At 46.5% G+C, this 70,624-nt stretch overlaps 2 protein-coding genes and 1 pseudogene across 4 annotated transcripts; 2 read left to right on the forward strand and 1 right to left on the reverse strand.

Moving 5' to 3' along the window:
* The first annotated feature begins 412 nt into the window (after window positions 1-412).
* Window positions 413-31,946, forward strand: INCENP (inner centromere protein). Of its 3 annotated transcripts, none has more exons than XM_057728513.1 (18): window positions 413-559; window positions 4,463-4,613; window positions 5,008-5,121; window positions 5,952-6,751; window positions 12,861-12,912; window positions 13,815-13,872; window positions 13,952-14,069; window positions 15,145-15,196; window positions 15,638-15,755; window positions 15,827-15,961; window positions 21,772-21,881; window positions 21,966-22,086; window positions 22,463-22,585; window positions 23,498-23,646; window positions 24,978-25,056; window positions 25,218-25,325; window positions 26,688-26,838; window positions 28,296-31,945. In XM_057728513.1, exons 2-18 carry the CDS (start codon window positions 4,474-4,476, stop codon window positions 28,508-28,510), a joined length of 2,643 nt encoding a protein of 880 aa, XP_057584496.1. In that variant the 5' UTR covers window positions 413-559; window positions 4,463-4,473; the 3' UTR covers window positions 28,511-31,945. The 3 variants fall into 3 exon arrangements, with proteins under 3 accessions (XP_057584496.1, XP_057584498.1, XP_057584497.1); XM_057728515.1 differs by having other exon boundaries at window positions 5,955-6,751; XM_057728514.1 differs by having other exon boundaries at window positions 421-559; window positions 4,467-4,613; window positions 28,296-31,946.
* An 11,943-nt stretch (window positions 31,947-43,889) lies between these two features.
* On the reverse strand, window positions 43,890-47,316 carry LOC130848776 (ubiquitin carboxyl-terminal hydrolase 46-like; annotated as a pseudogene).
* Window positions 47,317-60,629: 13,313 nt separating this feature from the next.
* Window positions 60,630-64,059, forward strand: LOC130850496 (secretoglobin family 1D member-like). The gene is made up of 3 exons (XM_057730090.1): window positions 60,630-60,759; window positions 63,041-63,228; window positions 63,940-64,059. The coding sequence occupies exons 1-3, from the start codon at window positions 60,705-60,707 to the stop codon at window positions 64,003-64,005; spliced, it is 309 nt and encodes a 102-aa protein (XP_057586073.1). The 5' UTR covers window positions 60,630-60,704; the 3' UTR covers window positions 64,006-64,059.
* The last annotated feature ends 6,565 nt before the right edge of the window (window positions 64,060-70,624 follow it).

Here is a 70,624-nt window from a genome sequence, read left to right on the forward strand (position 1 = left end):
AGGACAAAGTTGGGTGAAGCAATGGCAATGGCAAAGCGGAAGATTCCCAGAAAGAGAACGACCTCCACGACCACCAGGTCCACGATTTAAGGCCCCACGTACCTCCCACGCCCGGCAGGGCATTCGCAGTGCACGCTGGGACTTGTAGTTCCGGCGTGAGAGGCCCTCAGCGCGCAATCCCCACCGCGGGCGACTTCCTCTCTAGGCCGCGCGCCGCCGTTCCCGGAAGCTGTGCGGGTTAAAGTTTCAGCGCTTCCTTTCCCCTCCTCTTAGTTCCGCAGACTGCCAACCGAAGTAGCCAATAGATGGCCGGACTGGTGCTTTCTTTTACTTGATTGGCTTAGGTTTTTTGCTGCAGCACGGACAAACTTGCCGTCGATTGGTCGAGCCTTCAGTTTTGAAAATCGTAGGTTTGGCCCGCGCTGCACCGCCCCGTTGCTTCCTGGCAGCCGCGAGCCTTGGAGTCCCGGAGCGGTAGGACTTGGGCGGGCTGGGATTTGTGCTGGGGAGGTCGCCGGACTTGGATCGGAGCAGCACTTAGGAGACGCGGTGCAGTCGAGTGAGTGCGCGCAGGCGGCCGGCGGGGGTGGGGGGTAGTTACCGATTTGTTACCCCTTCCGCCTGTCCCGGACCGGGGGCGTGACCCCACCCCCCACCTCTCGTTGCGGCCTGGCAGTGGATGGGTCACTTCTTGCAAGTGACGAGGTGACCTGCCTTGGTCCTGGGGCCTGAGAGGACCCCCACCCTCCATGCTAGAGAATAACCCCGTCCCCTCCCCGTCCCGGTGCCTAGCACCTTCTTTTGTGCCCAGGAGATCCTTTGTTGATCTGGACGCGCAGGAAGCGCTCACCGACCAGGTTGTGTGACGGGATTATGCCAGATGGCATTTCTGTAGAGAAATGCCTCGCTCAATACCTCCCCCAAAGGCCGAGCAACATTTTAAACGGACCATTTTCGGAGGCCACTGCTGTCCCTTGATCTTGTCACTCTCCGAGCACGTTCACTGACAGTGGTCTTCCCTGGGGCTCCCAGAGCCAGAACTTGGCGCCTGCCTTCCCGAGGTTGAAGTGGAGTAGGCGGCAAAGCTTGTGGTTAAGAGCACAGTTTAAATCCACGCCCTGCCCCTGACTTGCCTGGTGCCTTTGACTTAACTTCTCTTTGCCTCAATTTTCTCATCTGCACGAGGGTCTCCTTGAGATTGTGGCGAGAATTAACTGAGATGATGCTCCATGCTAGCATGGAGTAGGACTCTTGAAAGAAAGCAGCTATTGTGACCCTCCTTCGCTGAGGTCTGGTCAGGGTTAGGTGCCCAACTTCCTGCACCCTCAAAAGCACCCTCCTGCATTGTGAAGGAGGGCTGTGGGGCTCTAGTCTGGTGTAGGATGTGAGAGAAGTATTGGGAGAGGAAGATGAGCACCTTTCACTCTTGGTGGGATGTGTAAGGTGCTCTGGGTTTGTGCCCAGGTTCTTACAGGGGCTGAAGAGGTTTTTGCTGCTTTTTCCAGGACCCTCATTCTTACACTGATCCGTCCTTTCTGAGAGTCACCTCTGATCCAACAACAGTGACCCTTTTTAAATACCCAGGCTGAGGCTGCTGAAAACAAACTTCGTCGCGGAAAAAGCCCAAACACCTTTTTGCACTTGGTGAAAGAAGCTCTCCCCAGCTTTGCCATTTTTGAACAGATACTTTTTTAAAAAAGAGCAAGTTATTGCTTTCCATAGCAACAACGTGTTTTGTCTTCCTTTAACAATTTTCTCTTTCTTAGCCTCAAACTGGGTTCCCGCCCTCAGGCAGGGCTGAACTCTGGGACAGAGGGACTGGGGAAACCAGAGGGATAGCAGCCAAGAGGCCGTACCTGTGCCTGGCTGGCTGCAGAGCTGTCTCTGCCCAAAGTTTCTGCGATCCTGCCCAGTGGACCCTGCCGCATTGAGTGTTGCCCTTGGCATCTAGGAGCAGGGCTTTGGATGAGTAAGGCGTGCCCTAACCTGTGTAGAATGAGCTCATTTGGTGTTCCTGTGTATGTGTGGGGTGGGAGGAGGGGTACCTGTAGAATGTTTATTTCTAGGTGGAGAGCTGACAGCTGGATTGATTCATTTGACACGTATTCCTTTCGTGCTGGGCACTGTGCCAAACTCTGGGCTTTGGAAGCTAGGAGCAAGACCAACAAGGGCTTTCCCTCAGGGAACAGATGTTTAGTGGGCAGAGACAGGCAGCAAGCAAGCAGATACACATTCCCCCCAAGTGTCATGCGGAGAACTGAAATTGATGGATAGGATGGTGGCTGGTGGTCTGGTCTTCCCTGAGTTGCTGAGAGCCAAGTGCTGAGGAATGAGCTGTACAAAATAGGAGACAGAAGGTTCCAGAGAGAGGGCAGAGCTTGCTCGAGGAACAAAGGCTCGTGTGCCCTGGAAATCAGGCCCCAAGAAGTCCTATGAGGCTGCAACAGGACCTGACATTAAGCTCTATAAGGGATCAGTGACTTAGCCCTTCCTTCCAGGAGCTCCTTCTTCTCCCCCCACCCCAATTAATTAATCAATTAATTTTTATTTATTGGCTGCATTGGGTTTTTGTTGCTGTGCTCAGGCTTTCTCTAGTTGCGGAGAGCGGGGCCTACTCTTCATTGCGGTGCACGGTCTTCTCATTGCGGTGGGTTCTCTTGTTGCAGAGCATGGCCTCTAGGTGCGCAGACTTCAGTAGTCGCAGCTGGTGGGCTCAGTAGTTGTGGCTTTCGGGCTCTAGAGTACAGACTCAGTAGTTGTGGCAGTTGCTCCAAGGCATGTGGGATCTTCCCGGACCAGGGATCAAATCCGTATCCCCTGCGTTGGCAGGCGGATTCTTAAGTACTGAGCCACCAGGGAAGCCCCCAGGAGCTCCCATCTCATGTGGGAAGCTGAGCTATGCTTGGGAGCTATGCGTGGTTCTTGGTTTTGAAGGTGTAGATCATGGTGGTGGGTCACTGCCATGGCATGAGACGTGCAGTCTGTTATTGTGGCTTACGACTGTCGCTCATTCATTTGTTCTTTCATTCGTTCCCCTAGTCAGAATATTTATTGAGTCCCTGCTATGACCAGAATAGAACATTTCTTTCTTGCCTGGGGCTTTGGTGATGATTTTATAACTAAGTTTTGAGGAGAATATCTGAGTTGCTAGTTTTTTGTTTTTATTTTTGAATTGCTAGTTTTTTTTTAAGAAACTAAGAGAAGACATAGAAAACAAACTTATGGCTACCAAAGGGGAAGCAGAGGGATAAATTAAGATTTGGGGATTAAAATATACACACTACTATATATAAAATAACCAACAAGGATATGCTGTATCGCATAAGGAACTGTACTCAATGTCTTGTAATAATCTTTAATGAAAAAGAATCTTAAAAAGAATAGATGTATAGGTATCTGTATAAGTGAATCACTTTGCTATATACCTGAAACTAACAAAACATTGTAAATCAACTATATTTCAATAAAAAAATTTTTTTAAAGAAATTAAGACAAAACTAATTTTGTATTTTCCACTGCCTGATATTTCTAGACAAGTTTTTTCTTTTTTCTTTTTTTTAAACACTAAAATTTTTCTTTTCTTTTTTTTTTTTGGCTGCGTTGGGTCTTTGTTGCTTGCAAACAACTTAAAAAAGCAAAAACATTGCTTATCCGCTCCCCTCATGCTCCCTTATCCGTTTCGAGGGCATTTCAGCTCAAGGGAGAGGGTTGTAGGGGCCCCTTAGAGAAGAGCCTGTCTCTGGACCCCCGCTTTCTTACCCACTCCTTTGGAACGCAGAACCCTCTCCATTCATTGGCCTCCTGAAGAGGCAGTTGGATTCGATGGTCTTTGGCCTGACACCTGGGGTCAGCTTGTGTGAAACTCACCCACAGGAGGTAGGAGGGGAGCCCTTAGGAGGGTAAGAGCAGGTCTGCGTTTGGGCTGGTTGAGGGGTCCTACCTGGTGGGACCACAGTTTCTCCTGACCCAGGAAGGCAGTTGGCCATGCCCTGTCATTTTAAGCCCCAGAGAAGGCCATTTGTTTTTTGTTTTTTATAAATTTATTTATTGGCTGCTTTGGGTCTTCGTTGTTGCGCATGGGCTTTCTCTAGTTGTGGCGACCGGGGGTTACTCTTTGCTGCGGTGCTTGGGCTTCTCATTGTGTCGGCTTCTCTTGTTGCAGAGCACGGGCTCTAGGCGCAAGGGCTCAGTAGTTGTGGTGCATGGACTTAGTTGCTCCGCATGTGAGATCTTCCCGGACCAGGGCTCGAACCCGTGTGCCCTACATTGGCAGGTGGATTCTTAACCACTGCGCCACAAGGGAGGTCCTGAGAAGGCCATTTGTAAGGAGGTCCATTGATACCACAGTTGGCTGTGGACTTCTGGGAACAATGTGCTGTGGGGGGTGGGGAGGGGGAGGTGTTTGAAGAGTGTGAAGATTCCAGCGCTGAGCCCACACGTCTCTTATGTCTGCCTTCTCCAGACAGATCCACCATGGGGACGACAGCCCCAGGGCCCATTCACCTGCTGGAGCTCTGTGACCAGAAGCTCATGGAATTTGTCTGCAATGTGGACAATAAGGACATGGTGTGGCTGGAGGAGATCGAGGAGGAGGCCGAGCGCATGTTCACCAGGTGCGGGCAGGAGCGTGCTGGGGGTCGCACCAGGGGCTGCCTGACTGCTGGGGCCTTGGGGACACAGCTGACAGGCAAGACAGACAGGCTGCCAGGGATCCCTCCTGAGCGCCCAGGATGCTCAGGGCTAGGGTGATGGGAGGAGGAGAGAGAGGTGTTGGGCTGCACCTCGGAGGGTGGGGCTGCCTGGCAACCTTGCTCCCCTGCCGTGTCTCTGGGAGGGAGACCCAAGTGCCTGGCAGTGACTTGCACATGGCCTTGGAGAGCTCACTTGGGTGCTGGTCACCCCAGCTTGACCAGTCACTGCCAGGAAGGGGGCAGGGGTCAGGCTGGGTCGAGGAGGGGGCATTGGTTTCCAGGCAGCTTCAAATATCACCCTCTTTGTACCAAGCAGAGAATTCAGCAAAGAGCCTGAGCTGATGCCCAAAACACCTTCTCAGAAGAACCGACGGAAGAAGAGACGGATTTCTTATGTTCAGGATGAAAACAGAGACCCCATCCGAAAAAGGTAGGAGGGGCAGGAGGGTTGGTGCCCACGGGGAGAGTTTGATTCATGGGTGTTAACTGAGATCAGGAGCAGTGGGTACCACACATGCCATGCTGAGGGTAAATGAAGCATGGCACGAGACCACGGGAGTCCAGAGCTTGTGTGCCTTGGGGTGGGGGTGGGGTTTGAACTGGGCCTTGGAGGATGGGGAAGATTTCCAGAGATGGGAGAAGCAAGAGAATCCAGCCTTCTGCTTGGGAGAGAGTGACCAGAGGTATAGACCAGGAGCTGTTCCCCAGCCCCCTGTTGCTGTGCCCTAGTAATGACCGTGGGCTGCAGAGTACCAGGGGGCAAAGGCTGTGTCTTGGGGTCAGGTGGTCCTGGGTGCACCCCCCCAGCTCTGCCCCTTAGCAGCTGTGTGTCCTTTGGTTAATTTTCCACCTCTCTGAGCCTCAAGTGTCTGAAATCTAAAGTGACAATAATGGTCCCGGCCTCTTGGGGCCATCTGGTGGATTAAGTGACAGCATGAGTGACGCCTCCATCAGGGTGCTTGGCCTACTGTGACCCCGGTCAGCGGGAGGTTATGGGAGTTCAGTCTTCCCAGTGGTTCCATGAGGACTGGTGTTATCCCAATTTACAGATAGGGAGGCTGAGGTTCAGAGAGGAGTGGCAGGGGGTCTCACGGCTAGAGGCGGTAGAGCCTGGACCGGAACCCTGGTCTTCTGCCTCCAAGCCCTCCACTTTAGACTCCACTCGAGATGGCGGCTCCTGGGGAGGCCTGTGCCTCCGGCTGGAATTTCGGGGAGCCCCCCTGCCCTGCTGGGTCATCTCAGCTTCTGCTCCGCCTCCAGCAGGTTGTCCCGCAGAAAGACGCGGAGCAGCCAGAGGGGCTCCCGGTACCTCCGCAGCAAGGACAAGGTGGAGAAGCTGGCCACAGTGGTGGGGGAGAACGGCTCCGTCCTGCAGCGGGTGACCCGTGCTGCGGCCGCAGCTGCAGCAGCCTCCGCGGTGGCGGCCACTCCTTCACCCACCCCTGAGTCTCCCACGGTGCTGACCAAGAAGCCCAAGGAGAGTCTGATCCCGTGCCCGCTGGTACCCGTGGTGGAGATTGGCGTCAGCGAGCGCCGGAGCGCCGAGCAGCACCTCAGCCAGCTCCAGTCTGCCCAGGCTCCATCCCCAGCCCCGGCTCCGGCCGCAGCTCCAGCCTCCCACATCATCTTGATCTCGGATGAGGACTCAACACCCCAGAAGCCAGAGGCCCGGAGACTGGAGTCTGTCACCGTGAGCTCGCTGATGACTACACCCCAAGACTCCAAGGGCCGAGGGGTCGGAGCAGGAAGGTCTGCCTCCAAGCTCAGGATTGCGGCGGCCTCCCCAGGCCCGCAGGACTCGCCCGGCTCTCCGGCCTCCCCGTGGCGGGAGCGGGTGCTGGCTCCCATCCTGCCTGATAACTTCTCCACGCCCACGGGCTCCCGTGTGGACCGGCGGTCGGTGCGGCGCAGCCTGATCGCCCCGTCCTCCCCGGGCCCCCAAGTCTCGGTGGCCCAGCAGTACTCCCTGGTTTCCAAAGAGGAGAGCACCGTCCGAAGGTCAAGCAGAAGGATTGCCAAGAAGGCCACCAAAGAGCCGGCCCCCTCCGCCCGCATCATCTGTGAGTCTGGAGCTCAGCACTGGGCAAGGCTGTGGAGGGTGGTCCTTCAGGTCTGGCTTAGCCAGAGGGGCTCTGGGGACCATCTAGTAAGGAGCCGTCCACAGAACCTTCTGCGATGGTGTAAATGTTCCAGATCTGTGCTGTCCCATACGGTAGCCACTAGCTAGCTACATGTGACTTTTGAGCCCTCAAAATGTGGCTTGTTTGATCTAGGACCTGAATTTTTAGTTTCACCACATTTTACTTAGTTCAGATTTACGTTGCCACATGTAGCTAGTGGCTACCGTGTTGGACAGGGCAGATCTGGTGCAACGCTCTTGTTATACAGATGAGGAAACCGAGGTCCAGGGCCGTTGGCCACAGTGTCCCTGTGGTTAATGCCATGCTGAGGTTGAACCTAGGCCTTTTCCCCAGGGCTAGCGTGTTCCCCTTCCCTGCTGCACAGGCTCACTTAGATTCACCATGTTTGTGGGTTGCCTCCTGTTAGCATAACTGTTTGGTCTGGAGATACCGAGGTAAAGAAATGTGAATTCTGGGAGGGCCAGATAGCTGGGTTTGAGTACCAGCTCGGCCCTTTACCCACCCTGTGACCTTGGGCAGGCTACAGGAATTCCTTCATGGGCTTCCGTTCCTCACCTGTCAGCTGGGTAATAATAGCATCACCTCAAAGAGTCGTTGGAAGGTTAGAACAGTGCCTGCCGTGGAGGAAGGGCTTTGTAATGTTAGCTGTTTCTTTTTTGTTTGTTTGTTTGTTTTTTAACTTATTTTATTTTATGGCTGCATTGGGTCTATGTTGCTGTGCACAGGCTTTCTGTAGTTGTGGCGAGCAGGGGCTACTCTTCACTGCAGTGCGCGGGCTTCTTATTGTGGCTTCTCTTGTGCGGAGCTCTAGGTGGACGGGCTTCAGTAGTTGTGGCTCGTGGGCTCTAGAGCGCAGGCTCAGTAGTTGTGGCGCATGGGCTTAGTTGTTCTGAGGCATGTGGGATCTTCCCAGACCAGGGCTCAAACCTGTGTCCCCTGTATTGGCAGGCTGATTCTTAACCACTGCGCCACCAGGGAAGCCCCATGTTAGCTGTTTTTAATCACCATCTGATCCCAGCTCCAGGGTGTCATGAACCACAGGGAAGGACAGGCAGCTCTGAGGGTCAGGGCTGTCTGCTCGAGGAGGTGGGGTCTGAGCTGGGAGGGTTTCGAAGGTGGGAAAAAATGTGGGGAAAGTTACCCATGGTAGAGGGAACAGCTTGTAGGGAGACCCTGAGGTCTGAACCAGCAAGTGATGGGGTATCTGGGGCTCACGTGCCACACAGGGGCTTGGGCTTGACCCCACTGATATAAAAGATGCAGCCCCTTGATTGTTGGAAGCTTCCAGCACTGTGTGAAAAATGGCCAAGAGGGAGGAAACAGGCCAGGGAGGCCAGGGAGGCTGCAGGGTCCAGCCAGAGGATGACGAGGCAGTGGGATTGATGGAGAGGACAGGCCAGGTTTTACACATATGAAACTGAGACTTGAGGCCACCGAGTCTGTAAATTGGGAAGCAAGGGTTAGAGCCCCACGTGTTTCGTCCTTTCTGGGATGGCAGCCGCTTGCTGAGGAGGCCTGGTGGAGAGCCTCAGGGTGGGGCCCATCAGGCAGGTGAGGGCACCTCACCTGGCCCGGTTTCTTCCCCGCCTTGGGGAGGGCTTGTTGCGGGGCCTGGGGCTCAGGGACACACAGTCGGGGCCGTGCAGACATGTGGTCCAGCACACTGACCATTTTTGGCTTCTCAGAAGGGCCCAGATGGTTCTGACCTGCCTTGGAGATTTCCTCAGGCGTGAATCCGATCCTGGGCCCAAGGGGGCAAGCCTGGAACTCTAGAGCAAGGGTGGGGGAGAGACATCCAGAAGCTCTTAAGCCAGTCTGTTTGCTCCTCCCCTACCCACCACCCCCACCCCAGCCCTGCATGTGGGTGGGCTTCTGATCTGATTTGCCTTTGACCCAATCCTGTGGAAGGAAGACAGTCAAATGCTGGTTAAGCCCTGGAGTCACACAGAGCCTGGGGCTCCTGGCCACACTCTTCTTCCAACCTCAGTTTCCCCATGTGTTGAATGGTAAGAACACCTGCCTTGGATGTGGGTAGAGGACGTATCTTCGTGCTTGGATGTGGTACAGCTCAGTCTGTCTACATCAAAACAAAGCTAGATGACACAACCGCAGATGGCCTGGGTCCCTGAAGCTCAGTGGAGGTGTGACCCGGCTGACCCTCCGGGACACTCAAGCGAGGGGAGCAGGGAGGAGAGAGGGGCTTCCTGGAGGCCTTCCTGACACCCGGGCCCCGGGGCATGGCTGGGCGGGCAACTCAGAGGTGGGATTTTAGTTCCCCCTGGAGCAGCCCTTGATGTCAGGGTTTGAGGGTACCTGTTACTGTGGGAGGGGAAGGAAGCACCTGCAGCAGGGGAGCGGGGAGAGGAGACTGCCAGTCATGGGCCTGGGGCCTCAGGGAAGCCTCTGGAGCCAGTGCGGTGCCCTGGGGAGGGGCTGCTGGGTGGAGGCATTCACCCCCGCCCCGAACTCCCAGCAGGGTGCACAGTTGGCCAGACAGAGACACTGGGCAAAGAAGTGTGGGTGCGGCATTGACAGGCAGGTCGGCTCTGAAGTGGTTGGGTTTCCGGAGGGCCCTGCTGTACAGGCCAAGCTTCTCCTCGGTGCCCTGGCCACCTTTGAATTGGGAAGTGGCCCCTCCATCCTCCCGCCCCCTGCAGGCTGTCTCCCTGCCACCAGACCTGTTATGAAGCCTGAATGGCATGCAGATAGGTGGTACTTAACATTCCAGAGCAGTCTTTGCGCTGGTGGAATAGCTGTGTGGTCACATGGGCGTCTTCTCTCCCTTCTGCCCCCTCCTCAGCGAGCCCTGAGCTGGGATGGGAAGCAGAGGGTGTGAGGTGTCCCCTGGCTACAGACCCCTCAGGTGGCAGCCTGGCCCTGTTCTGCTCCCTCCCACTCCCCCAGGCCTGCCTGCCTCACCCCAGGAAGGCCCCTACTTCTGGCTTCAGCTGCCTCTCAGCCTGAACCTCTGGCCACACCCCTGTGGCTCATGTTCCAGCCCAGCCAGGCTTCTTCTGGGCCCAACAAAGCCTGCTCTTTCCTGCCTCATGGCCTTTGCAGATGCTCTTCCTTCTGCCTAGACTGGCACCTCTCAACTTTTGGCCTCAGCGCCTCCTTCCAGGCTTCAAACTTATTGAGGACCCCAAAAAGCTTTTGATTATGAGGGCTCTATCTAGTGATAGTTACTGTATTAGAAATTAACTTGAAGGATCAAAAAATTCTTAATATCAGTTAATATTTTATTTTTTTATATTAATATTACTATTTTGATATTAAAATATTATTTAATACTTTAAAAGTAACAAGCCAAATTAGCTGTTAAAGTTAGTTGTTTGTTTTTTAAGAAAAAGTAACCGTTTTCCAAACAAAAATGTGATGAGACTGGCGTTATTCTACATTTTGCAGATGCCATTCATGTGTGGCTTGAAAGAAGACAGCTGGGTTCTGCATTCAGTCTGTTGCATTGTGTTGTTTGGGTTCAAGTATATGGAGAAGATTTGGCCTCACAGAGATACGTAGTTGGAAAAGGGAAGAGTACGTTAAAAGCCTTTTCAGATAATGGTGCATGTCTTTTTTTTTTTTTCCCCCAGATAATTTGGGAATACTTACAAGCATGCAAAGTTATACACGTCTTCCAGATATTGACATACTTCATTACGTATTTTTTTAAAGGAGCACATTTGCTTTCTGGTCTTATCAGAAACACTTTTAGGTGTTGGGAAGCTATGAAATTCATGGCCGTGGATACATGTTTTCCACAATTCTGTGTTTCACTTTTTGGGAGGCTCAGTTTTTTATTCTTGGCAACAAATACTGTTCATCTTATTCGAAGGGACAGACTCCTTTTGTTCATTTTTACGGAAATGTCTGCCAAATACCCAGGCTTGAGTAGCTGTAGTTTGTCAGTTGTTCTTTGACTTAAAAACAGAATCCCATTAAGAAAAGGGGCCAGTTCAGCGGAGACCTCAGACCCCCATGCTCTTCAGAGACTTGGCTGTGCAGCCCAAGGGCATTTTGTATGCTTCCTGCTTTATCAAATAGTCTTTTAGAAAGACATGTACTTAAGTTTAGGTTTAATAAAATTAACAGTTTTCGTTCTTTCACCAAGGACATTCTAAAGTGAAACCGGACGTTTCGTCCTGAGTGTGGGGTGCAGTTTGGTTTCACACCTTGTTTGGTGCCGAGGCTTTGCACTTTTTTTTTTTTTAAGAACTTTTACTGAGATACAGTTAACAGACAATAAACTGCATATATTTAGAATGTACTATTTGGTATCCCAATCTCCCAATTCATTCCCCCCCAACCCTACCCGCTTTCCCCACTTGGTGTCCATATGTTTGTTCTCTACATCTGTGTCTCTATTTCCGCCTTGCAAACCAGCTGATTTGTACCATTTTTCTATAGTCCACATATATGTGTCATTTTACGATATTTGTTTTTCTCTTTCTGACTCACTTCACTCTGTATGACAGTCTCTAGGTCCATCCATGTCTCTACAAATGTCCCAGTTTCATTGCTTTTTACAGCTGAGTAATATTCCATTGTATATATGTACCACATCTTTTTTATCCATCATCTGTTGATGGACATTTAGGTTGCTTTCCTGCCCTGACTATTGTAAGTAGTGCTGCAGTGAACATTGGAGTGCATGTGTCTTTTTGAATTATGATGTTCTCTGGGTATATGCCCAGTAGTGGGATTGCTGGGTCATATGGTAGTTCGATTTTTAGTTTTGCAGGGAACCTCCATACTGTTCTCCATAGTGGCTGTATCAATTTACATTGCCACCAGCAGTGCAAGAGCGTTCCCTTTTCTCCACACCCTCTCCAGCATTTACTGTTTGTAGATTTTCTGATGATGCCCGTTCTAACCGGTATGAGGTGATACCTCATTGTAGTTTTGATTTGCATTTCTCTAATAATAATTAGTGATGTTGAGCAGCTTTTCATGTGCCTCTTGGCCATGCCTTCTTTGGAGAAATGCCTATTTAGGTCTTCTGCCCATTTTTTGATTGGGTTGTTTGTTTTTTTGATATTGAGCTGGATGAACTGTTTATATATTTTGGAGATTATTTACCTCCATTGCTTTCTCTCTGTTGGAGCAAATCTCAACACCGTGAAAAGGAAAGATAATGTTTTGGTGTTATGGTGAAAATAGTTAGGAACTTGTGGGTCCCCTGAAAGGGGCTTCTTGGGCACTCGACTTCCAGGACCCCAGAGTATACTTTGAGAACCACTGGCCTGGACATCCTCCTCCTTCCTCCTCTTCCTCTGCAATCTTCTTATCCTTCACATCCCAGCATCCAGACCAGCTTGGCTCCCTGTCATAGGCTTTTCAAGTCCTCTGCTCTTTTCTGTCATACCACATGTCACATGCTGGTTACAGGATTATCTGATAATTATCTAGACCAGGTCATGGACTGGTCTGGTTTGCTCTCCATTGGGTCCCCAGGGCCTGGTGCATAGTAGGCCCTCGACATATGTTTGTTGAATGAAAAAGCTGCTTTGTTTTGGCCTGTGCTGGGAGTTGGAGTCTCGGAGCTGGCCATTGTCCCTCTTCCAGGATACTCCCAGCCCAGTGAAGGAGGGAAGACATGCCCTCAGATGGGCATGTTATCAGCTAGGGAGTAGCAGGAGACTCAAGCCAGCAGCTCTGTTGAGGGTGTTAGGAGTCGAGGGAGTGCTGACGGCAGGGCTCTGCACCCAGGGAATGGGGAGAGGTCTCCTGAATGGAGAGGGTCTGGGTCTAGTAAAGGGAGGGGTCTGCACGTGGAGAAGGTCTAGCTGCGAACGAGAAGTGGCCAAGCCCCCACCAGAGCCTGGTTCCCTGGACCTCTTTTTTTTTTTTTTTGTCTGCACTGTAGCATATGGGATCTTAGTTTCCCGACCAGGGGTCGAACCTATGCCCCCTGCAGTGGAAACGCAGAGTCTCAGCTGCTGGACTTCCAGGGAAGTCCCCTCCCTGGACCTCTTGGAGAGGCACCTGGCTGATTCTGAGGGCATCTTTTGTTCTCTTGTTTGCCCGTCAGGCCACAGTTACCTGGAGAGGCTCCTGAATGTTGAGGTGCCCCAGAAATTCAGGTGAGTTCAGTTCCGGGGCTTGGGGAGCTTCCCAGGGCTGGGCAGGGCACTCTGGGGGCCCTTTCCAGGTAAGCCCCACGGGTGGAAGCATTTCCTGTGCCCGAGCCTTCCCTCGTCCCGGGGACTGTGCTTGGGCTGCCCCCTGCGCCTGCCCCAGTCTTGCCAGGCACTGCCACACGGTGTCAGGGCTTCCCAAATTGCTTGTCAGCGTCGCTCACCCATTCTGGCCTGGCCTTGACCCCTCCAAGCCTTACCCTGGGGCCTGGGCTCCATTGGTTGTCAGAGCCAAAGGCCTGTGGATGAGCCACGAGGAGCCAATTCAAATTGGGGTGGGTGGCCTGTGGGTCAGTGGGGGTGCTCCCTGCTCCAGGTTTATACCCCAGCACTGCTTTGCGCCAGCGCTCCTTTTCCTGGAGGCTGCGTCCTGCCATCACTAAAACTATTCTACCACCACCACCACCACCTCCAGGACCCCTGCTCTAGAGCAGAGGGTCAGTGCTTAGGATGGGGAGACGGGGTGACTGGGCAGACCGGCTGGCTTTGCTGGCCCCACGGTGAATGGGAACAGGCCTTAAAAGAGACGTGGCTCATATAGACCAAAAGGGTTGAGACGAAGCTGGGAAAGGGCTGACATCCTAAATCAAGGCCCTGATGGGTACAAGGGAAGCCAGATTCAGAAGCTGACACCCTTCATCTGCCCAGGCTGCAGACTTCAACCACAGAGCCACCGGCTGTGGCTGCCCATCCTCCCGTCCTGCCTGCCTGGGGCAGTGGGTTTGTGGCTCAGGCCAGGACATCTGCTGTGGACGCCTCCTGGGTTGCTACCCCAGGGCATGGGGAGGGGCTCCCGTGGGGAGGCTTGGGCTGGGCGGGTCCCACAGTGCCCCCTGCTCTGCTTCCAGCCCCAAGGCAGAGGAGCCCAGCAAGGATGCTAAGCCGGAGGAGACGGCCGAGCCAGAGGTGAGGCGGGCAGGGCAGGGTGGGCTCGAGGCCTGAGAGTCCCAGGTGCAGACCCCTAAAGCCTTGGTTCTTCCCTTAGGCCCCCAAGAACAATGGCAGTGCCTTGCGGCTCCGCAGTGCCACCAAGATCGCCATTAGCACACCCGGCCCGCAGCCTGCAGCTGGTGGCCAGGGAACGCCCTCTGAAGGGCGGCAGGGTGAGTCTCCTGACTTGCAGACGCTCGGGGCCATGCAGGCCGTGGTCGCCTCGGCCTGACTTTCTCTTGGGGGGAGAGGGAAGCCCAGTTTTCTGGGCTGATAGGCCGAGAGTAAATGAGACCCAGGGTGCAGAGCTCTCCTTTGGGTCTGCACGTTTCATCTGCCACCTTTTGGCTGGAGCTGCTGCCACGTGCCCCTGGGTGGCTGGTTGGTGCAGGAAGCTGGGTGGCAGGGAGGGACCTGAATTGGGGCATTGTCTGTGAGCAAGCCCAGGTCAAGGCCTTGAGCCTCACTCCAGGGGAGAGAGGGAGGAACTTCGTGCTGGAGTGTGAACGCCTAGCCTCGAGTTTTGTCTCTGCCACTGGCTCACTTCTCACCTCTGTGGGTCTCCTGGCTGAACTGGGCGCGAGAGTTGTGGGCTCCAGGGCCCGGCCCGCACCTCTCTGGTGGAGAGAGCACTGTAGCCGTGAGATCTTGAACACGGCTGCCCCAGCCTCATGACGGGGTTAAGACAATGGCCACGCCAGCCCCATAGGCCTTGGCGGGGCTGCCGGGACCATTTGGAGTAAAGAGTATCTGAAAGCCGGGGTGCAGAGGGGGGCAGGGGGGAAGATTGACGCTTTCTCCTGGCAGTGAAACAAAATATACAGAACTGCACCCCACATGTTGACCCTGCTCAGGGACCCCCCACCCCGACACTTGTTCCAGCCCCAGCTGAAAGGGCTGGGAGGAGTTTGATTTTGAAGCCAGTCAAGGGGCTTGTTAGAGCTTGCAGCTTTCATAGGCTTCTGTCCCTGAAAGGCACCCCCTGTCTCCCAGCGTTAGAGGTGGGTGGGACGTGGTTGGAGCTACCTCGATGGGACGGTCCTGCCGTTCTCACCCCAGGGGCCAGGCCTGGGGGTGGGGGGTCTGCGGGCTGGGGGCCGCATGCCAGCTCTGCACGTCCGCAGGCGTGTCAAGGCCAGCCGGTGCCCAGGCTGTTGCCTCGCCCCTGCCACGGCTCCTGCCAGTGGGCGCCTTCCCTGACCCCTCCATACCCTCCCTGTCACCTCCCTGAACCTGCTCTCTCCGCAGAGGCCAAGACTGACCAAGCCGATGGCCGCAAGGAGCCGCCTCAGAGTGTCAGGTTTGCACGCGGGAAGGGCGTGCAGGGGACCATTCCGAGGGGCCCAGAGGGGCTCGAACCTTGAATCCTCGCTCGGGGAGGGTGGGCCTGTGGTCAGGGGCCTGCATTTCCTCTCAGCAGGGGTGGGCCTGGTGCTCTCACTTTATAAAGGAGGTGGCTTCGTGCTGTGGGGTGAGCCTGGCCTGGGGGTGGACGACGGGATCCCAGACTCTATCCTCCTGCGTCTTCCTGGCCGTGTGACCCTGGACTGGTCACATCCCTTCCTCTGACTGGGTGGCAGGGGATTGGTCAGGGAGACCCCTGCAGTACCTTTCAGCCTGGAGTCCCAGGGGCTGGGCCCAGTTCCACGCACAGGGGTGACCTCTTCTGGGGTGTGGTGGGCGGCGCTGGGGAGGACGCAAGCGCCGGCCTCGTGACACCGCGGCCACCATGTCTCGGCAGGAGGAAGCGCAGCTACAAGCAGGCGGTGAGTGAGCTGGACGAGGAGCAGCAGCTGGAAGATGAGGAGCTGCAGCCGCCCAGGAGCAAGACCCCTTCCCCGCCCTGTCCCGCCAGCAAGGTGAGTGCGCACCTCCCCTCCCGCAGCGCCCGCGCCCTGCCCACGGGGTCTGACCTGGTCCTCGCCTGCAGGTGGTGCGGCCCCTCCGGACCTTCCTGCACACCGTGCAGAGGAACCAGATGCTCATGACCCCAACCTCGACCCCCCACAGCAGCATCATGAAATCCTTCATTAAGCGCAACACCCCCCTGCGTGTGGACCCCAAGGTGAGGGCAGCGTGGCCGAAGGCTCCAGTCTGTCCCCAGGCCTCTGGGAGCAGTGGGAGCGTCTGGGCCAAGGCAGGTGTGGCTTGGCACTGGTCAAGGGCCAGCTCGAGCCTCTGTGGCCCTGGGCTGCCTCGACATGTGGGGACTGTCCTGACTCCTTGGGCTCTGCCCTGCAGCCTAGAGGCTCGGCCGGCTCAGGGTGACCTCCCGGGTCTTGGATCCTGGGCTGAGAATTTGCAGAACTGGCCTGGTTGGCCACTGCCATGACCATGCATCCCCACACACCACCCCCATTCCCTCTCGGCGGCCTGAGTAGTTACGGTGTAGGACACACGTGGACACTGACTTGTTGGGGATGAGGGCTGGGTAACGTGAGAGGGGGTGGTGGTGGTGCTGGTGAGAGGGGCGGGCCCAAAGCAGACTCACTGGCGTCCTCAGGAGGGCAGCCTGCTTTTCAGGATGTCCCCCACCCGGCATTAACTCTTGGCTTTTTCCCTGTCTCCTCTCCTCCACAGTACAGCTTTGTTGTAAGTAAAGCCTTTCCCTGTCCTTGTCACCTAGCCGCAACCAGCACTTACCCGCTGCAGCCCTGTCCCTGCAGAGCTGACAGCAGCTGTAGGAGCACTCACGTCATCAGCGGGAGCATCAAGGGGGCCGGGAGGCGGGAGGTGAACCCGAGGTGCTGGCCGGCCGGCCGGCTCAGCGGTTCTGGAGCCGGCGTCCTCCCTCCGCAGAGCCTGCCCAAGGCAGGAGGAAGCAGAGAGGGTGTGACCTGCAGCTGGTCTCCAGGGCCGCATCTTGCAGTGCTCCCCCCCAGCCTCCTCCCTCCCACCTCCCTGGCGCCAGGCTCACCCTCAGGGTCTGGGGCTGCGAAGAGAACAGGGAAGGCATCTCTGATGCCAGGATTTACTGGGTCACAGACCTAAGCTGCTGCCTTGAGGGGCGAGGCAGTGAGGGGGGAAGGAGGTCTGGGTCTGCCGGGTGACACTGGAACTGTCAGTGTCACCCTTCGGAAAGAAGGCCACAGAAGCTGTTATCTTCTCAGATACCCCAGAGCCAAGCTGGACCACCCGCTGTGTGCAAGGAGCCACGGGGGCTGGGACCTGCTTGGGAGACCCGGTTCCCGGTGTCTCCCAAGCAGCTGCAAGGCCTCAGCCCCCTCAGTCCTTTAGTGTCCACTAGCGCTTTAAAGGGCCTCCTACCAGGAGGGCTTCTGCCTCCAGCCGAGGGTCTTAGGGCCTCAGTAGCATTGCTGTGGGGCTTGGCAGATCAAGGTGCTTCCCCATAGCTGGAAAGGCAGGCCCTGAACTTGCCTCTCCTGCAAGAAGGCTGGTCCTGTCTGGGTGGACAGGGGTGTATGGTCCTTATACACCTGCTTTTGTGCCAGGGCCCTGCTAGGCCCCTGTGCCCATGGAAGTGAACCAGCCTTGGACTTGTTCCTCCTATGAGGAACTACCTGTGCCCCACCCAGACTGATTGGAGCCTTGCAGGGCTCATGGGACGACTGAGAGGTCCAGGAAGCTGCCCTTTCCTGCTGTGGGGAGCCCAGGTTCCTGCACGGGGCATCTGGTAGGTGGGACAGTCCTCAGTTAGGAGACCAGGGGATCTAGGTAGGTCGCTGTGGCCTTGGACTGGTTTCCTAACCTTTGGGCCTGAATTTCCTTGGCTACAAAATGTGGAGACAGAGGTCCGTTCATGGAGATTGAATGAACCAAAGAGTGGTGTGTGTCAAGCACCCAGCACAGGGCTCAGCACGAAGTGGTTGTTTGATAAATGGCAGAGACCGCTCAGTTGAGGCCCCTGGAGGCAGAAGGGGCTTGCACAAGCTTTTGGATTCCTCTCCCGCCCTCCGCTTTGGCCTTGATGGTGGTCTCTGGGGAGCAGCCCACCTTCCGGGGTTGGGGCAGAGAGGAAGCACGGATTCTATGACAAAAGTAACTCTTGTTCTATAAAATTCACAATGCAACAGGATAAAGTCTCTGACCTGGGCTGGGAAAACCTAACACTCAAGCTGCAGGACAAAAGCCTGTTTTGCTGAGCCCTGCTGAGAGCAGGAGTCTGGGGGCAGGAAGAGAGGGTGGTGAGCACTCTGGATGCCACGTGGCCTTTGTTTCCCAGCTGCTTTCCTCACAGGCCAGCAGGCAGGGCGGCCTCTTGCTGGGTTTCCCTGGATCTGGGTGGTTGGAGAGCCAAAGGGCACCTGCTCCCTCCCTGAGGGGTCCTCCCAAAGGCCAGCATCCTCCTCCAGCTTGGCTTCTGCAACTCATGATCTTTCTTTCCATTTCTCTCCATCTTTTAAAAAAACCTTTTTATTAAAAAAAAAATTTATGGTAAAATTTATGTTAAAAATTATCATATGGTAAAATCTATACTTTGTGAAAACATAGGTTTATGCTTCTCTAGTTTTCGTTTACTTGAGAAAGTTTACTTCACTTCATTTCTGAAGGATATTTTCACTGAATATGGGTTCACTGAGTTCCAGATTAACAGCTCTTTGCTTTAGCAGTCTTAAAATGTGCCACTTCCATCAGGCCTCCATACTTTCTGATGGGAAACCCCCGTGATAGATGATGTATCTTTTTCTCTGGTGCCTGCTTTTCGGATTTTTTTTTTCTCTTTGTATTAAGTTTTTAGCAGTTTGATTCTTTTGTGGCTGGACATGGGTTTCCTTGGGTTTATCATGTTTGAGGTTTTTTTTTTTTAAATTAATTAATTAATTAAATTTATTTATTGGCTGCGTTGGGTCTTTGTTGCTGCACACGGGCTTTCTCTAGTTGCTGCCAGTGGGGGCTACTCTTCATTGTGGTGCACAGGCTGCTCATTGTAGTGGCTTCTCTTGCGGAGCATGGGCTCTAGACACGCGGGCTTCAATAGTTGTTGCACATGGGCTCAATAGTTGTGGCTCACAGGCTCAATAGTTGTGGTGCACGGGCTTAGTTGCTCTGTGGCATGTGGTATCTTCCCAGAGCAGGGCTCGAACCCGTGTCCCGTGCATTGGCAGGTGGATTCTAACCCACTGCGTCACCTAGGAAGTCCTTGTGTTTAAGTTTTGATGACCTTCTTGAATCTGTAGATTTATATCTTCCAGCAAATCTGGGCATCTTCAGCCATTATTTGTTTGTTTGTTTTGTTTTTTCAGCATTTCATAGACCTTTTATTGTCATCTCACAGTTCCCTCAGGCTCTGTTGATTTGTCTTCAATATCTTTTCTGTCTGTGTTTAGATTGCATACATTTTACTGATTTATCTTCATGTTTTCTCCATTTTGTATTGGGTCCATCCACTGAATTTTTTTTTTAGTTATTGTATTTTTAGTTCCAGAATTGCCATTTGGTTCTTTAGATCCTCTACTTGATGAGATTTTTTTTTTTCTTTTTTAAAATATTTATTTGTTTATTTATTTTTTAATACTTTGGATGTTAATTGCGTGGAATCTTCACTGTGGCATGTGGGATCTTTCCTTGCAGCGTGCAGGCTCTTTGTTGCGGCGCACAGGCTTCTCTCTAGCTGTGGCATGCGGGCTTAGTAGCTGCAGCGCTCAGGCTTAGTAGTTGTGATGTGTGGGGCTTAGTTGCCCCACAGCATGTGGGGTCTTAGTTCCCCAACCAGGGATCAAACTCCCATCCCCTGCATTGGAAGGCAGATTTTTAACCACTGGACCACCAGGGAAGTCCCAAGATTTTCTATTTTTCTGTTTGTTTGAAGAATTCTGTGATTACTCGTTGAAGCATTTTTGTCAAAGCTATGTTAAAGTCTTTGTCAGATAATTTCAATGTGTAATCTTGGCACTGGTGTCTGTTGACTGCCTTTTCCACACGAGAGTTGAGATTTTCCTAGTTCTTTGTCTGCTGAGTCATTCTGGATTGTATCCTGGACATTTTGAGTATGACCTTAGGAGACTCTGGGTCTTGTTTAAATCTTATGGAGAATGTTGATAGTTTGCCTGTGGTTCCTATGTCAGTTCAGATTTCAAAGCCTTTACAGTGCTATTTGGATCCGTCCTGGGTGTGCCAGTCAGTGGTCAGTCTAGGATCTGGCAGGTGGCCTGTGAGTTTAGTTCTCAAGAGTTTCAGGTATGATAGTTCGGGTCCAAGCATCTCCAGTTTGGCTACCACACCTGAGAATTCATAAAAACCTTATGGTATCGTTTGCTCAGTCACTCCAGTACTTTCTGCTTCTCTGGGGCTCCCCCTTTCTGTCTCCTAGCCAGGAAGCTGGGGCCTTAGTTACTGTGCTCTGCTGTGTGCTTCCCCAGCCACATGGAGGGCCCCCTGGCAAGGACACAGAAAGAAAAGCGACGGTGTTTACCAGCCTTTTGGGATCACAGCTCCATAGTGTGGCGTGGAAGGTTCTCCTCCTTGAGTTTTGACTCTGCAGGTCCCAGTAACTGCTGCGGTCTCCGTTGCCACAGGATTGCTTGTAGGCCGGAGCATGAGAGAAGGGAGAGAAGAGGGGGACAACCCCAGGGTTTTGAGTCAGAACCAGAGGGCTCTTCCCGGAGTTCTGTCTGCACCTCGGTGATCTCTTTGGGGTTTCAGGCCTCTGAGTTAGTGCCGGAGGTTAAAAAAAAAACAAACAACAGAAAAAGCATTCAGCTCGTTGCTGGTTTGGTGATGCTTCAAAGTTTGGTCTCCTTCCCCAATCTGCCTGCTGCTGTTGACCTTGCACAGTCCTCAGATCGCTGCCCTGTGCGTTCTGTTAGGTCATGCAGCCACATCTAGTAGGAGAGACGGATTGGAGTGTCTCTTCCATCTTACCCATAACCAGAGCCCTTCTCTCCATCTTTAGGATGGTATTACCTTAGGGCCAGATTTCCAGGTGGGAAATCTGCGGTCAAGGTCAGCAGCCAAGGAGAAATGGACAGTTACTAGCATGGGCAGAAGGGGGGGCCGATGGGTGGCTGAGCCCAGAGGTGGGAGTCTGATGGGAGCCAGGTTGGGGTGAGGGGTGGGGGCTCTAGTCTGGATCCCAGCCTCCACCCTCGTCCCCTGCCCATCAGCAGTAAAGCACTAGGCTCATCCTTGGCCACGGAGGGCTTGGAGCTCCTGCCTACCCTGCTGGCTGCCTGCCGCTATTGCCACGCCCCTGGGGCTTTCTGGGCCTGCAGAGGAGGGAGGTCCCAGCATCCATCTGCTGAACCAGCTAGTACTTTTAAAAAGCTGTTTTTGAAATTATGTAGCCATACCACAAGAAGTTTGGAAAATACAGGGAAAAAATGCCATCCCTAATCTACCTCACCCGTCTATAGTAACCTCTGTTAGCATTTGACAGTATTTTCTTTTTTTTTTTTTTTCCCCAACTATTAGGAAATAGTTGATACACACAAAAGACTGTGTTTATGTGTGTACACTCGTATTATAAAAGTTATAAAGGATAATAATACAAATTTAACAAACGTGTACCTACCCGCGCCCTTCAATAGAACATTAACCGTAGCTTTCAAAGCTGCCTTTCTGTCCCTTCCCAGTCACGTTCTTCACTCTTGTTTCAAATATAACTTTTTACATAGGTATAACCTTTGGCTAACAGAAGTTACTATAGGCTGGAGGTAGATTAGGGATGGCACTTTTTTTCTTTATTTTCCAAGCCTCTCGTGATATGGCTACACAATAATTTCAAAAACAAGTTTTTAAAAGTGCTAGTTGGTTCAGCAGACAGATCTGAATCATCCAGTCTTGAGCCTGACTTTTGTGTCGCCCGTGACTTGGCAGGGCTCAGGCGAGGGCACTCATGACTCAGGCCCTTAGGAGGCCTTTGGGGTCGTCCTGGCCCCTCACCCCCCCCCCGCTGCCCTCCCCCCAACCCCCCAGGAGAAGGAGCGGCAGCGCCTGGAGAACCTGCGGCGGAAGGAGGAGGCCGAGCAGCTCCGCAGGCAGAAGGTGGAGGAGGACAAGCGGCGGCGGCTGCAGGAGGTGAAGCTGTGAGTGCCCCCCTCCTTCCACCCGCTCCCCCCCACCGCCACCCCCAGCCTGGCTGGGCCCCCGTGACTGCCCTGTGCCCACAGGAAGCGCGAGGAGCGCCTCCGCAAGGTGCTGCAGGCCCGGGAGCGGGTGGAGCAGATGAAGGAGGAGAAGAAGAAGCAGATTGAGCAGAGGTTCGCTCAGATCGATGAGAAGACGGAGAAGGTGCGGGCCTCAGGCTGTGGGCGGCAGCTTCCATGGGCTGTGCCCTGGCGGAGCCCACACTGCTCACACGGGCTGGCCCGAGGGTTAGGACTGGACCCGTTGGGAAGTTATGGGTCTGATGTCCTGTATCCCTCCCGGCCAGCCATGGGCCCTGAGGTCTGCTGTGAGCCACACGGAGGGTGGAAGGTCTGCTCTGGACCAAGCTCAGCCCTGCGCTGCTGGCAGGACTGGCTCCCAGGTGCCCCCTCCCCTGGGCTGTGGGGAGCAAGTGGGCCACAGGCATGTGGCGTGTCTGCCACGCAGAGCACCGCGCCCCGCTCTGTAGGCTTGAGTGAGGGTGGCTGCTCCAATGGGCATCCGCGGGTGGGCTCCACAGGCCAAGGAGGAACGACTGGCGGAGGAGAAGGCCAAGAAGAAGGCAGCGGCCAAGAAGATGGAGGAGGTGGAGGCGCGCAGGAAGCAGGAGGAGGAGGCGCGGAGGCTGAGGTGGCTACAGCAGGTGCGAACGCCAGGCTCGGCATCAGGGCGGAGGCGGGGGAGGACGGTGCTGCCTCAGTGCCCCAGGACCGCTGGGCACCTGCCACTCTGTCCAGTAGATCCCGGTGGATCTTGTTGCCTCGAGCTGGGAAGGAGGTTCAACAAAGGCCGTGGAGATGGGGATGGTGGCGGTGACCTGCCTCCTGTTTTCTGTAGAGGCAGCAGTTTGAGGGTTAAGTGCATGGGTTTTGGAGCCAGACTTCCAATCTCAGTTCTGCCACCTGTTAGCTGTGTGACCCTGGGTGGTTCCTTGACCTCTCTGTGCTTTGGTTCCTTCAGGGAGCGGTGGTGTCTACTTGATAGGATGGTTGTGAGGATTAAATGTTTTGCCTGTAAGATCATGGGCCTACCTCTGCCTGAGAACTGCCAGTCTTATGACTCTAGGGAACACACATCTGTCACCAGGGGGTTATAAGCCTAATGGCTAAAACGTATTGAGTATTTGCACTGTACCAGGCACTGTTCTTGGTGCGTCATGTGTATAGACGCGGCAGTCTCATGAGGTGTGGGTGTTACTGCTGTCCCTATTTTATCAGAGAGGGTAGAAGTGAGGCCAGAGGGCTTCTGTGACTTGCCCGGCATCACCCAGCTCGTGAGTCTGGCCCCAGTCTGTACCTTTAACTACTAAACCTGCTGCTGCAGCAAAAGAGGTTGTCACGAGATGCCTCTCAGGCCGGTCGCAGTGGTCCTTGTGGATGGACGCTCGTGTGGGGTGTCCCTGGGCTCAGCCCTGCCGTTCTTGATGCGAGAGGAGCTGCTGGGAGGGACAGGCACCCCGGCCAGCCGCCCCTCTCCTGCCTCTCCGGCCCAGGGTGGCCTGCTCTCTGACCTCGCTGCCCGAGCTGTGGGCCCTGATCTCGCTCTCTGTTCTCAGGAGGAGGAGGAGCGGCGCCACCAGGAGCTGCTGCAGAAGAGGAAGGAGGAGGAGCAGGAGCGGCTGCGAAAGGCGGCCGAGGCCAATAAGCTGGCGGAGCAGCGCGAGCAGGAGCGGAGGAGGGAGCAGGAGCGGCTCCAGGCCGAGAGGTGAGGGGTCCCGGCGGCCCGCCCCCCCCCCCGCCCCGGGGCACCCGCGCGGCATCCTGCCGTCACGTCGGCTGTCCTCCCGCGTGTGTGTGGAGGAGGGACAGGCGTAGCCCTCACCCAGAGACGGCTCCCACCTCCCCTCGGGGGTTTGGGAGAGGACAGGCTTTTGTTCTCGCCTCCAAACCAGGCCGGCCACCCAGGCTGCTGGAGATTCAGGGAGGGACGGGCAGGGTCCCTCAGGATGTTGTCCCTGTTCGGCCTCCAACTGGAGGAGCTGAGCCCTTCGGTTTATTTTTCTCTCAGCGGACATAAGCGGGGGTCGCAGGACGAGCCAGCATTTCTCAGCCGCCACTCAGGGCCTTTGGGCGGGAGAGCCCACCACAGGCCGCGGGTAGTCACAGGGCCTTCGGCACCCTTGGCCCCTGCCCACCGCATGGGCTCCTCTGCTGCTGCTGATGACTCGGGCTGCCCCCCACCGGCATGTCCCGCACTGGCGACCTCGGGAGATGAGTCCTCGCAGAGGCAGTGGTCTTTGCAGCAGCCAGAATTCCACACTTAGTTCCACGAGCGTTTATCCAAGGCCAGTCCCTGGGCCTGCTTGTGCTGGGTCCTGGGGGCGCCGAGGAGGAGAAGCTGCCGTCACTGTTGGCCAGGAGATATCTGGGATCCCGTGCCTGCATGTGGACTCTGCCTGTGCGTGGGTCGGGCAGCACCAGCAGCTTCGAGGGGCGATGGCGTGATGGTCGTAATGGTTGGCAGCTTGGGCGAGTCCTGAGCTGCACGCGTTCCACGCGTTTCCTTGTTTTAATCCTCACTTGAAGGCACCTGTGGCATGGGTACCAGCTGCTCCACTTCCCAGAGGGGGACGCAGGTTCAGAGAGATTCCGTGACTTGTTCTGGGTCACAGGCTAGTACGTGGAGGTGGCTCCGAGCCCGTGAACGGCCCTTCCCTGCTTCGTGTCCGGCTTGGGGCCGGGTGGTGGCCTGTGGGTCAGGACGAGTGGCGGTAACTTGGATGACCTCATTTCAGTCTCATGGCAACGCTGGAGGAAAGGTGTTATGCTCCCCATTGTACAGCGGACAAGACTGAGGCGCAGAGACCTAAGTTGTGTGGAGGAGTGGGGGCCCAGTTTGGTGGTCCCCAAAGCCAAGCACTCCCCGTACCCTCAGCTGTGCACGCGTAGCCCCTTGGGCGCAAGCGCAGCAGCTGGCATGCCTATCCTGCCATTCCCTCTTCTACAGCCTGTGCCAGGGGCCTGGCTTCCCTGGCAGGGATGGAACACGGCCAGGGCTCGGCTTCCTGCCGTGACAAGCTCTTGCTTGGTCCTCAGGGAGCTGCAGGAGAGGGAGAAGGCCCTGCGGCTACAGAAGGAGCGGCTGCAGAGGGAGCTGGAGGAGAAGAAGAAAAAGGTAAAGGGGACCCGGGCCTGCGCTGAGCTTTGGGCTGGGGAGTCCTGGTCCAGGGGCCCTGGTGCAGGAGGCACCCTGCCTGCCCTGCTGCGCGGGGTTGGCGTCAGAGAGGGGAGAGCACACACACAGTCTCTAACATCCCGATGTCCGCCGGGACCCAGGAAGAGCAGCAGCGCCTGGCTGAGCAGCGGCTGCAGGAGGAGCAGGAGAAGAAAGCCAAGGAGGCTGCGGCAGCCAGCAAAAGCCTGAACGTGACCGTGGAGGTGCAGGTGAGGCCTGGGCCTCAGGGTGGAGAGGGCCCCCGGCTCTGATTATTCTCCTCCCTGCAGCTGCAGGCACAGGCTCTATATATCAGGACCCTAAGAAAGAGGAAGGATACGGTTGGCCCAGTTGTTTTTTTTCACTATTTTTGATACATATATTCTTCCTTATTCTGAAAGTAGAATTTGTTGTTTAAAAAAAAAAAAAGCTTTATAAAAATATAAAGCAAAAGAAAGGTATCCTCAGAGGAAAACTCTAAGTCTGATGTATATCTTTCTGTATTTTACATATATAAATGTTTGATATGCACACTTCCTCTCACACACACGTATACAAAGTTTTAAATGGGCACAGACTATATACACTGTCTTAGTCTGTTCACGCTGCTACAACAAATTACCCTAGACTGGGTGGCTTAAATGACAGATGCTGGGAAGTCTAGGGTCAAGGTGCTGGCAGATTCAGTGTTTGATGAGAGCCCTCCTGCTGGTTCACAGACGGCCCTCTTCTTGCTGTGTCCTCACACAGCCGAAGGGGAGAGGGAGCTCTCTGGGTCTCTTTTCTAAGGGAACTAATCCCATTAGTAGTGGAGGCCTACGTACCTCCTGAAGGCCCCATCTCCAAATGCCATCACAAGGGGGGTTAGGATTTAACATAGGAATTTGAGAGGAATACAGACATTTAGTCCTTAACACATACCATGTGGCAGCTTGATTTTTCTTTTTCCTTTTTTTTTTCTTTCATTTAATGTATCGTAGACATGTTTCACTGCTTGTAAATCTCTCTCTTTTTTTAAGAACTTTTATTGAGATACAGTTAACAGACAATAAACTGCATATATTTTTGAGTGTACAATTTGGTATCCCTATCTCCTAGTTCATCCCCACCCCCAACCCTCCCCGTGTAAATCTCTTTTGACGGCTGTGTTCCAGTTAGTGGTTCCAGAATGTCTTTAACCAGCCCCTGTTAACAAGCATTTAGGCTATTAATGCTGTTACAAACAAAATGTAGTATAAGGAAGGGTTCTCATTGCACCATAGTTTACGATGTCGAAAACTTGAAAGTTAGCCGAACCACATGGTTAAGTGACAAATCGTGGGGTTCCCAGTGGAGTGCCTTGCTGCTGTTCACAGGACACCCACTGATATACTGCCCGGGAAGGATGTTTACAACATACTTTCACGTGAAAAAGGAAGACACAGAGTCGTGTATGTGGTGTGATTTTTTTTTTTTAATTAAAAAGCAACCCCTGAACCTTATTCTTTTTCCCAAGAAATGAGGGGAGGTGGCCAGAGAGCCCCGCACTCTTCAGTGGCAGGAGATGCCAGCCTGCAGGGCGGGCAGCCAACAGCCGTATTCATCTTTTCCAGTCTCCAGCTTGTACCTCCTATCAAATGACTCCACAGGGGCACAGGGCCCCCCCCAAGATCAACCCGGATAACTACGGGATGGATCTGAACAGCGATGACTCCACCGATGACGAGGCCCACCCCCGCAAGCCCATCCCCACCTGGGCCAGAGGTGAGCAGGGCCCGGAGCTCCCCAGGAGAGCTGCGTCCCCACTGGTGACCTCGAGGGCTCTGGAGAGGGTGGCTCGGCAGCTGCGGGTGTCGGGATCCTGGTGTGCCTGTGGGCTGGCAGCTTGAGTTATTGGCCAAGTCTGCGTCGGGCCTTGGGATGCACCTGGGGAACAGTGGGTGCCCTGTGGCCAGCAGGCTCATCTGAGGACCAGATCTACGACGTCGGGCGCCTCCATTCTCAACAGATGTATTAGATTTCAGGTGGCTGCCAGCAGGCGTGGTGCTGGGTGTTCCACCTCAGACTCTAGCTTCCCCCTTGGAGTCCCACCCAGCAGGCCAGATGGACCCAAATATGCAACCTGGGGGTGGGGATGGAGCTAAGAGAGGTGGTAGTGGGGTTTTGGCACAAAGAGGTGGAGGTGGAGTTGGGGGTACTTGAGCAAGATTGGAGCCCAAGTTCATAGACCTCTAAACAGGAGTGTGGGTTAGTGTGACGGTGCCACCTGTGACCCGGGTGCAAGGCCTGCTGGGTGTGAGCAGGGCCAGTGCCTGCAGCAGGTGCCTTACCAAGTTGGCCAAGCTGGAGTCGAGGTGGGCTGTAGTCTCATTCCCTGGAGGAAGGGCCCAGGACCCCAGAGGGGATCAGCGCTCTGCAGAAGACAGCTTGCTTTGTGAGGTTCACTTCATCTGAACCCCACAGTAACCGGAATCTGACTTCATCTCCTTAACATCGAGTTATTCAGGAGGTGGCAGCAGGCAGGGGTCAGCGTGGCCGGGGAGCCAGACTACCTGTGGGTGACCTTCGCCAGCCTACTGAAACTCTCACTCAGTTTTCCCGTCTGTGGAATGGGGTTGCTAAGAGCCCAGCTGAGAAGGGCCATCGAGGATGAAGTGAGTTAGCGTAGGAAGGCCTGCTGTAGAGCAAGCGCTGGGCACACAGCCCACCTCCCGATCCCCCAGGGTCCTCCTTAGCCTTGCTGGCCGGGCTGTGAGCCCCTGGCAGCCTCGGCCTGCACTGGGGACCGTGGGGCTGTGGCGCTGATGAGATAAGTAGCCGACCAAGGTGGTCGAGGACAGCGTCAGGTGCTGTGGTTCTGGAGCTGGACTTGTCTTCAAACCCTGGCTCTGCCAATGGCTAGCTGTGTGCCTTTGGACAGATCTCACCCTTGTGAACTGGGGAGGGTAAAGGGCCTGCCTCCGAGGTGGCTGTGGGGGTGGGGGGGTCATGCGGTGACCTCAGCCAAGGGCCTAGCTCACGTGAGCTGCCAGAGCTCAGCTTTAGAAGCAAGCAGTGAGAGGTTATCAGTGTTGGGGGGCGGCACCCTCTGAGAGGAGCTGATTTGGCAGGATGTGGGGGAGTGCTGGGGTGGAGAGGGTGACGAGTGTGGAGGGCAGGGAGATGGGGAGGCTCGGGGGGAACCCCAGGGCAGAGAGCCAGCCCTTCATGTCCCCCTACAGGCACCCAGCTCAGCCAGGCCATCATCCACCAGTACTACCACCCCCCTAACCTTCTGGAACTCTTCGGAACCATTCTCCCACTGGACTTGGAGGACATCTTCAAGAAGAGCAAGCCCCGCTACCATAAGCGCACCAGCTCTGCCGTGTGGAACTCGCCGCCCTTGCAGGGCACCAGGGTCCCTGGCAGTCTGGCCTACAGCCTGAAGAAGCACTGAGCCAGGCCCACGGGCCTGCTCGGCAGTCTCAGCCTTCGTCTCTGTCTGTCTGTCCGTGTCTCTGTTGGTCCGGTGCCCTCCCGCCGGGTATCCTGTCGCTGAGGGTTTGGTCACATGTATATAAACGTCCTCTGTGTGCTACAGGTGGAAAGCAGCCCAGGCATGTTGGGAGGCTGAGCTTGGTGGGTGTTCAGGGAAGACCCAGGCCCAGCCCTGCCTGGTCTGCCGACAGCACTCTGTAAATAGGTTGTTAGAACTCAGCTGAATTTTAGCCTCTAGTGTTTGAGAGCTAGATTAATAAAGTCTATTCCTTCAAGCCTGCTGTTAGTATCATGAAGACTGGGCTTCTCTGCAGAAAGTCCTGGACCCCAGCCTTGTCTTGGGCTGCTGGATGGGCTGGAGGAATGGGAACTACTTATTCTCCTGGGGTGTGCGTCAAGGTCACCTGGGTCCCACCCCCGAGATGCTGATGGAGTGGGTGATTCTGATGCCAGCCCTGGACAACCCTGCAAAACACTTCAGGTACTTTTGTGTTGGGGCAGGTGATGATACTTCCTGTTTTTCTGGGGAGCACCCTGCCTGTAAAGGGGGGCTCATTCAATGGGTAAGACCTGGGGTTGAGGTCAGGAGAATTGGGCTCTTGACACAACTCTGCCACTTAAAAGAGGCCCTCAGCCCCTCCTGCCTCAGGCTCCATCCACCCTTGCTGCACGGATGGTGAAAGGATGAAAGAACATGGACGTGCTGCTGAAGCAGGAGATCTGGGTTAGGAAGGGGACTTCTCTTGAAAACTACCTCGGGACCAGTACGTGCAAGTAGTTGAGATGTTTCTCCAACGAAACCAGGCAGCTGCTAGTTAAATGCTTAGTGTCCATGGAAGCTGCCCTGCCCCATAGCTGCCAACTGTGTTCTAAACGTGCCACATCTTCGTTATCTACTTCAGCCCCCTGGAATGGGGGTTGGTGAATTTGGGCCTATGGGCCAAGTCAAGTCGCAGTCCCCGCTTTACTTTTGTAAAGTTTCATTGAACCCGCCCAATAGAAATGAATGCCTGTCGTCTCCAGCTGCTCTGCTGAGGGCAGAGTTAAGTAGTTACAACAGAGGCCTTATGGTTCGCAAAGCTGAGGATGAATCTTTACAGAAAATTGTTTGCTGATCCTGCTTTAGGACAAAATCAAAGCTGAATATGAGAGGTTTTTAAAATGAGTGAAGAGTGAATGCATGCAACAGGCTGAAATCTAGAAGATTCCACCCATGCCAAAAAAAAAAATTTTTACAGTTCATTCAAATATGGTGCACAGTTTAAATTTGTTCCATATGTTCTCTAATGAGAAACTGTTGTGTTGAGTCAACTGCTGAGTGTGTCTTTGCCTAAAGCCACGTCAAAATATTACCTCTTAGAAAAGCATATTTATACAGTGTGTTTGAGAAAAAAATTGTTATTGAGCAAAAAGGTAGTTACAAGTTGTTCTGCATCTTCACCAGCACTTCTTATTGTCAGTGTTTCTTATTTTAGCCATTCTAATAGATGCGTAGTGAATTCTTATCGTACTTTTTAATTTGTGTGTCCCTCGTGGCTGGTGATGGTGAACATTCTCTCATGTGCCTACTTGCCATCTGTGTATCTTCTTTGGCAAAGTGTTTGTTCAACTTATTTGTTTTTTTGTTTTTTATTGTTTTGGTTCCTTTTTTATTGGGCGATGGTTACGTCTTTCTTCATGGGCCTTGTGATCCGCTCCCAGCCTCGCCCCCCCACCCGCCACTGTGGCCGTGCAACACAGTATGTGGGATCTTAGTTCCCCAACCAGTGGACCAGGGATCAAACCCATGCCCCCTGCAGTGGAAGCATGGAGTCTTAACCACTGGACCACCAGGGAAATCCCTCATTTGTTCATTTTTAAATTGAGTTGTTAGTTTTCTTAATGTTGTGTTTAGAATCTCTATGTGTTATGGATACAAATCTGTTGTCAGATACGTGCTTTGCAGTATTTTCCCGTAGTCTGCAACTTGTCTTTTCATTCATTTAACAGTATTTTTCACAGAGCAGAAATTTTAATTTTGATGAAGTCCAATTTGTGAACTTTTTTTCCTTTTATGGATTGTGCTTTTTTGGCTTCATGTTAAGAAATCTTTGTCTAGCCCCAGTTCTCAAAGATTTTCTCCTATATTTTCTTCTAAATATTTTATAGATTTACATATTACATTTAGGCTTATGATCTGTTTTGAGGTAATTTTTTTTAATGTTTTTTATGTTTTTTGTTTTGGGGAGCATATAAGATGGATGTTCAGTTGTTCTAGAACCATTTGTTTAAAAGACTTCTTTTTCACTGAATTTCTTTTGTATCTTTGTCAAGAGTCAATCAGCCATATTTGTATGGGTCTACTTTCAGACTTTGTATTCTCTTTCATTGATCTATGGGTCTCTCCTTTTACCAGTACCACATGGTCGAGATTACTATAGCTTGTATAAGTCTTAAAAATATGGTAGTGTGATTTCTCCATCTTTATTCTTTTAAAATTATTTTGGCTTTTCTATCAATTTTGTCTTTTTGTATAAATTTTAGAATCAGCTTATCGATACAAAAATGCTGCTGGGATTTTGATTGAAATTCTATTAAATCTATATATTATAAGTTTGGGGAGAATTCACATGTTTATGATAGTGAGTCTACTAATCCATGAACATGACATATCTCTCTATTTATTTACATCTTTACTTTCTTTTATCAGCATTTTGTACTTTCAGCATGCAGATCCTATATAAGTTTTGTTGGATTTATAGCTAAGTATTTATTTTCTTGGTGCTGTCATAAATGGTATTGTCTTTATAATTTTGGTTTCTACCTGTTCATTGCTGGTATATAGAAATGCAGTTGACTTTGGTGTGTTGACCTTTTATCTTGTGATGCAACTAAAGCAGTACTTAGAGGAAAATTTATAGCACTAAAATGCCTGTTAGAAAAAGTGTCAAATCAGTGACCCTAGCTTCCACTTTAAGAAACTAGAAAAAGAAGAGCAAACAAAAATATAAGCAGAAGAAGGGAAATAACAAAGGTAGAGCAGAAGTCAATGAGATTGGAGGAAAATAATAGAGAAAATTTAATTAAAGCAAAAGCTGGTTCTTTAAGAAACTAAAAAAAAAAAAGTAAACCTCTGTCATGACTGATGAGAAAAAGAATAAATAAATGACCAGTGTCAGGAATGAGAGGACGCACCACTACAGATTCTACAGATACTAAAAGAGAATATTATGAACAACTTATGGTAATTTGACAGTTTAGGTGAAATGAACACAAATTCCTTGGAAGATAAAAATTATCTCAGTTCACTCAGGAAGAAGTATGAGGGTGAGTCAAAAATTATCTGCATGCTGGCTGTAGAATTTACAGATGTTTTAATATAATTGGAGTGCAGATAAGTTTTGACTCACCCACATATAAAATCTAAATAGCCCGATCTATGAAAGACTTTTTTTTATACATGTATAAATGTATTTATTTATTGGCTGCATTGAGGCTTTCTTGCTGCTTGCAGGCTTTCTCTAGTTGCGGAGAGCAGGGGCTGCTCTTCATTGCAGTGCGTGGGCTGCTTATTGTGGTGGCTTCTCTTTTTGCAGAACACGTGCTCTAGGCTCGTGGGCTTCAGTAGTTGTGGCACATGGGCTTAGCTCTTGCGGCTTGTGGGATCTTCCCAGACTAGGGCTTGGACCCGTGTTCCCTGCATTGGCAGGCGGATTCGTAACCAGTGCACCACCAGCGAAGCCCTAAAAGAAGTTTAATTTCTAGTTTAAAACGTCACAGAAAACCCTCTAGGCCTAGATCACTTTAGTGGTAAATGTTCAAGGAAGAAATAACACCAATTCTACACAGCTTCTCCCAAGAAATCAAAGAGGAAAGAATATTTTCCTGCTTTGTCTACGTGGCCAACATTCCTGGGATCCCCAAACCAGACAAAGACATTGCAAGAAAGGCAAGCTAGACAATTACCTGCCATGAACATCAACACAAAGTTCTTTGAGTTTTAGCAGATGAAATCCAATAAATGATTCATATAAAGAGCATAATATATCTTAACCAAATGAGGTTTCTCCCAGCATTGCAAAGAAGGTTTAACATTTGAAAGTCAGTTAGCGTAATTCTCCATATTAATGCAGGCGGAAAAAATCATGTGATTGATAGATACAGAAAGTAAGTTTGACAGTTTACACTAACTCATGATAAAAGCTTTAAGCGAATAAGAACTTAAAGCGAATTTCCCCAATTTGGGGAAAAAGCACTGCTACCAAAAAATCTTCAGCAAACATGGTGAATGTCTGGAGGCATTCCTCCCATGAATAGGTCCAGTGCAAGGATGTCCACTGCCATTACTTCTGAACATTTTACTGGAGGTTCTAGCCAGTGCAAGAGGGCAAAAAGAGGAGAAAAAAAAAAAAAAAAAGGACTAGAAAGAAAGAATATATTCAGAGATGACTTGTAAAAAATCTGACAGTGTCTACAAAAGGATTAGTAAGTTTAGCATGTGTGTAGGATAGAAGATTAATATTTGGAAACCAATTGTATTTCTATACACCTACTTTGCACAATCAGAAGTTGAAATTAAACAATGCAATTGACAATAATATCCAAAATTATGAAAACCTTAGGGATAAATTTGACAAAAGATGTGAAAAACCTGTACAGTAAAAACAAAAATTGCCGAGAGAAACTAATGAAGACCTAAAAGGGATATATATGTGTGTAATGTTCATGAATTAGAAACTCAATTTTCTTAAGATGTCAATAAGAACAAATTTGGAGGGGCTACACTACAGAGCTTCGAGACTATTACAGACCTGCAGTAGTCAGGACAGTATGGTATTCGTGTAAAGACAGACAAATAGATCCATGGGATATATCCACGGAACTATATAGGGTCCAGAAGTAGAACTACATATGTACGGTCACTTGGTTTTTGACAAAGGTGGAAAGGCAATTCAGTGTGGAAGGATAATTTTTTTCAACAGATTGTCTTGGAACAATCGGATATATTTAAAAATCTCCAGCCCTACTCACACCATCTATCAGGTTAATTCATGATGGATCATAAACCTAAAAGTAAAAACTAAAAATATAAAACTAGGGAAAAAATGAGACAAAATCTTACTGTCTCTGTGTTTGGCACAGGTTTCTTACACATGACACAAAAGAATGAACTGTAAAAGAAAAAGTCAATCAAAATTTAAAACTTTTCGCCCTTTCAAAGTCACTGCTGCTTACCATCCCTCCGCCCCCATGAGTGGGGTGGTGCAAATAGCCTATCTTGCCATATTCCCAGGAACAGAGCTGGGAACGGTCTTCACCACCTGGTCAGAGTAAAGATGAATGGAACAGGTTCATCCAGGCTCTCTCTTGCTTCAGTAGGACCCATCCATTCATGCCAATTCCACCCCTCATTGTAGCCCTCCATCTTACCTACCTGACACGCTTCCTGTGGTCAGACTCAGCTGGTTCCCTGTGCTGTGAGGCTTTCCCTGTCTCCCTCAGGTAGACTAAGGCACAGCTGCTTTCTGGCTCCATCCCAGACGGTGATGCCTTGGTACCCCCTGCAACTCAGTATGCCAAGCACCAGTGAATGCTGGGTAAGCTCTGCTTGGGAAAGAGCCATAGCAGCCTCTGCTCCCTCTGGGCTTCCCTGATGCAAACACTCCTCCCGAAGGTTCAGAAAAGAGGAAGAGCAGGCATGAGAAGGGAAACTGGCCATAGCCTGTATTCCAAAGGTTTGCAAACGCTACCCAGATCTCAAGTCTCTTCGATTCCATTGTCACTTCCTCATCATCTCCGACCTGGACTTGCTCAGGAAGCCATTTCCCTCATCAATTGTCCTTTGACTGGGTCCTCCCTGCAGTCATGGCCATTCATGCGTAAACCTCTTGTTGAACACGCATTTCATGTCAGATACTGTGGATACATCAGTGAAGAAAACAGACCAAATTCCCTGCCTTCATGAAGCTTATATTTTATTGAGGGGAACAAAATAATAAGCCAAATAAGGAGGTAAAACTTAAAGTATATTAGAAAGTGATAAATACCACAGAGAAAAATAAGGCAGGAGGTAGGCTGGTGTAGTGGTTTTAAGTAGGATGGACAGCACCTGCAACTAATATAATATTGCAAATCAACTATATTTCAGTAAAAAATTGGGATGTATAGGAAAAGTCTCACTGAAGAGGTAATGTTTCAGCCCAAATGAAGGAGGTGAGGTAGAGGGCATGGGGCTTCTGGGCGATAAGCATTCCAGGTGGAAGGATGCCCCAGGGTCTGGTCATGGAGCTCTCTTTAGTTTTTACATAAGTATATGTTGTCTTAAATTATTCTAGGGACCAATATTTCAGGAAACAATGAGTTAGGTTCTGTTGGTCAACATATGGGAGACGCTCCAAGGCTGTGGTTCTCAAATGTAATTTGCATCAGAATCACCTAGAGGTCTTGATGGGACAGATTGTTGGGCTCACCCAGTAGATCTGAGGTGAGGTCCAAGAAGTGTTTCAAGCAAGTTCCTGGGTGATGCCGATGTTGCTGGTGTGGGGGACCATATTTTGAGAAGCTCTGCTCTAAGGCAACCTGCCATCTCCCCAAGACGTGCCCTGGGAGTCTCGGGGTTTGGCCTCAAGCCCAGGTTGGGACTTGGCTGATTTCAGTGGACTAGACACCACTTCTACTTAATATATTTGAACCTCAGGTAACCACTGATGGAACATTCTCTTCCATTCTGAGTGCATTCACCTGGCGGAGAGGGAGATCCTTTTATTAAAAATCCCATCATCCCCGACCTTCCAAACAAATGGCTCAGTGTTGGTGTAACCTCGTTTATTTTACATTTATTTTACTAAAATGTGTCCAATTTTAACAATGTCACTTCTTTTCATTTGCTTTAACTCCTTTCATGCTGCACATCTTGAAAACAGCAAGCTTGATATTTTTCTCCCTTTCCTTGTTGCCTTGTGCAAGCACAGTTTATGCGCTCACTCAGTGGTAAATTAATAGAATCGAATCGCAGACTTATTAGTTCTGCAACCGGTAAGGTTTGAACCTCCAGGTGGCACCATTTCACGTAGAATCTGGGATCTCCACGGACACTTGCAGTTATACCACTGGTCACTTTACATTCCACTCCTGGATGCAATGGTCCAAGTGACTAAAAGGAAATGAAAGTTTCACTGCAATTTGTACTCATTCAAAACAACTGATCAGTTCTCTCCTTGAAGAAAGAGGGCACTGCATGACCATGCCGGGTGTATTTAATCACTATCTCTTCAGATTTCACACCCACGGAGCAGAAGATGAGAAATTGAGGGCTACGTGGGCTCATGAAATTATGAGACACAACAGAGTAGAGTCTAAAAGTTGACTCTTGAAGATGGAGGCAATAGAGGAGCAGATAAATGATCATGTTGGTGGCAAAGCTAAAGAGGAAGTGAAGATGACTCAAAAGCACCTCATTTGGAGAGGAATAACACGTCTGGATTTATGGCACTTGTTAAAGAGATGAGTGATACCTTTAGTATTTAATTCCTAGGATTTCCTTGTAAATAAAGTGTATCTCCATTTGCTAAATAAATAAAAGATTAAATGACTCCCCCGAGCTGACATAGTCCATATACCCCTGGGTTGGAAAGTTAGATCTACACCTCAGATCCTTGATGTTACCAATCAGTTTCCCTGTCTCTTCCCTGTTGATCTTGGGAAGGCATCAGGACACAAAATTAGTGGTGTCCTACAGATAGATGAATTCAAAACTGGAGTATGGAAAGCTGGCCTAGTTTCTCCCTTTAACAATACTGGAATTTGGACTGCCTAGGTGACACAGTGGTTAAGAATCTACCTGCCAATACAGGGGACACGGGTTCGATCACTGACCCAGGAAGATCCCACATGCCACGGAGCAACTAAGCCTGTGAGCCACAACTATGGAGCCCATGTGCCGCAACTACTGAAGCCTGCGCACCTAGAGCCCGTGGTCCACAACAAGAGAAGCCACCGCAATGAAGAGTAGCCCCCACTTGCCGCAACTATAGAAAGCCCATGTGCAGCAACGAAGACCCAATGCAGCCAATAAATAAAAAAATCTATTCAAAACAAACAAAACAAACAAAAAACAATACTGGAATTCTTCCCCTGCTATTACTACAATTCCCTTCTCTGGAGTTATCTTTACCTTCGTCACTGCCATCAGTTACAGGAAATTAGGGTGTCTCTGTACAGAAACAAACATCAAAAGGAGATTTAGAGGGAGTTATATTTGCTTAAAAAGAAAACCTTTCATTTGCTACCCCAAATTGTTATGTATCAAAGTACCTGAACACAATGGAAATGAAACACAACCTCTGAGATCAGATCAAGAACCCAGGTTGAGTGTGAATTTAATCTCTATTCAACCTCCTTGAAATCCCCCAGAATAATGAAAATGACATTAAAACAACAACAAAAGAACAAAGCAGTAAACTCAACAGTATAGTAAATAAAAGAAAGTGACAACATATGATTAGAAGTGTTTAAAATTTCCTGATAGATAGTGGACAGGATGAACTCTACCAAGAGGCAACTCTAGAGGAAACTGAAGTTCAATCACATGCTGGAGACAACCCTTTAGAGGAAGGAGTTTTGGGCACAAAAGAGGAATGGAGGTTTAGGGTAGGACTTGAATGATAAAAATTAAAGCTGAAAATAGGAAAGGATGAAAGTAGAAACACATAACCAGAACTGGACTGTTACCCCACCCTAGTTCTGTTTTTGTTCAATATGTGATGCTTCACAACTGAAAGTTGTACCTCTTAATCACCCTCACCTATTTCTGTCCTCTCCCGTATCCTCCTCCCCTCTGGAAACAACCACCTGTTTGTTCCCTAAGTGGTACAAACTTTCAGTTACAACATAAATAAGTCACAGGTATGATAGGTACAGTGTGGGGAATCCAGTCAACAATTACGTAGTATCTTTGAATGGTGACAATTGACAACCAGACTCATGATGGTGATCATTTTGAAAAGTATGGAAACATTGAATCGCTATGTGTGTACCAGGAACTAACATAGTATTGTAGGTCCATTATACTCCAAAAACAAACAGACAAACTCATAGAAAAGAGATCTGATTTGTGGTTACCAGAGGCAGGGGTTGGAGGGAGGGGGAATTAAAGGAAGGAATTCAAAAGGTACAGACTTCTAGTTATGAGATAAATAAGTACAAGAGATGTAACGTACAACATGGCAACTATAACATTGCTGTAAAGTATATATGAGGGTTGTTAAAAGTGGAAATCTTGAGTTCTCACCACGAAGAAAAAATGTTTTTCTATTTCTTTAATGTTGTGTCTATATGAGATAATGGATGTTCACTAAACTTATGGTCATCATTTAATGGTTATTTATTTATTTATCTATTTATTGGCTGCATTGGGTCTTTGTTGCTGCAGGTGGACTTTCTCTAGTTACGGCAAGTGGGGGCTACTCCTCGTTGTGGTGCATGGGCTTCTCAGTGTAGTGGCTTCTATTGTTGTGAAGCACAGGCTCTAGGTGCACAGGCTCCAGTAGTTCTGGCACGTGGGCTCAGTAGTTGTGGCTCGCTGGCTCTAGAGTGCAGGGTCGGTAGTTGTGGTGCAAGGACACTAAGTGGCACATGGAATCTTCCCAAACCAGGGATGGAACCCGTGTCCCCTGCATTGGCAGGCAGATTCTTAACCACTGCACCAGCAGGGAAGTCCCACTGAATGTCAATTATATCTCAATAAAACTGGAAGAAAAAATTAAAATAGCAACACGAAAAAATGTGTTTCACTGTAGAAGACAGAAGTAAAAAGTTATAAAACTGATTTCCTTTAGGTACATTAAGTTACAAGGTCACCAGATAAGAATGAAATGATACAATATCACAAAATATTATGTTGTATCAGTTATCAAATGAGCCATAGATGAGGAAATTTTCTGAAGGTTTGGTAACGGTAGTGATCACGTGATTTGGAGGTGCCAGAGTATTTGTTCAGAGAATGTAGAACATTGGGGTCTTCCAGTTTGTTGACACTGATTTTTCTCTCTGACAGTCAGTGTGACCCATAGTCCTGTCCATGATGGGACTTCTCTCTTCCCTTTGTAATTCTGCAAGGTGATTTTCATACATATAATCATCTGAGCTATAAATACCCTTTTCCAGTGTTTATCAGTACGTGTCCAATCAAAGAAATAGCAAACATTCTATGTACATTGAACAGGGAGAATTTCATCCAGAAATTGATAATAAAGGTGTTTGAAGAGCTGGAGTTTAAAAAAAGGGGGTAGGGGGAGGAAGAATACAAAGGATATTCAATGATTGATTGAGGCAGGTTAATAACAAAAGCAGGGAAGGAAGAGGCAAACAGAAGAGAATGCAAGCCTCAGGGAATAAGTAACTTATGGCCTCTTTTACAGAGATCCTGCCCTAAACAACCCAGACATCTGAGTCAAGGAAATAAGGGAAAAGCTAACTTCTGCACTCTGGCCTCTGTACCTTGCCCCTGCCTAGATAAACATAGCTATAGGGAACTGGTTTATAAAAGGGGAAACTTTTCTTTGTTTCGGGGCTCAGTCTTTGGATGTGAGTCCACTGGGCCTGTACCGGTACAATAAACATTGCTTCCTGTATTACAAGCCTCGGTGTCCTGCCTACCTCTACCGATGCCTTCAACATGATAATTGCTTAGAAGACACTACCAGCCCTAGAACTGCAAGAGAAAAAGAAAAATGGTATCCTCCAGATCTCATGACTGTAGGTAAAGCTGAGGCTGCAGTTGTTGGAACCAAGATGTCTGAGCAAGAAACCAGGAGCCTGTACATGACAGCCACAGCTGCAGACACTGCCATGGCTAGGCTGCTGTGCATACCACACACACTGCTTCTACAACCACTGCAAGACATCATGTCAATGCTGAAGAAACGTGACATCTTTCCTCTTCCGACCTTCAAATTCCCATCAATTTTCCAGCTTCACTGGAGACGCTTTCAAGAAGGCAGCTGGCAAGAGAGTCTGTATATATAATTCATCAGGTTTCAGTTGAAGCAACAAAGAGATTAAGTAGGACAAACTCCGGAAGTAAGAAAACAGAGACATTCTCAGGCACAGCATGACTGTAATCTACAGAGTCTTCATCTGGTTTTCAGCCAGTTGGAGGCCATTTGTCTCTCCTCAAAAGAGTTTGTAGCTAACAGTTTTTTGCCCACAATGCAATAAATAAATTTCATAAGCCGTCTGGAGGATCCTACAGTGAGTGTTAGCTCAGCAGCTACTTGGTCCATCTCACGAGTCCTGAGGATATTTGCCTTCCTTCTCCAATTCTTAAACATTATACATTTCTTCCAGTGCATAAACAACTTCATTCAACCTCTTGTTGACGCCCCAGGGTAACTGCATTCCTCTCTAGACTAACACCTGTGTTTGCAGAGGACTCAAACTCCCTTATTTGGGAGGGACCTTTGATGGAGTTGTGACTTGCTGTCCTCAGGGGTCTCCTGCACCTGTGGGGCTGACCTACAATGAGAACATGTACCTCATGACACGCCAGCTCACCTTACTGACTGTGGGAGGGGCAGGAAGCGTTGTTAGTACCTGGCTTCACTGCTGCAAGGCAGCTCTCCCTCTGGAATTGCTTTAGGCAACATCCGTTCCTCAGGAAGAGCACACGTATTTAACAGTGCCTCACCTTGGTCTGGTAGTCTTTTTTTCTTTTTTTAAAATTTATTTTATTGAAGTATAGTTAATTAACAATGTTGTGTTAGTTTCTGCTGTACAGAAAATTGATTCAGTTATATATATATATATATATATATACATATATATATATATATATATATATATACACACATACATTCTTTTTCATAGTCTTTTCCATTATGCCTTATCACAAGATATGAAATATAATTCCCTATGCTATACAGTAGGACCTTGTTTTTTATCATTCTATATGTAATTATTTGCATCTGCTAATCCCAAACTCCCAATCCAACCCTCCCTCCTCTCCTTCCCCTCAGCAACCACAAGCCTGTTCTCTATGTCTGTGAGTCTGTTTCTGTTTTGTATTATAGATAAGTTAATTTGTGTCATATTTTAGATTCCACGTATAAATGATATCATATGGTATTTGTTTTTTCTTTCTGACTTACTTCACTTAGTATGATAATCTCTAGGTCCATCATGTTGCTTCGAATGGCATTATTTCCTTCTTTTTATGGCTGAGTAGTATTCCATTGTAGATAGATGATAGATAGATAGATAGATAGATAGATAGATAGATAGATAGATGATAGATAGATAGATATAGCTATCAATAGATAGATGATAGATAAATATAGATAGGTGATAGATTAGGTAAATAGATAGATGATAGATAGATAGATAGATGATAGATAGATGATAGATGATAGATAGATAGACAGATAGATAGATGATAGACAGATGATAGATAGATGATAGATAGAGGCAGATAGATAGATCACATCTTTATCCATTTGTCTGTCGATGGACATCTAGGTTGTTTCTGTCTTGGCTATTGTGAATAGTGCTACTATGAACATAGGAGTACATGTATCTTTTTGAATTATAGGTTTTTTTTCATTTCAAAGATAATTTTAATAGTTTTTCTCATGTATCAGTTCCAAATATATTAGGTATCAACCATCTTTTTTTATTAATTAATTAATTTATTTATTTATTGGCTGTGTTGGGTCTTCGTTGCTACACACGGGCTTTCTCTAGTTGCTGGGGGTGGGGCTACTCTTCTTTGCGGTGCACGGGCTCCTTATTGCCCTGGCTTCTCTTGTTGCAGAGCATGGGCTCTAGGTCAGTGGGCTTCAGTAGTTGCAGCACACGGGCTCCAGAGTTGTGGCTCACAGGCTCTAAAGCACAGGCTCTATAGTTGTGGCGCATGGGCTTAGATGCTCCATGGCATGTAGGATCTTCCTGGAGCAGGAATCGAACCTGTGTCCCCTGCATTGGCAGGTGATTCTTAACCACTGCGCCACCTAGGAAGCCCCAACTATCAGTTTTTTAAACTTTGCAACCTGCAGTCAAATATATGGATTATGTATTGTACAAACAGCTCCTTATATCAGTCACCTTGAATTGAAAAGAGTCCCTCCTTGAAAACAGAATAAAAACTCACATTCCAGGTAAGGATTACTGCATATGTTTTGTGGAGGGGCTGGGCCGGGGGAGTGGGGGGATGGGGGAGGGAAACAAAATATTTATAAATATGAATCACCTCTAAACAAGACAAGGTATATTTTCATCACTTGTATAAAACCATAATGTGAAGATCATCTGCTTTTGTCTTCTCCAGTGAAAAATAAAATATTTCACTTCAAGCATGAATAGATGAAGTGCTGGCATGATTATGGAAGTTGTGGATGATAAACAGTTCAAGATACTTCAAAGATGAGAAATCTAGCTTTCATCTAGTTAAAGTGCTATGCTCTTAATTGTTGCAAAATGGCCAGTAACATTTTCAATTTTAGTTCACACTATGCCAAAAGTTTGCATGTTCATTTGCTGATTTTTTAAATCAATTTATTTATTTATTGGCTGTATTGGGTCTTCATTACTGCTACACATGGGCTTTCTCTAGTTGCGGCGAGCAGGGGGCTACTCTTCACTGTGGTGCACGGGCTCCTTATTGCCGTGGCTTCTCTTGTTGCAGAGCACGGGCTCTAGGTGAGTGGGCTTCAGTAGTTGCTGCACACGGGCTCAATAGTTGTGGCTCACAGGCTCTAAAGCGCAGGCTCTATAGTTGTGGCACATGGGCTTAGCTGCTCCACAGCATGTAGAATCTTCCCGAAGCAGGGATCGAAACCATGTTCCCTGCATTGGCAGGCAGACTCTCAACCACTGCACCACCTAAGAAGTTCCCATTTGCTGACTTACTAGGTAATGAAATAACAGGTTCGCAGTATATTATTGTGCATGAAAGTCAACTGTCTTCCCAAGGGAAGCCAAGATCTACAATTCATGGTATTTGTAGGAAACCAAAAACCAGCTCAACAGCAAAATACTGTATCAACCCTTTTAATAAAAAGTACCAATACTCAAATGATTTAATAAATACATATATAACAAAAGTGAAAAAAGTAGAAGTAACTATAGTGAGATGAGTTTCTTCCAAAAAAACTCCATCTTGTCAAGCATCCTGGGAGTCTGAGCCAAAGAAACACCTTCATTCCATCCATCCCTCCACCCGCCCACTGACACTTCCTTTGACCCACCTGCATCCCCAGCTTAACTCCAGTATCTCCTCTAGGGAAGGTTGCATGTTAGCCCTGGGACTTGCCTGGGCCTCACTACACAGACTGAAATGCTAAAACATGAATAGTTGTACCATGTGGCTGATGGGAGGGAAAGTGCAGTGCCTTTGTTCCTCCTGGGAAAGGATGGCATTGGTGCTGCCTGGCTAAGGAGAGCTGGGTGGGAGGCAGTCCCCGTGGTGTCTCAGCCCTGCCACCACTGACTGTGAGACATCAGCAGGATCAGAAAGATACCTTGGAAAGCTTAGCAGCACTGGACAAAGAATTGATACAACTCCCAGGACAGAAGAAAAGCATCACTAAAAGCAAAGACCATAGAGCTATTTTCCTGAAACTTGGTTTTGGTAGAAAGATAAAAAATGCAACTTTCCACTGTGCAAAAAACTACCTCATCTCAGCTTTGCCCACCCTGAGCTCCACACCTCCTCAGCCCCTGGAATTCTAACGACCAGGTGACCAGAGCCCCTGGCAGGCGCTAGACACTGAGAACAGCTTCTCTTCACCCTGTTACACCCGGAGAATGAATTCAGTTTCAAGGTGACTCACTTTTAAACATTTTCACTCGCACAAACTTAAAGCCACAGTTGCAGCTCTAAAAGGTGAACATCTACCCCATTCTTCTGTCCTTCTATCAGAAATGAGGCAGAGAAGCTAAAAACGGGGAGCAACTTTGTTTCCAGGGACAAGTTAAAGGAATGCATTGAAAGAAAGCCTTGGAAGCCATTTAGGAAGATTAGCAAAGACCCCAAATAGACTGTTGACGTTTGTAAGAAATGTCATTCTAATTCAGCCAGACACAGCTAGTGGCATAGCAGGTACCCAATCCTAAAACTAGCAAATGTTATTCATCTAAACCTTACTACAATCCGATTGCAGTTAACTCTACCTCAGACTAACCTAAAACCACGCGTAGTGTTGCATGTAGAAAAACAAAGGGAGAGAGGGTCACAGAGCGAGACCACTGAGACTCAGAGTCACACCATTGGTGGGCCACTGGGGAGGAGGGACGTCTGCAGAGAAATCAGGTAAGGGTGCTTTGAACATTCTCCCCCACTCGAATTAGTCCCACAGTCCTTTAAGTTATTCTTTTGATGGATAGAATAAAATACATCCAGATTCTGAATTTTTTGATGTATCTGATGTCAGGCCATAGAATTCTTCAGTAGGTTGAGCATCCATCTTCTCTACAATGTCATCATCAAACAAAAGCCAGAAGCCATGACTTTTCACAATAATAATATAATGTCCACGGCCACCACAGTGAACCACCACTGGGACCAGGTCGTACGTGCGGTCCAGGTTCACCGCATTGCTGGAGGTGTTGAAGAGCCAGAGTTCCAGCAGGAAGACCACCCGGTAAGATAGCTTGGTGTACCTGTGGAACTGCTTCATGTACTTGAATCGCTTGAGGTGCAGGGCCAAAATCTTGGGCAGCTTTTCGACTCCTCATCCTTTTCTGGGCCTCCTGTTTGCTGCAAAGCATTTCACAATCATACTTCTGTACACTAGGCAGTGTTTCTGTGTTGCTGAAGTCTCTTAGACAGTAGGTAATAGATGTATTCTGCTCCATGTCAACAGAAAGGCCAAGAAAATCTTCATCTTTGCTACTGACAATTTCACAGTTCAAGCATCGAGTTTCACTGGTGAGCGTTCTCTGAAAAATCTCATGGACCCAGGTGAGTTCTGGTTTATTATTCTCCGCAGATTTGTTCACGTTGCCATTTTTTAATTTTCCATTTTATCTCTCCTGTTTCTTCTCTTCCTGCAGGATGTCCACAGTCATGTTTAGCAAATAATTTTAAAATTCGTTTTAAAAAACTGCATACATCCTGCTGCATGTAGTTATCAAAGGGATCGTTTTCTTTTCCCAGCCTCAAAATGAACTTTTTGGTGGGATCACGCTGACCTTCCTCTTCTGCGTGGTGATGCTGTGGAAAAGGTCTGCCAGGCACATCAACAAGTTTTCCTTCTTTTTTTGTCCTAGGTCTTGTATGCCAGCGCATTCTCCCAGAATGACAGGTGGAAGTACAAGGCCTGAAGCTTGGAGTTACCGTTGCATGTATTTCCAAAGCTGACCAATCCAAAGTAGTGTTCATTGATTGGAAACTGCTCTGGACCAATGTCTTTTTCCAGAGCAGAGACATCGGTGCCCAGATTACAGATGGAGGCGATGTTTTGGAGGTCATTAATCTAAAGGTTATGGTGATCCACACATCTCCTTGATGAACCTCAGGGCATACATCTTGTGGGGACAACGGTGCACAATGGCAAAGGAAGAAGTAATAAATGGCTTTGAGGAGTTTACAACATAAAATACATCCAGAGATCCCATGTGCCTTGGGGTAGGTAATAGCAGTCCCCATCCACCACCCTCCTTTACCCTTAGTTCCAATGTTTAGTGTTTAAGACTTTAAAATCACAATAACAGTCACTTAGATGTGACCATAAAACAATACATTAAGCAACATCCTCTTAACTGAAAGAAATCCCAGTGCAACCAGAGCCAAATTCTGAAGCACACTTTGTTATCATTGAAGATAAATAAATATTCCTCATTGGCAGAGTCAGGTAGACTCAGTTTGATATTTGACTTTGGGAATGAGTTGTTTTGTTTAACTTAGTGCTTAACATGTTTTCCCTTAAGTTACGGAAGTGTAGTAGCTAACATTTACTGCCAGACACTGTGTTGGACATTTTTTCCTGTATTAATCCATATATCCTAAGACAAATCGTATGAGGTAGGCAGTATTATGTCACCTTATTTTACAGATGGGGAAATGGAGGCTGAGAGGGTGAGCACCTTGCTGGTGTCCCCACAAGTAGAAAGTGCCAGAGCTGGGCTTGAACCCAGGTAGCCTGGGACCAAAGTCGGGCCCCTCTTCTCAACTCAGTAAGTGAGTACGTGCTAATTTTGAGAGATCCAAACAGTACTTCAGAATTCATAACAGAACATAAATCTATCATATTGGGATTCTGATGTGGGCAGGATTGAATTTTTAGAATCATCTGAAAACAGTTGACATCTTCGAATTTTCCAATATTTCCTTTAGGAACAAAGTATGTGCTTATATTGATTCAGATCCCATTTATATCTGTAAGTAAAGTTTCATGATATTTGTCCTTAAAAGTGTGTATATCTTGGACTTCCTAGGTGGCGCAGTGGTAAAGAATCTGCCTGCCAATGCAGGGGACATGGGTTCGAGCCCTGCCCTGGGAAGATTCCACATGCCATGGAGCAACTAAGGCCGTGAGCCTAAAAAAAAAAAAAGGTGTGTATATCTCTGGTAGCTATATTTCAATATTTATGCTGCTGCTATTGTTTCTGTTGCTAATTATTGTATTTTCCACGATGTTCTGTAATGGTAACAGCTGGTTTATAGAAAAGGAATCAATTTTTGTATGCTGTCCATATATTCAGCTAACGTGAATTCTTTTCAATTCTGAGAGTTTTCTTTTCAGTGGATTCTCTTAGATTTCCCTGGTCATTGATCAACTTTCTATAAATAGTGACTAGTTCATTGGCATTTTTTTAAAGCTCTTTATTGGAATATAATTGCTTTACACTCTTGTACCAGTTTTTGAGGTACACCAAAGTGAATCAGCTGTATTTATACATATATCCCCATATGCCCTCCCTCCTGCGATTCCCTCCCACCCTCCCTATCCTGGCCTTCTAAGGCGTCACCCATCATCGAGTTGATCTCCCTTTGTTATACAGCAACTTCCCACTAGCTATCTATTTTACAGTTGGTAGTGTATATATGTCAATGCTACTCTCTCACTACGTCCCAGCTTCCCCTTCACCATCGCTCCCCTTCCTGCAACCCCATGTCCTCAAGTCCATTCTTTACATCTGCATCTTTATTCTTGCCCTGTCGCTGGGTTCATCAGTACCATTTTTTTAGATTCCATATATATGAGTTAGCATACAGTATTTGTTTTTCTCTTTCTGGCTTACTTCACTCTGTATGACAGTCTCTAGGTCTATCTACTTCATTACAAATAGCTCAATTTCATTTCCTTTTTATGGCTGAGTAATATTCCATTGCATTGGCATTTTTAAAATATGGATTTTTCCCCTTGTTTGAATAGAATATTTGTAGCAGCATGTTTTCCTCTTTTTTTCCCCTTCTTTGTTGGTTTTTTTTTTTTTTAATTTGGCTGCATCAGGTCTTAGTTGGGGCACACGGGCTCCTTGTTGCAGAGTATAGGCTTCTCTAGTTGCAGCACACAGGCTCCAGAGTAGGTGGGCTCCACAGTTGCTGTGCTCGACTTAGTTGCCCTGTGGCATGTGGGATCTTAGCTCCCCGACCAGGGATCAAACCTACATGCCCTGCATTGGAAGGAGGATTCTTAGCCACTGGACCACCAGGGAAATCCCTCCCCCTCTTTGATAGACTTTACTTTTTACCATGGTTTTGGGTTCACAGCAAAGTTGAGCTGAAAGTACAGAGAATTCCCATAATACCTCCTCCTCACAAACATGCACCTCCTCCACTATCAACATCCGACCAGAGTGGTCCATTTGTTACAACTGATGAACCTACAGGGACACACCATCATCACCCAAAGTCAATAGTTTACATTAGGGTTCACTCTTGGTGTTGTACAATTTATGCATTTTGTGCAATGTATAATGATATGTACCCACCATGATAGTGCAAAAGTTCCACTGCCCTAAATATCCTCTGTGCCCTTCCTACTCATCCATCCTCTCCCCAGCCCCTGGCAAACACTGATCTTTTTAATGTCTCCATAGTTTTGACTTTTCCAGAATGTCTGCTGCTGGATGCAGAGATCCAGGAGAGCCCTAAGGCCCTTAGGGATGCTGGAGCCACCCAATGGAAGAAGTCTGGGTCCCTGAATGACTGCACGTGGTCAGGATGTGTCATGGACAGGCCACTGGGAGCAATCTGCTCCAGGTGAGTGTAACAATGACTTAGAATGTCCATCAGGGAGGAGTATGGAATCAGTGACATTCTTTAGAAAAACCAGCTCATGGTGATAATATAAGACAGTTGACTTTTGTTCCATTTGATGATCATTTAAAAATTCTCCACAGACAGGGCACCCCTTCATTGCCCACTCCCTGTGGGAAAACTCCCACTGCCCCACCCTCGGAATTCTAGCTCATCATGCAGCATCTCTCCTGTCCTGGCCGATCCCATTGGACTAAGATGTACTAATTTTTTTTAAAAAAGCATTATTTTTATTTTTTTAATAGCAATGTATACGTTAATTACGTAGTTTGCCAATTTTAACTATATCTATTGTGCAGCACCTTAGTGAATGAGTCCTTTTTTTTCTTTAAGAACTTTTATTGAGATACAGTTGACATACAATAAACTTTTAAAAAGCATTATTTTTAAAATCACTGAGAAAATAAAAAAATAGGTAGAAGATGGGGATACATATGTATTTTGGAGATCAAGAAGAAGATCAGAGACTCAGAAAGAACTAATGCAACCAAATCAAAGAAATTGTCCTGGTCCTGCCTCTGAGCAGTGTATTTTCCGAAAACACACAGTCCAACAACTGAAGAGTATTTTAAATAACTATTTTTAGTTGCATTTTTAACACATAAGAATATGCAGCATGCAGCGCTTCTTAAATCCTGTTCTACTCTCTCTTCAATTTTTCTTTCTTCTTTGGTCTTTACCCAAATGACTCTTTCTCAATGAGAAGAGTAACATTGTTTACATTTTTCCAAATCTCTTTAATGTCTGGCTCAATAGAAGGCAGCTGAATTCACATATTTGCTTAAGTCTTTGCTCTATTGTAATATCACATGTCAGGTAGCCTCTGGAAAATTCCACCGTACACCGTGAGACAATGAGATTGATAGGAGCAAATAGCATTGTTGTATTATTTTTTAACTGGTCTTGTCTTCTCTGACCTCCTGAAAGAGTCTTAGGGTCCCCTCAGGAGTCCCTAGAACTGCTGTAGTATGTAAATGTGTATGTATGGTAAATTTTTTCTTTTGCATACCAATAAAATGAGGGCCAGAGGGGAGTCTTGGTTCAAAGATTAAAGATATATATATAGGGGATTCCAGAAATAACATCAAAAATTTTAATTAACAAATGAATACAGAAAAGCTCATAATTTCGTGAATAAAGTTAATCTATTAGATAAATTCTGGTGACCTTTCTTAGTAAAATTGTAAGTAAGAAGGGAAGAAAACTATTTGAACCAATACAACCATTTTTCAAAGTCAACAGCAAACATCACTCTAAAATAATGAGTGCTGAAGGTATTTCCATTAAAATTGGGGGAAGACAAAAATGCCTGATAAATTCATTATTAGTCAACATTGATTTGTAAGTTGTACATGTCACATGAAAATGAGAAAAGGAAATAATCACAAATAATTCCAAAGATGAAATTAAAAAAAGGTTTCTTTGCAGACAGTGTGATTCTTTCCCTGGGAGATACGCGACACACTCACAGCACTACTAGAAATATTAAAATAAGAAGATGAGCTGGATACCTGCTCAATATATAAACATTACAACAGCTTTTATATGATGTATGAGATAGCCATTGAGAACTAGACAGGAAAAAGATATCCCATTTGCAAAAGGGACAAAATCATAAAATCCCTAAGAACACATCTAACAGGCAAGGTACATATGGGCCTCTGGAAGACTAATTATAGACATGTCCCTCTTTCCAAAACTGATATAGAAATGTAGGGACTTCCTAGGTGGCGCAGTGGTCAAGAATCCGCCTGCCAATGCAGGGGACACGGGTTCAAGCCCTGCCCTGGGAAGATTCCACATGCCACAGAGCAACTAAGCCGGTGAGCCACACCTATTGAGCCTGTGCTCTAGAGCCCATGAGCCACAACTCCTGAGCCCATGTGCTGCAACTATTGAAGCCCACGTGCCTAGAGCCTGTGCTCCACAACAAGAGAAGCCACTACAATGAGGAGCCCATGCACCACAATGAAGAGTAGCCCCAGCTCGCAGCAACTAGAGAAAGCCCGTGTACAGCAACGAAGACCCAACGCAGCCAATAAATAAAATAAATAAATAGATAAATTTAAAAAAAAAAAAAGAAAGAAATGTAACGCCCTTTAAACCTGAATTCCACTGAGGTTTTATCAGGAACCAGATAAAATTATTTTTAAATTCATATGGAAGAATATATGTCTGAAAATAACCAAGAAATTTGGGAAAAACACTGAATGATCACTTGCTGTGTCAGATGGTAAAACTTACTTAAAAAATTCACCTTAACCCCGATTAGTGTTGGCACAGAAATGACAGCCGTGCCATGGAACATAATAGCTTAAAAATGGATCCACAGGGACTTTGCTGGTGGTCCGGTAGCTAAGACTCCGTGCTCCCAGTGCAGGGGGCCAGGTTCCATCCCCGGTCGGGGAACTAGATCCCACATGCCTCAACTATGACCCGGCACAACCAAATAAATAAATAAATATTTTTTAAAAAATGGATCCATACATCTAGGGAACTTAGCATATAGCATAAACAATACTACCATTCAGTAGTTAAAAGATTATTTATCTTTTGGTCAGACATTGCTAATAACCATCTGGAAGAAAGAAAAGGAGACTTCTACCTTTTACTGTATAAAAATTTTTAACTGGAAACAGACTTACAAATATTGAAGACAAACCTATGGTTACCAAAGGGGAAACATGGGAGTGGGATAAATCGGGAGCTTGGGATGCACAAGCACATACTACTGTATGTAAGATAGATAACCAACGAGGACCTACTGTATAGCACAGGGAACTCTACTCAATATCCTGTGATAACGTATATGAGAAGAGAATCTGAAAAAGAACGAAGATGTGTATATGTATAACTGAATCACTTAGCTTTATACCTGAAACTAACAGAGCATTGTAAATCAATTATAATAATTTTTTTTTTAAAAAATAGGATGGATAACCATTGTTACATCATAAGTAAAGTATAAGAAATTAGGAGTATTGGTAAAATCGTTGGGGAGGAAGCCAGATTGCATGGGGATGGGGGTGAGGGTGGTGAATGGAAGGTGAAACGTGGATCAGCCACTGGGAGGTTGACAAGCGAACACCCTCCAGGGTCTCGCGATCCTTGCTCCACGTGTTGGTCAACAGAACCAAACCATGTGTTGTTTCCTGGAATATTGTATCCCTGAATAATGGAAGATGACACACATTTGTATCAAACGAAGAGTATTGTCCAACCAGACCCTGGAGAGTCCCTCCACCAGGAAAGCTCATCTCTCAGATGCCTGGTGCTCCCTCTCTCACCTCCTTCAAATCTGGGCTGAAACATGACCTCCTCAGTGAGGCCATTCGTGTCCACCTGTTTTGTGTTGTTTCTCAGCCTACGGCTAGTAATGCTGTTGGCTCGGGATGCCTGGGGCACTCCCCTGGACCCGGACTACTTGGGTGGGTCCCCCACAGACTTGTCCCCACTGGAGCTACTCTTGTGGTTGGACCGGCCTTTGTGGTTTCTTATTTTGACTGCAAGATGCACCTCAGCAACAACCATCAGGGAAGTTTGGAAGAACAAGGTTTACTACTTGCATATCCTGGAGGGGACGCTGCATGCCCCAGGCCACATATAGAAGTCATGGGTGGAGAGAGAGAGAATTCAGACTTGGGGTTCTGCGTTATTGGAGTTGAGGGCGGGGTGGCTACGGTTTTGTGGGTTCACTCTTTAGTGGAGAATTTAAAACATAAGAGCAGGAATGAGGGCGTGGGTAGGAAAGAGCAGGGTCGTTCAGTCACTTACCTGGGTCCCCCAGGGCTTTCTAGAAGGGGACTTTCATGGATGGGAAGGTCTGCCTCTTTATCTAGTTGTGTAGCTGGTCATCTGTTTATTCAAGTTGGATGTCTTTGAAATGGAAGCCTTGGCAATCAAAGCTTAATGTCAAGGACTTACGCTATACCACCCTAATTAAATCACTCCTACACCCCACTTTTATTTTTCTCCGTAGCACTTATTGCCTGCTAATATACCATATATTTTACTTCCTTATTTGGTTTATTATTTCTCTCCCTTCACTAAAACATAAGCTTCAGGAAGGCAGGGATTTTTGTCTGTTTTCTTCACTGATGTATCCACAGTGCCAAGAACAGTGCCTGACATGAAATGCATGTTCAACAGGAGTTTTATACGTAAATGGCCATGACTGCAGGGAGGACCCAGTCAAAGGACTATTGATGAGGGAAAAGGGCTCCTGGGCAAGTCCAGGTTGGAGATGATGAGGAAGTGGCAATGGTACTGAAGAGAAGATGGATTCCAGAGTCTAGGCTCAAGAAAAGAACCATCAGCATAGAAAAGGGAGCTCCGGTGTGATCTGACTTGCATTAAACCTTATGGTTCCTCTCTTGGATACGGGATTTACTGTGAAATGTGAGGGAAAAATCCAGAAGCACTGGGGGCTGGAAGCATATAAATGATTCCCTTCTTCCCTGTGAGGGGACCCAACATTCCCGCTGACCATGAGGCTCATAGAAATATCACTCCCAGAAGAACTTGTGTCCCACTGGGGCCTGAGATTCTATGTGGCTGTGCTAAAGGAAGCAGACCATAATTATGGGATTTCACTTAACAGCCAATATGGATGGAGAAGAGATGGATCTAGCGGAGGGGGCGTGTCAAGGAATGAAACAGAGGTGTATGAGTTTTCTTCATTGGTGCACATAAATGACCATGTATATGGGAACACAAACAAGCGTTTTCCTGAGGTTCAGGGTTATGGGCATAGAGGAGTAGGGAGGATGTGGGTGTCAGTATCTGTGGAGTAGGTGGGATTCCAGGAGAGGACTGGACATCTTCCTTCCAGTGGTAACCGACTGAGGCTCCACCTCCTTGTCCTGTATAACTTTGTATCCATCTTGATTACCTGGAGGACTGCTCAGTCCTTCAAGCCTCAATCAACTGGCACCTTGCTGAGGAACCTGAGTTTGATCTTCCTGATCAGTGTTAGAAAAGTAACTTTCGCTTGCCTCGAAATCCCTCTCTTTGCTGTATCCTGGTGTTTATCAGAGAGTGCAATTTAAGTGGAGAAGGAGGCAGACATAACTTTGGTATCCAAACACTCAAGAAATGAAGCAGCTTCAAGTTAAATGGTTTGAGAGTTCTGCCTGCTTTCACAGTCTTTAATCTAAGGCTTTTGGGTCCATGGGAGATGCTCCAAGGCTGTGATTGGAGAATTTGAAAAAACAAAAGAAACTACCCCAATCATTACCACATTTGAACCTCGGCAAAGCATTGATTGGACGTTCACTCCCATTCCAGTTGTTTGCCGGGCTGAGAGGAAGACCATTTTATTAAAGACTCTGCCACTCCTCCCACCCAAAAAACGGCTTGCTATTGCTTTAAATCTCATTTATGTTACTAAAATGGACCTAATTTTAACAAGTTCCTGTCTTTTCACCTCCCCAAATCTTTCCCACTCTGCACATCTTGAGAAGAGGAAGCTTGGTATTTTCATCCCTTTCTTTGTAGTCCCGAATAAGCACAGATCATGTGCTCAGTCAATAGGGAATTTATGGAATCAGATTGCCTAATCCGTTCTGCTGGGAGAAATTGGGGAGTTGCATTCTCTAACTGAAGATGGTCCCTCTCTCTTACTTACTATTCATTTCCCCAGAGATTCAATAAAAACTGGATCTCAGATCCCAGCTTCTTTTTTCCCAGGAAGGGAGATGAAAGGGGAATGGGATAAGGAATCCCCAAAGACAGTTTGAGGTCAATTCCAGAGAGGATTCCTGCCTGTGGGGTCAATGAACCTAGGTACTGAGGTGGAAGGAACTGGTCCAGAGCACCTACAAATAGCTGGGTTTCACCTGGTTGCTGTGACATCCCCTTCCCCAGAAGTGCATTTTACTCAGTTCCCAGCATGCATTGAGATCAGGTCTTCCTCTGTTTTGACCCCATGGAAGGTTGACTGTTACACCAGCCTAGATGCTTTCTTGATTTATCTTCATGTCAGACCATTCCAGAAGACTCCCTGAATGTGTCCTGGTTGGGTGATCATTTTTCTTTTCTTTCTTTTTTTTTTTAAAGAACTTTTATTGAGATACAATTAACATACAATAAACTGCATGTATTTCGAGTGTACAATTTGGTATCCCAATCTCCCAATTCATTCCCCCCCAACCCTCCCCACTTTCCCCACTTGGTGTCCATATGTTTGTTCTCTACATCTGTGTCTCTATTTCTGACTTGCAAACCAGTTGATTCGTACCATGGGTGGTCATTTTTCATAATTCATTAAGCACTGCCATGGCTGGGCTGCTGTGGGTACTATAGACAGTGCTTTTATAACCACTGCAAGAGGTGAAGTCAGATGCTGAAAAAACATGACTTCTGCCCTCTTCCCACCTTGCAATCTCCAATCAATGCCTTTCACTGGAGAACCTAATAAGCTGGCAGCCGGCAAGGGAGTCTGAGATATGTAACTTGCATGCCTTCATCAGACAGAAAAATAGGACCAATAAAGAGCTTAAAAAAAAAAAAAAAGAATGGTAGGATTGTCAAGCCATCAAATCTAGGTTCTTTTATTTGGGGAGACACTCTTTTCAAACCTTCTGTCTTTTTTTCTATGTATTTGTTCTGCATTTAATTCTTATCACTAATGAAAGTCAATAATAATAAAATATATATTTCTAAAAGAAAAGAAACAAAACAAAAAAACATCTGGAACTAAGAAAATAAAGACCCTATCTGGCACACAGGGATTTAACCTACAGAGTCTTGGTTTTATTTTTTGACCTGATGGCGGCCGTTTGTCTGACCTATAGAAAAGTTAATACCTGGTAAGTTTGTTGCCCACGACATGGTAAACATGACTTAGTTGACATAATAAGTTAATTAACCAACACGTAAGCTTTCTTGGTCAACACCTGTGTGCTAAGTAATTCTGGGATGAGAAAAATTCCTGTAAGATCTTATGTATTATGTCTTAAACCTCAAAAGCAGCAGATCTACAATGAGAGGGATTTGGGGGGAGATGCTAGGCTTATAAGTTCATAAATATTAGATGGCAGTGGGGTTAATGAGGACCAATATCCACAAAGAACAAAAGACTTACTGTCCACTTTACTACAAAAGACTGTTCAAATAGAAGGGTCTTTGTAGTGAGCAAAGTACAAATTTAAGCAAAGCAAGTAGTCTTGAGGATCCCACAGTGAGCGTGGGCTCAGCAGTTTCCTGGTCCTGAGGTTCTTCCGTTTCCTTCTCATCCACTTCTTCCAGAATTCATTAAACAAACAGACAAAAACAAGCTATATCCAACCTGTCATGGATGCCATAGCATTACTCCTTTCTTCTCAAGGGGAAAGGTGGGGAAAATCTGCTATTTCCATCATCATAAATGACACTTGTGTTTGCAGAGGACTCACACTCCCCTATTTGGGAGGGACCTGTGAAGGGGTTGTGCCTTGCTGTCCTCAGGGGTCTCCTGCACCTGTGGGGCTGACCTACAATGAGAAGCATGTACCTCAAGGACAGGCCAGCTCACCTTACTGACTGTGGGAGGGGCAGGAAGTGTTGTTAGCACCTGGCTTCACTGCTGCAAGGCAGCTCTCCCTCTGGAATTGCTTCAGGCAACATCCGTTCCCTAGGTAGAACAGAAGTATTTGAACAGTGGTCTGGCAGTCCTGATGCCTTCAGAAAAGGAGCTTAGGATGGAAGGAGAGTCCTTGACCTTCAAGTGTCTTCCAGTGTGGAAGAAAATCTCTGGAGTACCCCCTGGAAATCTCATGAGCCTATGACAATTTCATAGGTGTAATGTGCCACAGCTCATTTGAATGCAACCTGGATGTTTCTCATTTCATTGAGGGGCTTTAAGCCAGGTTAGGCGTGTTCCTTGTAATTTAGTTAGTTCTTGATTTGCCACTAGATTTGTGTATAATCTTGCCAGAGCTCTGGGCTTGGGATGGGATATGTGGTTATAAGCTGATGTTTAAGAATTTGCATATCTGTTGGAAAATGTGTCTCCTAAGGCGAGATCTTTTGTCTTAGACTTTTTTTGGAACAGAATTCCCTCGAAGAGACTCTAGACTAGAGCAAAAGAACATCAACAACTAGTGGATCTGGGTAAAGGAGTACGGGTGTTCCAGTGGGAATATCATTGTGCCTCTTCTGTAAATTTGAAGTTGATTTCAAATACAAAGTTAAAAATGGTGTTATTGAGGCACAAATATGTTGTAATGAACACACTTCTGCCTTCTGGGAAAAGAAAGGTCAGGCCACCCAGGGAGAGTGCATGATATCACTGGGTCATCAGAATATCTGCTGATGGGAGATGATATATGAGATCAACGTGCGGTTGAATGAAGGGTCCCCTAACTACAGGTTGTGTCTGAAGTGGTACCTGGACTGGATTCCAAACATTATGAAATGCACAAGTAGGTAACACACACAAGAAACTGTTACGGAAAAATCCAAAGCAAACCAAGTATTTCTATTTTTTCCTTCTTTTCCCCATGTTCAAACAGATAAGAGATGTAGACATTTGGGACCATTGAGTTATGGCAACAGTCGGCAAAAAGGCAATGGGAACAATCTCTGATGCCCAATGGCCTTTCCCACGTCATGTGCCTCCCTCTGCAGCTCACAGCTGTGGCCTGACGAAGTCTGAGCTGCATTAGGTACAGGAGGGTGGCCGGCAGGTGGTCTGTGGGAGTAGTAAGGAGTGGCTACATCGCTCACACATTCCCCTGAGGAACCTCAGGGCATAAATCTCAGAGGCGCCACAATGCAGAAAGGCATGGGAAGAAGGAATAAAATGGCCTTGAGGAGTATGTAAAATAAGGCGCAGTGGTAATTTGGGTACCAGCAGAGATGCTTGCAGCTTTGGATGAAGACCAGACATTTATTTCAATTGTTGATACTTTTTAAATACATGATGTAAAATGTTATTGATACATGTATCTCGATAAGCTGAATGAGACCTTTTTTATTTTATATGTGCATGGATAATACCATTTATTGCTGAAACAAGGCAATTTTGTCTCTCATCTTTATAGATGTAAATTCTGAAAATACTTATCACATGAGTGTGCAGATGTGAAAAAAAATGAGTTTATGGCAGTGATGTCGCTCGATTCTTTGAATTCCTGTGGGGAATGGCCTAAAAATGACATAATGAACTATCAGGATTATTCTTAATGATTTATCCACCAAGACTAAATTAGGTCCTCCTTTGATTTTATTCAAGGCAAGTTATCAGAAATCACATTCTATAGAAAAAAAATTTGTGTACCACAGATATTACTCTAAATTATTCTTTCAGAGTCTATAGATGGTACCTGCAGAGTCAATGCTGTGTGAGATCTGATGGATGAAATGTATGCCTTCTGTCTTTGTAAATTGGAACAAGAATGTTTGTGAGAGGGGAGATGGAAATTGACAACCAGTGTAACCACAAGATACACATAGTGTAAAAGCATCTGTGGGCACCATGATCCAGAATTGATGTCTTAAATGTTTCCATCACCCCATGTAGGTATTAACCAATTAGAGACTTAATCCCTAGAGAATCCGTGGGCTTTCAACCTCAGCCAAAAATAACCAGAGCATCCTGTTGATGACATGAGTCTAAAGACCCTGTGTGTCTTGAGACAAATAATCTCCACCCACCACCCTCCTATACCCTTAGTTCCAAGAGTTAGTATTGAGGATATTAAAACTACAACAGCAGTCACTTAGACATGACCATAAAACAATAAATTAAGCAATCTCATCTTAGCTGAGAAAAATCCCAGTGGAACCAGAGCCAAATCTGAAGCACACTTTGTTGGCATTTAAGATAAATAAACATTCCTCATTGGCAGAGTCAAGTAGACAGTTTGATATTGGACTTTGGGAATGAGGTGGTTTATTTTGTTTGACTTAGTATTTATATTTTTTCCTTTTGGTTATATAAGTGTAATACCTGATATTGACTGCTAGACACTGTGCTGGACATTTTTTCCTGTATTAATTCATTTATCCTAAGACAAATCTTATGAGGTAGGCAGAATTAGATCACCTTAGTTTACAGATGGGGAAACTGAGGCTGGGAGGGTGAGCACCTTGCTGGCGTCCCCACAAGTAGAAAGTGCCAGAGCTGGGCCTGAACCCAGGTAGCCTGGAACCAAAGTCAGGGTCCTCCCACTATTCAATAAATGAATATATTCTAATTTTGAAAGATCCAAACAGCACTTCAGAATTCAAAACAGTGTAAAACCGACCGATTAGGATTCTGATGTGGGCTGGATTGAATTTGTAGAGTCATTTGAGAATAGTTGACTTCTTTAAATTTTCTAATATTTCCTTCAGAAATAAGGTGTGTCCCTCTGGGTTTTTTGTTTGTTTATTTTTTAACGTTCTTTTTTATATCTGTAAGTAAAGTTTCACGATTTTATCCTGAAAGGTTTGCAAATTTCCATCTATGTATATTTCAATATATTTTCTGACAGGTCACCACCACCAGACATCCCTACTGAAAGTACCACTTTATTACTTCACCATTCACACACCATCAATGCCTGAACTAGACCTACTGGCTTCCAAACAGCAAGTCTGAGCACGTTTCTTACCGTCTGCAAGTGACTTGACTCACCTGTAAAAATGGGAAGTGTAATAGCTTATAGATTTGCAACAATGATCGAATATGATAAATTACATTTGCCCATTGTCTGGCCATAGTTAATAACCAAAAAACATTGCAACTCTTTTATTACCACTACTATTATTAGCTACAGAAGGTTTTGCCTCCCAAAGAAACTGTATGGAAGACAGCAATGGTATGATTCCAGTTATAATCAGCTCACTGTGATTTTGATGATTCAAATTTTTATTGGACATTATAGTTTCCCTCCCCCAGGCCCTGGCAACAACCATTCTATTCTCTGTTTTTATAAACATAACTGCTGTAGAGACCTTATGTAAGTGGAGTCATGCAGTACTTGTCTTTTTGTGACTGGTTCAGTTCACTTAGTGTACAGTCTGTCCTCGTTTCATTCATTTGTAGCAAGTGACACAATTTCCTTACTTTATAAGGCTGAATACAGATAATATTCCATTATATCTATCAACTGCATTTTGCTTATCCATTCATCTTTCTGTAGACACTCAGGTTGCTTCTACCTCTCGGCAATTGTGAACAGTGCTGCTAAGGACGTAGGGAAGCAAGGATGTGTCTGAGACCTTGCTTTCAATTCATTTGCATATATACTCAGAGGTGAACTCGACTGATCATATCATAACTCTTTCTAATTTTTTGAGGGACCTCCACACTATTTTCCTTAGTGGTTGCTCCATTTTACATTCCCACAAAAAATGCACAAGTGTTCCTATTTTTCTAAGTCTTTGCTATCACTAGGGGTTTTTTTTTCCTCCTTTCCTTCCCTTCCTCCTTCCTTCTTTTCCTCCCTCCCTCTCTTTCTTTCTTTCTTTCTTTCTTTCTTTCTTTCTTTCTTTCTTTTTCTTTCTTTTTTCTTTCTTTCTTTCTTTCTTTCTTTCTTTCTTTCTTTCTTTCTTTCTTTCTTTCTTCTTTCTTTTTCTTTCTTTCTTTCTTTCTTCTTTCTTTTTCTCTTTCTTTCTTTCCTTCTTTCTTTCTTCTTTCTTTTTCTTTCTCTTTCTTTCTTTCTTTCTTTCTTCCTTTCTTTCTTTTTTTTCTTTCTTTCTTTTTTTTAATAGTAGCCATCATAATGGGTATGAAAACCCCATGAAACTTTGACTTGAGATCTGAAAACCAGCATGAAAGCACTGGGGCAAAAAAATCTAGATGCATCTCACCTCACCCATCCATTCTGCCACCGTTGCCCACAGAATACAATGGATGCTCTCCTGACTTGGCTCACCCTGTCTCTCCAGTCATAAACCTTCCCTATTCCACCATGTGCCATGCATGTTTCAGGGTAACATGGGTACCAGATGCTCCCCAACAAGCCACATGGTTTGTGCTGTCTTGTCCTGTCTCACGCTGTGCCCTTGGGATCCCTCCTGCAAACATTCCTCCATGTCAAAATTCTATATATTCTTGAGCGCCACTCAAATATGCCCCCCTTCATAAGCAGCCTCGCTTCCCAATGCCTTTACTGGGAATTGTCGGTGCCTCTCCCTGTGTTTCCATGAGCCCTCTGCTCATGACTGCAGGCAGGACGAGCCTCTGCAGGCTTCTCCACTGCTAGGACCCTGTGACTCAGAAGGTGTGATCCTCCTACTTGACAAGGAAAAGTAAAGAGGAGCTTCTTTTCATCAAATGAGAGCTTGATTTGACTTGAAATCTCTCGTGATACTTTTTGAAACCTTAAAGTAGAAAACCAGTAGTTGGGGAGGTAGTCTTCATCTTTGCACTCTTTTCTCTCAAGAGACTGAAAACCACCGATTTCTTTCACAATTGTCACCAGGCTACTAACCTTTCTCCCTCCACTGCTCAAAGGGAAACCTGGCACAGCGGGCATCATTTTACGCTAAAGATGTCCCCTAACCAAGCTAGTGCTTGGTTCATTCATATGCATCCATCTATTCAAGGAATATGTGCTTATCCTCTTCTCTGTGCCAGGCACTATGCTCTGCAAAGGTGAGCAAAAGCAGGCACGGACATCCAGGGGGGCTTGCACCCATTAACTGATTATACATTTGTGAAAACACAACCTTGGTGTTTGCTACAAAGGAGAGGTGCGTGGTGCCAGCAATGCCTTTCGATGGGACTTTAACCAAGTCATTGGAGACTGTGACACTGCTGGATGGCATCGGTTCTGAGTGAGGAAGGAAGGGCTGGAAGCCAGACCTTGCCACCTGCCACGTGTCTGTGTGGGCAGGACCAGCAGAGCTCTCCAGGTATAAATAGCCCTGGGCTTCCCATGCTCCTGAGTCCAGCTCCTAACTGCTTATCATTCACTAAGGCTGAAAACGCAAAGCAAAATAAACCATGAGGTTGTCCCTGACTGTCCTGCTGGTTACTCTGGCGCTTTGCTGCTCTGAGGGTGAGTACCCTTTCTCGTCTGCTCAGCACCAGCCCTGGTGAGGACCTTTCTCTGGGTATTTTCACTAGGTGACCTTATTTGGGGTAGTGTGTGAACAGATCAGAATCCAAACCTCTTTCTTCAATTAACAGCAAGTCCCTCAAAAGCCCAGGCTCCATTTGATTAATTCCCAATATATTCTAGAACTTCTACCAAAAAAAATCATTGCAGGCAAATTTTAAGAAATTTCCACCCAAAGCCTCACTCCTTGTCTGTGATCTGTGTTTCAGAAGTAGCGTGACATAAGATTTGGAGGTGAATCACAGCCCTGCCACTTACCAGCGCTTTGACCTTGAACAAAATGCTAGTCTTTCTAAGTCTCCTCTTATCATTGGGTTTTCCAGTGCCCACCAAGAGTAGTTTATGGCAATGGAGTGGGACTGAGTCAAGAGTCCAGCTCTAGGTATCAAGCAGATATCTAGTAGTTATCACGTATTCTCCTTCCTAGATTTTCTTTTTCTTTTTTTCTTTGTATATACAATATATTCTGATGTTTTCTCTGGTACATTTGACTTTTTTTTTTACTTTTTTTTAAAGCTCTTATTGGAATATAATTGCTTTACACTACTGTGCCAATTTTTTGCTGTACAATGAAGTGAATTAGCTGTATTTATACATATATCCCCATATCCCTTCCCTCCTGCGACTCCTTCCCACCTTCCCTATCCCAGCCCTCTAAGTCATCACCCATCATCGAGTTGATCTCCCTGTGTTATGCAGCAGATTCCCACTAGCTATCTATTTTACGTTTGGTAGTGAATCTATGTCAGTGCTACTCTCTCACTTCGTCCCAGCCTCCCCTTTGCCACTCCCCGCCCCCCCCCCCCCAGCCCCCGTATCCGCAAGTCTGCTCTCTACATCTGCATCTTTATTCTTGCCCTGCTACGGGGTTCATCAGTAACATTTTTTAAGATTCCATATATATGAGTTAGCATACCGTATTTGTTTTTCTCTTTCTGGCTTACTTCACTCTGTATGACAGACTCTAGTTCCATCCACCTCACTACAAATAACTCAATTTCATTCCTTCTTATGGCTGAGTAACAGTCCTAGAGTTTCTTAGGTGACAGTTGAGTCCACAACCTTTTTAACTCGTAGATTCAGACTCAGAAAATGTTACAGCTGGAAGGGTTTGGGGAGAGTTTTTATTTCAAGAAGAGCCAGTGTTCTCTAAATCTCTGAACACTAGATCTTCCAAAGGGCTCTGCAAATAAGCAGTACTCAATATATCTACACATACTACTCATTTCCTAGGAGTCCTACCAGTAATGATATTAGAACTAATATAATTGTTAGAGCACAAACTTTATTTTCCTACAATTAATTCAGCCATTTATTCATCAATATTTTTGCACACCTTCATCCCCTCAATACTAATGCAAGTCTCTTGTTTCTCTTTTATCCGACTTTCTAAACGTCTTTCTCTTTCCCTGTGTTGCCCTTTCAAATTCTCTGCACAGTCTGATGCCTGACCAGGGGTCAGATCAGAGCCTGGTAGAGTGCATTCCAGGCTGCCAGGTGGTTGCCGAGACTTGAGGGAGATGGAGAATTCAGGCCAGGAAAAGTGATTACTTCTGGTCTCAGCACTGTTCCAGTGGAGTCAGGGATGAGAGCCAGTTCCCATCTCTCACCTTCTCTGGGAATTCTGTACCTCACTGCAGAATAAGAGAGCCAATCATCCACTTTGTGGATGAGCTTCAGATGTGTTCAGATTGATTCAATTTCTGCTTCTTTAGCTATGTCTGCATACAATGATAGAATCCTATTCTTCAATTTAGTCTCAGAAAAGCATCTGCCAACATATAGTTGACTTACTCTTCTCTGGATTTATTCTCCCTTCTCTGATCTCTGGTAAGATCTGACTCTACCATTCATTTGAAAACTTGATTACAAAATCTCCTCTTCCCCAATATCCAAGACAAACTAAGGTGTCACTCAACTGACAGGCAAAATTCAATTTTTTGAAATCTCGGGAAGAGGAATTTCTGCCAACCGAGAGAGCCTTGGAAAGTAGTGGGTGTGCTTTAAAAAGAAAGGTAACTGAACTCGGGATCGGGAAACTGATTTCTAGTCCTGGCTTGGCTGCTTGCTCTGGGGTCTTGAGGAAGTCACAGCCCTAGGGTCCTGCACTGCCATTGGTACAATTATGGGATGAGATCGTAAAATCCCTTGGATGCCTGCCTAGTTCTAATTCAGGGTACCATGGGTACATCAATTGTTTCTCTTTTTTCTTCTGTTCCAGGCAATGCCGTCCCCTGTTTAGAACTTGTTAAGGAACTCATCAGCTTCTTCTGGATACCTGACAGCATATATAGGCTACAACTTGCGAAATTTAACGCACCTACAGAAATCAGTGAGTCCAAGATGGAAGTAAAGGCATGTGTGAATCAGATCTCCGTTGAAAACAAATTGCTAATTACAAAAATATTGGTAAATTTCTTTCTTCTTTCTGCACAGAGGCTTCTGCTCAGCTGTACATCCAGGGAGGTGGGTCAGTGTGCTGCTCTGAGGGGGACACTTGCCACCTGCCTCACTGCTCACTTCTGTTAGGGTAACCCATGGCCACAGGATGGATGATAACATCCCGCCTGCTGAGCTTTACTGAGGAAGATTGCGCAGAGCATCTGGGCATGTTCCTCCTTCTGGGGTCACCTCCCTGGGCGCCAGGTTCTCCAGAGTGTCCTGAGGAGGAGGAAGTGTGCTGTTAGGCTGAATTTCCACACCGTGAGGCTGGGAATCTCCTGAGAGCAGTGCTTCCCAGCTCTCCTGTCACCCCAACCCGATCTCATAACCCTGTGTCCCTTTTGGAGTGAACATGTAGAGTTCCCGGGACATCCGAGAAAAGAATGGCTGGACTCCTCTGTCCAAACTTCATCCTCCTCCTTCCATTGGAAACCTGAGTCCTGCTCATGGGTGACCACCTCAGGGTTTATTTGTTCACCTATGGAAAGTTTGTTGTGATTTACCAGATCTATGTTGCTTACCATACACCCTGGTTTCCTGCCTTGGGCCCTTCTGTTTGCCTTTTGCTGGTTGAAATTTCATTGACAACTTAGTTGTGAATGAGAGTCTGTGTTAATGTGTCATCTCCAGCAGCAGCAGGAATGACCTCCCATTTCTTTCTTTCTTTTTCTATTTCAGGAAAAAATATTGGTGGACTGTGGTTTAACAGATTTGAATATTCTTGTACCTTATGTCCAGGGATGATCAGGTGAAAATGTAAAGGTTTCAACATCTTGCTCAATAAATGACTTGCCCTGCACTTCTCTACTTGTCTTGTTATTATCCAACAGTCTGGCTTTGAGTTGGGGTGATTTTCATCATGAAGTGGCCATTGGGTGTCGTCACTGGGAAATTTTAGAGACCCAACATCCAATTAGCCACGTGGACCTGACGGGTAGGGCTCCCAAGAAAAAGTATTTGGTCATGAATCATCCTGCATTTCTTTACAGGTTTCGCATTCATGTTGCCATGATGAAAGGATGGTTAAGGGTAAAAAGCAGTTAAAACATTCCTGTTACTGGTCGAGATTTGAGGGATACCCACAGCATGTCTGGCCAGTCTTGTGAATCCTGACCAGTAACATCATTCATATTTTGTCCTCATCCTAACCACAACCAAACTGCTTGGTCCTCTTCCCCTCACTGTGGTTTCAGTCCTATGAATTGTCCAGTGTAATTCATTTTCCATCTACTTTTCAATTTTTAGTGAATTCCCAGGTTTCCACCGTCAGTTAACTCTTTTTGACTCTGCACAATCACATTGGTCATCGATGTCCCTACCCTCACCAACACCTTGGGCTAATGCTTCCTCTCTCAAATTCTCCCAAGAGCTCCAGAAACAAGCACCCAGCTTCCACCTGGTAACTCCCTTCAAGCATCCACTGTTATTTCCTAAGGAATATATAAAATTGAAAACACTGTCTGCCTGTAACTTCTTTTTTTATCTTTATTGGTGTATGATTGCTTTAAAGTATTGTGTCAGTTTGTGCTGTACAACAAAGTGAATCAGCCACATGTATACGTATATCCCCATATCCCCTCCCTCTTGAGCCTCTCTCCCAAACTCCCTATCCCATCCCTTTAGGTCCTCACAAAGCATCAAGCTGATCTCCTTGTGCTCTGTAGTAGCTTCCCACTAGCCATCTATTTTATATTTGGTAGTGTGTATATGTCAATGCTACTCTCTCACTACATCCCAGCTTCCCTTTCCCCGGTGTCCTCAAGTCTGTTCTCTACGTCTACATCTCTATTCCTACCCTGCCATTAGGTTAGTCACCACCATTTTTCTAGATTCCATATATATGTGTTAGCATACGGTATTTATTTTCCTCTTTCTGGCTTGCTTCACTCTGTATGACAGACTCTAGGTCCATCCACCTCACTAAGAATAGCTCAATTTCATTCTTTTTTATGGCTGAGTAATATTCCATTGTATACATGTGCCACATCTTCTTTATCCATTCATCTGTCGACAGACATTTAGGTTGCTTCCATGTCCTGGCTATTGTAAATAATGCTGCAAAGAACATGTGGTACATGTATCTTTTTGAATTATGGTTTTCTCCGGATGTGTGCCCAGTAGTGGGATTGGGTCATATGGTAGCTCTGTTTTTAGTTTTTAAAGGGACCTCCATACTGTTTTCCATAGTGGCTGTATCAATTTACATTCCCACCAACAGCGCAGGAGGGTTCCCTTTTCTCCACACCCTCTCCAGCATTTATTGTCTCCAGATTTTTTGATGATGGCCATTCTGACTGGTGTGAGGTGATACCTCATTGTGGTTTTGATTTGCATTTCTCTAATGATTAGTGATGTTGAGCATCTTTTCATGTGTCTGTTGGCCATCTGTATGTCTTCTTTGGAGAAATGTCTATTTAGGTCTTCCACCCATTTTTGGATTGGGTTGTTTTTTTTTTTTGATATTGAGCTGTATGAGCTGCTTGTGTATTTTGGAGATTAATCCTTCAGCAGTTGCTTCATTTACAAATATTTTCTCCGATTCTGAGGGTTGTCTTTTTGTCTTGTTCATGGTTTCCTTTTCTGTCGTCTGCCTGTAACTTACTCCTCTTCCATGTGCCCCTACCCCATCCTGGCTAATGGACTCACCATCCAGTGAAAAGTTGGAGACAGTATAGGCTCCTGGATTAGTTTCCAGAGGCTGCTGTAACACCCTACAATACACTTGGTGACTTTGATAAAATTCATTTCTCCGAGTTTGGAGGACAGAAGCCCCAAATCTGTAACACTCTGCTGAAATCATTGTGTCAGGAGGGCCATGCTGCCTCTGGAAGGTCTAGGCTGAAATCTGTTATGGCTGCTTCCAGCTTTGACGGCTGATGGCATTCTTTGTTTTGTGCCCACATCACTCCAATCTCTGCCCCGTGGGATCACATTGTCTACTCCTTTTCTCTGCATGTCAAATCTCCCTCTGCCTCCTTCATATAAAATATGTGGGATGGCACTTAGAGGACATCTGAGAATTCAGGATAATCCCCCATCATAAAAGCTGTAACTTTATCACATGTGCAAAGTCCTTTTTTGTTTTTTTATTTTACCATGGAAGGATAACATTACAAGTTCCAGAGATTAAGATATGGATATCTTTGGGGAGTTTTATGAACCTACCACACCTCATCTCTCTCCTGACATCTACAAATTCACTAAGTTCTACCCCCTCCACTGCCACAGCATCGCTTCTGAGCAGCCCCTCCTTTCCATCCCCACAGCCACCACCACAGCTTATTGATAGTCCTTCCCAGCTTGGACCAAAGTCTCCAAAATGGTCTCCCAGGCTCTGCGATACCCTTCTTACAAAACATTCTCTTCACTGAGCCAAAGTGACCCTCCTAAAATCGGGTTATGGATCTGACCCCACTTCTGTAAATCTGAAATATTCAAGGGCATCTGTTTCCAAATGTTTCAAGTAAGAGGACTTGTTAATCCTACACTCACTCTCAGATTACAGTGGGTATAGTTAGGTAGGTGTATTTATACAACTTCTTGGTTGAGAAATAGAAGATAGCAGTTAACTGCTATTATCAATTAATAGCAACGCTTGTATAATAAGTGTATTTTTAGTCACCTCAGGAAATATATGCACTTAAATTAGTCCCTATTTTGTGAAATACATTACATATTCAGTCTACATATTATGCTTGGTGAACACAAGGATTCACAGAACTCTTGCAGCACTCTGAGAAACCCAGACTTGAATCACTTCTGGGAGGATCAAATCCCACCATGGGCATTACACATGAGGACTCCTCCCACCTTGCCCCCATCCCTGGGCATTGACCCAGGATGCCCAACTAGTAGAACTCCAAAATCAGAGAGATCACGGTTGGAAGAAAATCTCCAAAGAAATAATGCAAGGAAATTTCCTAGAAAGGAAGAATATGAAATTGAATAGCCCACTTACTCCCCACATCCAAACACATTTTTGGGACTTTTTGGAACACTAAAGAAAGGTGTTTCTTTCAGAAAGAAACACTGAGTCATATCCAAAGATGGGGAATAAAAATTGAATCAACACAAGACTAGAAGATACAGGAATGAAACTAAAAATTCAGAGACTCTGACCTGTAACTGTATACAAACGTAATTCTATATGCAATCAACTATCATTTGAGCATGAAAATAAAAATATTTCAGAAGGGCAAATCTTCAAAAGCTTTGTCTTCAGTGAGCTTTTTCTCAGAAGATATCAGAGGATACGCTTTACAAAAAAGAGGGAGTAGATGAAGAAAGAAGTATGCAATCCTGTAAATACAGGATATTACATAGGTTTTTATAGATGAATCAGTAGAGAACAGTGAGAAAAAAATATTTAGAACATGTCAGTACCAGGAGATGCAAAGAAGTTGTAGACGAGAAAGTGGTGAGGATGGAAATGCATGGTGTCCAGTGTGGCTCTTTGGAAGCTGTTTTTCTTTCCTTTTTTTTTTTTTTTCTTAAGTTTCAGACATTTTTCCCCCACTGGACCGTCAGGGAATTACCTCTTTTCTTTTTTTAATTGAAGTACAGTTGATTTACAGTGTCGTGTTACTTTCTGATGTACAGCAAAGTGATTCAGTTATCTATCTATTATGTATACATTCTTTTTCAGATTCTTTTCCATTATAGTTTATTATAAGATATTTTTAATGACTTTAATTAAGATATAACTGACATACAATAAGCTGCATATATTTAAAGTGTACAACTTGATTTTTTTTTCTTATTAGTAATGTATATATGGCAATCCCAAGCTCCCAATTCATTCCCCCCCCACCCCTGCTTTCCCCCCTTGGTGTCCATATGTTTGTTCTCTACATCTATGTCTCTTTTTCTGCCTTGCAAACCAGTTGATCTCTACCATTTTTCTAGATTCCACATATATGTGTTAATATATGATATTTGTTTTTCTCTTTCTGACTTACCTCACTCTGTATGACAGTCTCTAGGTCCATCCATGTCTCTACAAATGTCCCAATTTCATTCTTTTTTATGGCTAATATTCCATTGTATATATGTACCACATCTTCTTTATCCATTCATCTGTGGATGGACATTTAGGTTGCTTCCATGTCCTGGCTATTGTAAATAGTGCTGCAATGAACATTGGGGTACATGTGCCTTTTTGAATTATGGTGTTCTCTGGGTATATGCCCAGCAGTGGGATTGCTGGGTCATATGGTAGTTCCATTTTTAGTTTTGCAGGGAACCTCCATACTGTTCTCCATAGTGGCTGTATCAATTTACATTGCCACCAGTAGTGCAAGAGCGTTCCCTTTTCTCCACACCCTCTCCAGCATTTATTTCTTGTAGATTTTCTGATGATGCCCGTTCTAACCGGTGTGAGGTGATTCCTCATTGTAGTTTTGATTTGCATTTCTCTAATAATTAGTGATGTTGAGCAGCTTTTCATGTTACTCTTTGCCATCTGTATGATTCTTTGGAGAAATGCCTGTTTAGGTCTTCTGCCCAGTTTTTGATTGGGTTGTTTGGTTTTTTGAAATTGAGCTGCATGAACTGTTTATATATTTTGGAGGTTAATCCTTTGTCTGTTGATTTGTTTGCAAATATTTTCTCCCATTCTGAGGGTATTACAAGATATTGAATACAGTTCCCTGTGCTATACAGTGGGACCTTGTTATTTGTCTCTTTTATATATAGTAGTTTGTATCTGCTAATCCTAAACTCTTAATTCATCCCTCCCCCAACCCCTTCACCGCCTTTCTGCTTTGGTAACCACAAGTTTGTTTTCTATGTCTGTGAGTCTATTTCTGTTTCGTAAAGAAGTTCACTTATATCATTATTTTAGATTCCATATAGAAGTAATATCATATAATATTTGTCTTTCTCTGACTTACTTCATTTAGTATAATCTCTTGGTCTATCCGTGTTGCTGCAAATGACATTATTGCATTCTTTCTCACAGCTGAGTAATATTCCATTATGTATGTATGCCACACGTTCTTTATCCATTCATCTGTGAATGAACATTTAGGTTGCTTCCATGTCTTGACTATTGTAAATTGTGCTGCTATGAACATTGGGGTACATGTACTTTTTGAATTAGAGTTTTCTCCATATATATGCCCAGGAGTGGGATTGCTGGATCATATGGCAACTCTATTTTTAGTTTTTTAAGGAGCCTTCATACTGCTTTCCATAGTGGCTGCACCAATTTAAATTCCCATCAACAGTGTAGGAGGGTTCCCTTTTCTCCACACCCTCTTCAGCATTTGCTACTTGTAGACTTTTTGATGATGGCCATTCTGACCAGTGTGAGGTGGTGCCTCTTTGTAGTTTGGATTTGCATTTCTCTAATAATTAGCGATGTTGAGCATCTTTTCATGTGCCTGTTGGCCATCTGTATGTCTTCTTTGGCAAAGTATCTATTTGGGTCTTCTGCCTGTTTTTTGACTGGGCTGGGTTTTTTTCTGTTATTGAGTTGTATGAGCTGTTTGTATATTTTGGAAATTAAGCCCTTGTTCGACTCATCATTTGCAAATATTTTCTCCCAGTCTGTAGATTGTCTTTTCATTTTGTTTATGGTTTCCTTTGCTGTGCAAAAGCTTATAAATTTGATTAGGTCCCATTTGTTTATTTTTGCTTTTATTTCTATTGCCTTGGAAGACCAACCTAAGAAAACATTGCTACAATTTGTGTTAGAGAATGATTTGCCTATATTCTCATCTAGGAGTTTCATAGTGTCATATCTTACATTTAAGTATTTAAGCCATTTGGAGTTTATTTTTGTATATAGTATTAGGGAATGTACTAACTTCATTGATTTAAATGTAGCTGTCCAGCTTTCCCAACATCACTTGCTGAAGAGATTGTCTTATTTCCATTGTATGTTCTTCCCTCCTTTGTCAAAGATGAATTGAACGTAGGTGTGTGAGTATATTTCTGGGCTCTCTATTCTGTGGAAGCTGTTTTTCAATATTTTCCCTTTTGAACAGTCCTCCTATATTTCTATTTTAAATAAAAACTCTGAAAAAAACACTGGAAATTGTAAGAGACATATGAAAAAGAATGACTGGACAGAAGAAAAAAGGCCAAAAAAAATGGCCAGGGACAAAATTTGACCCCCAAAAATAGGTTATGATGCTTGAAATTATCTCCAGTCAACTTGGAATCTATACTGCACCAAACTTAGGAGAAATTGGATATGTTCTGTTAAAAGAATTATTGAATTTCCTTAAGGAATTAATTATCACTAAGTGATAAGACATGACTGAGAACTGAAGAAATGTTCAAGGTATACCACTGAGAAAATGAGATTCTATCACAGACATGAAAGACCTTTAGAAATTCGAGGAAGAGCAAAGCCCTT

Source organism: Hippopotamus amphibius, chromosome 3, assembly GCF_030028045.1.
Source record: "Hippopotamus amphibius kiboko isolate mHipAmp2 chromosome 3, mHipAmp2.hap2, whole genome shotgun sequence".
NCBI classification, from domain to species: Eukaryota; Metazoa; Chordata; class Mammalia; order Artiodactyla; family Hippopotamidae; genus Hippopotamus; species Hippopotamus amphibius.

Bases quoted from the DNA above. Each gene is read 5' to 3' on its own strand.
- LOC130850496 (XM_057730090.1), top strand. From the start codon at position 60,705: ATGAGGTTGTCCCTGACTGTCCTGCTGGTTACTCTGGCGCTTTGCTGC. The intron at 60,760-63,040 runs GTGAGTACCCTT...CTTCTGTTCCAG, and splicing joins GGCGCTTTGCTGCTCTGAGG to GCAATGCCGTCCCCTGTTTA. The intron at 63,229-63,939 runs GTAAATTTCTTT...TTTCTATTTCAG, and splicing joins TGCTAATTACAAAAATATTG to GAAAAAATATTGGTGGACTG.
- INCENP (XM_057728513.1), top strand. From the start codon at position 4,474: ATGGGGACGACAGCCCCAGGGCCCATTCACCTGCTGGAGCTCTGTGAC. The intron at 4,614-5,007 runs GTGCGGGCAGGA...TGTACCAAGCAG, and splicing joins GCCGAGCGCATGTTCACCAG to AGAATTCAGCAAAGAGCCTG. The intron at 22,087-22,462 runs GTGCGGGCCTCA...TGGGCTCCACAG, and splicing joins TCGATGAGAAGACGGAGAAG to GCCAAGGAGGAACGACTGGC.